Source organism: Silurus aristotelis, assembly GCF_946808225.1.
Source record: "Silurus aristotelis genome assembly, chromosome: 1".
Lineage (NCBI taxonomy): Eukaryota > Metazoa > Chordata > Actinopteri > Siluriformes > Siluridae > Silurus > Silurus aristotelis.
In genome coordinates, this window is record NC_139574.1 from 14,986,599 (window position 1) to 15,058,687 (window position 72,089).

Here is a 72,089-nt window from a genome sequence, read left to right on the forward strand (position 1 = left end):
GCTATGCTGCTGCATTCAGTTGTGGAGGTTGATGGAGAAGTTTTGAAAAGGAAAGGAGTTATTAGGACAACCCTGATCGGATAGACACCATCAAGACAAAGAACCCCTTATTTGATGCTCTTTATTGACACCATTTCCATACATTCAGTATAAGAACACTATGTTTGGCTTATAAGGACAATCAAAAATATGACATTTAAAAGGAAATTAACCTTGTTTTTTAACCCAGCCATTATGGATGCACAAGCCAGTGCACTCTTAGTGCCGGTCCCAAGCCCCGGTAAATGGGGAGGGTTGCGTTAGGAAGGGCATCCAGCGTAAAACATGTGCCAAATCAAATATGTGGATCACAAATGAGAATTTCATACCGGATCGGTCGAGGCCTGGGTTAACAACGACCGCCACAGGTATCGTTAGCCGACAGGGTACCGGTGGAAATTGGGCTACTGTTGGCCGAAGGAGGAGGAGAGGAGGAAGACATCTACAGAGACGGCAGGGAAAGGAGCAGTGTAGGAGAGTGGAGGTTCGGGTTGGTACTTTAAATGTTGGTACTATGACGGGTAAAGGGAGAGAGGTAGCTGATATGATGGAGAGGAGAAAGGTAGATCTGTTGTGTGTTCAGGAGACCAAGTGGAAAGGGAGTAAGGCCAGGAACATTGGAGGTGGGTTTAAATTGTTTTATCATGGTGTGGATGGAAAGAGAAATGGTGTAGGGGTGATTATGAAGGAAGAGTACAGTAAGAGTGTAGTGGAGGTGAAGGGAGTTTCTGATAGGGTGATGATCGTGAAGGTGGAAGTTGAAGGGATGATGATAAATATCAGTGCCTATGCTCCACAAGTTGGCTGTGAGATGAAGGAGAAGGAAAAATTCTGGAGTGAATTAGATAAAGTGGTAGATGGTGTACCTAGGAAAGAACGACTGGTGATTGGGGCAGACTTTAATGGGCATGTAGGTGAAGGGAACAGAGGTGATGAGGAGGTGATGGGTGGGTATGGTTTTAAGGAGAGGAATGTGGAAGGGCAAATGGTGGAAGATTTTGCTAAAAGGATGGAAATGGCAGTGGTGAACACTTATTTTAAGAAGAAGGAGGATCATAGGGTGACGTATAAGAGTGGAGGAAGGTGCACACAGGTGGACTATGTGCTATGCAGGAGACTGTAAGGTGTTGGCAGGGGACAGTGTAGCTAGACAGCATCGGATGGTGGTCTGTAGGATGGTTTTGGAGGCGAAGAAGAAGAGGAGGAGAGTGAGGACTGAAAGAAGAATAAGATAGTGGAAACTTAAGGAGGAAGAGTGTAGTGTGAGGTTCAGGGAAGAGGTCAGACAGAGGCTCGGTGGTGTTGAAGAGGTGTTGAATGATTGGGCAACTACTGCAGGAGTGATGAGGGAGGCAGCTAGAAAAGTACTTGGTGTGACATCTGGAAATAGAAAGCAAGACAAGGAGACGTTGTGGTGGAATGAGAAAGAACAACGGGGCCATAAGGAGAAATAGGTTGGCAAAACAGAAGTGGGATAGACAGAGTGATGAGAAAAGTAGGCAGGAGTACAAGGAGATGCGGCAGCAGGTAAAGAGGGATGTGGCGAAAGCCAAGGAAAAGGCATATGAGAAGCTGTATGAGAGGTTGGACACTAAGGAAGGAGAAAAGGATTTATACCGATTGGCCAGGCAGAGGGATCGAGCTGGGAAGGATGTACTGCAAGTTAGAGCAGTAAAGGATGGAAAGGGAAATGTCTTGACTAGTGAGGAGAGTGTGTTGAGAAGGTGGAGGGAGTATTTTGAGCAGCTGATGAATGAGGAAAATCAGAGAGAGAGAAGGTTGGACAATGTGGAGTTGGTGAAGCAGGATGTAGATAGGATTAGTGAGGAGGAAGTGAGAGCAGCGATTAAGAGGATGAAGAGTGGAAAGTCGGTTGGACCAGATGACATACCGGTAGAAGCATGGAGATGTTTAGGAGAGATGGCAGTGGAGTTTTTGACCAGGTTGTTTAACAGGATTTTGGAAGGTGAGAAGATGCCTGAGGAATGGAGAAGAAGTGTGCTGGTACCTATCTTCAAGCATAAAGGAGATGTGCAGTCTTGCAGTAACTACAGGGGAATTAAGTGGATCAGTCACACCATGAAGTTATGGGAAAGAGTAGTGGAAGCCAGGCTGAGAGAAGAGGTGACAATCTGTGAGCAACAGTATGGTTTCATGCCGAGGAAGAGCACCACAGATGCCTTATTTGCTTTGACGATGTTGATGGAGAAGTATAGAGAAGGACAGAAGGAATTGCATTGTGTATTTGTGGATTTAGAGAAAGCGTACGACAGAGTGCCAAGAGCGGAGTTGTGGTATTGTATGAGGAAGTCAGGTGTGTCAGAGAAGTATGTGAGGGTGGTGCAGGACATGTATGAGGACACTGTGACGGCAGTGAAGTGTGCAGTAGGTACGACAGACTGGTTCAGGGTGAAGGTTGGACTGCATCAAGGATCGGCCCTGAGCCCTTTCCTGTTTGCAGTGGTGATGGACAGGTTGAGGGACGAGGTCAGACAGGAGTCTCCCTGGACTATGATGTTTGCGGATGATATTGTCATTTGTGGTGAGAGTAGGGAGCAGGTTGAGAAGAGCCTGGAGAGGTGGAGATGTGGGTTGGAGAGAAGGGGAATGAGAATCAGTAGGAGTAAGACAGAGTACATGTGTGTGAATGAGAGGGAGGGCAGTGGAGTGATGCGGTTGCAGGGAGAAGAGCTGGAAAAGGTGGAGGAGTTCAGGTACCTGGGGTCAACAGTGCAAAGTAATGGAGAGTGTGTTAGAGAAGTAAAGAAAAGAGTGCAGGCAGGGTGGAGTGGGTGGAGAAGAGTGACAGGAGTGATTTGTGATAGTAGGGTATCTGCAAGAATGAAAGGGAAAGTTTATAGGACTGTGGTGAGACCTGCGATTTTGTATGGATTAGAGACAGTGGCATTGAGTAAAAGACAGGAGATAGAGCTGGAGGTGGCAGAGCTGAAGATGTTAAGGTTTTCGTTGGGAGTGACGAGGATGGACAAGATTAGAAATGAGTTTATTAGAGGGACAGCGCATGTAGGATGTTTTGGTGACAAGGTGAGGGAGGCGAGATTGAGATGGTTTGGACATGTGCAAAGGAGGGACATGAATTATATTGGTAGAAGAATGCTGATGATGCCACCAGGTAGGAGGAAAAGCCACCAGGTAGGAGGAAAAGAGGAAGGCCAAGGAGGAGGTTCATGGATGTGGTGAGGGAAGACATGCAGGTAGTTGGTGTGAAAGAGGCAGATGTAGAGGACAGGGTGGTATGGAGACGGATGATCCGCTGTGGCGACCCCTAATGGGAGCAGCCAAAAGAAGAAGAAGAAGAACCTTGTTTTTGTTTTTTTTATATTTATTCTGTTCTATTTATCTTATTGCCACATATCATGTTGTTTGTATTATTGTTTATCATTTGACTAATAACAACCAGTGTTTGTGTTCTTGGATATGCATGCAATCATGTGATAATTTCCTGAAAGAAGAAAGCCAGGAAATGTAAGTTCAAATTTTGTTATATTAAATTTTGTTTTTGGACTTTATATTTGTTATATATGATCCAAAAGTTTAATGCACAATTCCTAAACAAAGGGACTGAATTCCATGAGCAGGGACACACTCATTCACGCTGACTAAACAACTGATCATTGGATCAAGCACTTTGAGGGGCCATGTACCTGTGAAAGGTTAAATTCCCAATGAAAAAACATTTTCTTAGTCCAGTTTGATTCGGTTCATTACTCACTTTTATAAGGAACAATCTCTCTCTCTCTCTCTCTCTCTCTCTCTCTCTCTCTCTCTCTCTCTCTCTCTCTCTCTCTCTCTCTCTCTCTCTCTCTCTCTCTCTCATTGAACATGTTCAAAACTAAATAGACCACGTGCCTTTATTAGCCAACCTGGCATCAGTGATTGAGAAGAGAAGAAGTTTGTTCGGTCGCCCATTCTTGTTCCGAAGAGGCGTCTTTTTTTAATTTGTCCAACCCTAACCCTAGCACGCCTGCACTTCATTTTGTGCTGAGTCTTCAATGAATTAAATATCTATTTATTATCTATTATATATTAGCAGATCTATTATATATTCCTGAATGTTGTCAACTGCAGAGATAAAAAAAGCACATTTGTAGTAATCAAATTAAATCAAATCAAATCAAATTGTATTTGTCACATACACATACATACAGAGTATGACATGTAGTGAAATGCTTTTTATGACTTTCACCACTTTTAATGACTAATCAACTTTCAGTCAACTTTCAGTCAATGTCAAACTTAAAAAATTAAAGCCAATATAAAAACTGCTCTAAAGTGCTACAGTCTCTTTATAGCATGCCCCCAACCCCTTCTTCCTGAACCTTTGAGAATCACATTCAAAATGAAGGAATGGCTAATTTGTTTGTTTAATTTACAGCCAGCAACTACTAGTTTGTCAAGACACCAAAGCTGTCATGTATTTTACATGGCTAGAACATAAGTGAACAAGAAAAATTATTAAACATTGAGATGAACTAGTCAAGTCAAGTCAAGTCAAGTCAAGTTTATTTCTATAGCGCTTTTCACAACAGACAATGTCTCAAAGCAGCTTTACAGAAATCAACAGGTTAGGTGGATGGTGTAAATTTATCCCTAATAAGCAGCCTGGGCGACTGTGGCAAGGAAAAACTCCCTTAGATGTTATGAGGAAGAAACCTCAAGAAAAAGAAAAAAGAATTGTTCAAAGAATTGATTCGTTCATGAAAGAAACCCCACTATTTCAAGGAGCCCTGAGAGAATGTTTATATGAATAAGAATGAGAGCATAGAAAAGAAAAAGGAGGTGTTCATGCTTTACTTGGGAACTAATTCACAGGAACTAAATATAGAGGCAAAATTGTCTGCATTTTAAATTAAGGTTGATTTATAACATAAGTGGAAAATGTTGTTTGAATATAAAAATAAACTATGAGATATAGAGTTAAAAGGTAAGAAAAGAGGTTTTGAAATCTGTGAATAATTGATAAGCAGTTAACCAAAAAAGGCCATTAGAATGTACTAATGGTATTAATAATAATGAATGATTAAGAAACATGTAAAATTAAGTATGTGTATTTTTAAATACTATATTTCTTTATTAGATAAGTTTTAATAAACGTAAATCAGAAACGTAAAAGAGGTTTTTTTTTCAAATTAAAGAGACTAAACAACCAGAACATGTTTTCAAGTGAAGTTGAAAGGGTAGATTTTTCTGTAGTTGTCAGTGGAACATAAGAAAATGATCAGAAATGTCCTTTTAGTTTGCTAAGGTGCGAAGGAGGATATTGCATTGACTGACTTGATGGAGCATTAAGTTTCTCTTTTAGTTGGCATCCAAGTATATCAAAGATTACATCAAATCAATATTGAGCGGTGAAAAATCATATAACTCTGTTGTTACAGATTATAGCCAAGCTGTCACTGTCACTTAGGTTAAGATGACTGAATAAACAACATAAGATTTTATATGTTATACAAGTAATATGTTTAATGGGTTTTGATTATTATATTATAACCACTTAAAACCACCCAAATAACTGCTAATCACCTGCATCAATTTAGTTGATATTATATAAATGTCCACTAGGTGTCACCACACACAATTATTTTATTCCTAACGACATTTTCTATACGCGAAGAAAGTCATCAGGACGTGAGGACCTTAAGAACTGACCATGGTTTTGTGTGCAGTTTTTATTAATTGATTTTATTTGTAAATGAAAGAAATATCCGTTTGATAGGCTTTTAAGTGGTATAATGCACTGTTACGTTCAAATGCCAAATTCGTCACTTTCTTAAATGAAACCGGTGTAAATCTGTGGCTATAGGAATCTTCTGAATATTATCATGGCCCAAGTAACAGATGGAGGAGTTGGGTCATCTGACACTCAGTTTCCTCATCAGTCCACAGATTCGTGTGAAAGGATTTTGTCAGAAGAAGAGATCGAAAAATTGAAGAATGACCCGGTTTTGGTGTCGGATTTTAAGCAGCAGAAGTTGGAGGTTGATGCTCAGAAAAACTGGGACTTATTTTACAAAAGGAACACTACAAACTTTTTTAAAGACAGACACTGGACAACAAGGGAATTTGAGGAACTTAAAGCATGCAGAGAGGTGAGTTGTTGATGCTTCAGGGTTTTATTAGGTGGCGATGAATGATTGTGTTTTAAATCATGTGTTTTGAGTGGTTTGTTTTGACTTTTCAGTTTGAGGCCCAGAAGTTGGTGATGCTGGAGGCTGGATGTGGAGTTGGCAATTGTATCTTCCCTTTATTGAAAGAGGATCTGAATATCTTTATATATGCATGTGACTTTTCACCTCGAGCCATACAGTTTGTGACGGTGAGTGCCAACACTTATGCGCATGTAATTGTTCTTGCGTCTTTTTTTTTCTTCATATTCAAGGAATATTTTGCCATTTGATGAATCAGTATGCTGGGTGCTCCTGTTTTTCAATAATGTTTGACTTGATGGTGACCTTTATACCAGTACCACACCACGTTTTCTCCAATCCTCAAACACTGCTTGGTTGGTCCCACCATCTTTCAAGGAACAAGGAAGTCATGATTCCAGTCTCTTTTTCTCTTTTGGCTCCATGGTGGTGAAATGTACTTCCATTTGATGTCTGAACAGCAGCGTCAGTAGCAGTCCTCAAACAATGACCTCAAAACAAAGCAGTCCACTAAAGACCCAAGTCTTCCAGAGACTAATAAATAATAATAATAAAAAAAGGTTCTTGCATTGAAAAAAATACTTTCTAACTATTTATTATCAATTGCATTTTAGGCAGATGGTATTCTTAGTCTGGGTTCTGTTGAGCGTGAATTAGAATATATTTATTGATGAAGACTCAAAAGCAGAAGATTTCCAGAAACTTTCCATGGGAACTTCATCTGTTGGAAATGTACTAGGAATTTATGGGAATATATATGGAATTAATAGAAATTTGTGGGAAATCTATACAAGAATAATAATTGACAAAAATAAATATTACAATTTGTTTGGTGATTAGCTGACATGCATGCAAACTAATACAAGTTTTAGAAAATGCCATTTTTCACATTGATTTGTTAGTATTATCTGTTGCACAATAGCTTATACAAGGAAATTTTACATTTGATTTATGTGAAAAATCACCAATACATATTTGTTGTTCTTTTGTGTACAGGATTCAAGAAGTTATTTGTTATGTTATGAAATAATACATAGCGTATGTAGGGGGTACGCCATCAATAACCCGGCAGTACTGTAAGTGTGCTGTGAAATGTAAGGTGCAACTGCAAGGTAGAAATTCAATTGAAATTGCATTAAGTCTGGTTGTTTTAACTAAGATTATACTGCAACTAAACTTTTTTTTATTTATTTTAACTACATTTAAGTTCCTTGCTATAGGCCAGCATGCAATTTTGCAAATTCCCAGTTTATTCCAATTAATTCCCGTTAATTCCTATGTAAAGTTTCCGGTCTTAAAAAAACCTAGAATCTTGCAACCCTACTGCCAAATGCCCTAAATGTCGAAGTGTTGATTCATTTTCCACACCACTAATTGTGATTTTTTTTTTTCAGTTGCTGTGAATTGCTTGAATTTTTGCCTTTTATTGTCCAATGGTCAGAATTAGGAGTTAATTGAGAATGTATTTGAGACTGTAAAAAGCCTGCCTTTAGAGACCTTGCCTTTTTACCCAGAGTACCATGGCAAAGTTTATGCAACTCAAGATTTTAGGGAAAAGATGGTTTCTCCTTAGGAGCAATTTCCAAATATTAAATAAAAAATGTATCTACTGTTGATAAATTCTGGGACTAAAACTACCACCTTTCTGATCAGAAGGCCAATATCTTAACCACTGAGCTACCACGCTCCAAAATGCATTCTTGGGGGTGGGTGAGATCAGGGTCAGAAAATTATATCTAATGAGAATTAAAGAGATTTTTAGTTACATATATATTTATATGTAAATACATCACAATATTCCGTAATATTTACTGCCTTGAGCTTAATGCAGTCAATGCTCATACAATATTTTGCATTTGCTTTCCAGGAAAACTCTCTGTACTGTCCAGAGCGTTGTGTGGCATTTCAGTGTGACCTGACGAAAGACGACCTTCGTGCCACCATTTCAGAAAACACCCTTGATGTTGTCACTCTGATTTTTGTTCTCTCAGCTATTCACCCAGACAGAATGGAACAAGCCTTGGAAAACATTTATCGGGTAAAAATGATTACTATATTTAGATGCTGCATTGAAGATCAATGTATTAGAGCTTTCCCAAACATAAAAAAATAAATGTACCAAAGGTAAAATTACTGTGAATATTGATTGTGTCATAATGTAAAGTGTTGATGTGAATACTTATTAATACAGTCTTTTTAAATTAGTATACATCAGTAGCAGGCTGTGCATTTGGTACCTGGGCCTTCAGTGGGGACTTACCTGACTTAATCCACCTCTTAATACCACCACGATCACGTCACAATTATAGAAACCATCAATACAATACAAAACCACATTATAACAACATGTGGCGAGAGAGAGAGAGAGAGAGAGAGAGAGAGAGAGAGAGAGAGAGAGAGAGAGCATTTCACATATGGAGGGTGAATACCATTTTACTAAAGCAAGAAACCCAGTTTAGACTCAAAACCTCTACACAACAACCGCATCTGTGCACCTCCATCATCTGGAGCAGTTCAGAATCAATATTTGTCTAATAACATGACAAAAATGCTAATAAAATACAAACTACTCACCAGAGATGGTCTGGAAGTGAAAAACAAACCTTTACCCGGGCTGAGACAAGCTAGCTAGCTTCAGGGTTGGCCGACCTCTCCTCACGATGTCTCGTTTTTCTTGAAAATGCATTTTTAAGTATGCCCACGACCAAATCAATTTATTTTTCTCTGTAGGCATAAAATAGTCTAATTAAGAGGTATTCATGTGTGCAGAGAGCTACAGATGTGTTTTGCCAGTCGAACTTGGCTGTAACAGTTTCCCTCTGATCAACCAAGGATACTCTGGGACATATGACTGCCCAGTGAGGCGAATATGAAATCTGATTGGTTACTGAAACAGACCCATTGATAATATTCTTTATGGCAAAATGGCCTGCAGAACTGACTTTGCAGGCCTGGGCAGATTAGATTGACATGTCAGCACTTAGAAGCTGAAATCTGATTGGACAACAAAATCTAACATACATGTACTGGAAGCAGTGCAGCCAAGAGAAAGAATTCGTGAATAAATTACTAAAATTTCATTGAAGAAATATTCGAATTTAGGTTGTAAATGTAGGTCAGTGCTTCTGATAGTGTTTCGGTCAGCAGAGAAGGCTTTGCTGGCCCTGACCTCCCACGACTGGTATACATAATTTTAAGTAAGGAAGTAATTATTTTTATTAAACGTGCATGGTTTAGGCTAAATGGAAATGCTACGCTGTGACAAGCAAATGAATAACTAAATATAAGCATGATATGATTGGGGAGGTGGTAGCTCAGTGGTTAAGGCATTTTACTTTGGATCGGAAGGTCACAGGTTCAAATCCCACCATCACCAAGCTGCCACTGCTGGGCCCTTGAGCAAAAGCCCTAAAACCATCCCCTGCTCAGTTGTAAGTCGCTCTGGATAAGGGTAAATGTAATATGATTTGTGTGTGTTTGGCAGGTATTAAAACCAGGAGGAATTGTCTTGTTCAGAGACTATGGACTTTATGACCACGCCATGCTGAGGTTTAAGTCAGGCAGCAAGCTCGGGGAGAATTTCTATGTGAGACAAGATGGCACTCGTTCCTTTTTTTTCTCCAGAGGTTAGTTACTGTTAGAAATTTTTATCAGCCTTTTTATTCTGAATTAGGTATGATATCATGAAACTTCTGTTTCTTTTTCAGAATATCTGGCCGATCGGTTTCAGAGGGCAGGGTTTCAGACTCTTATAAACGAATATGTTCTGCGAGAAACTGTGAACAAAAAGGAAGGACTTTGTGTTCCACGAGTATTTGTCCAAAGTAAATACCGCAAGCCTGAATGACTTTTGTACATCCTTGCTTTATAGAGAAAAACATGTAATTTGTTCAATATAAACCCTATTTTTATGCATTGTGAGTCAGTGTAATTTTTATTAATTAAATAAAGTGTCATAACTGTGATCAAGTATCAAATAAATGAAATATTTTGTATGATTTTACTGTATTTATTAGGTGTACTATTATGTAACATTGATACTTGTAAATATTTCCACAAGTTTGTATTCATAACCCTTTCAATACCACCTTTCAACACACGAGGGCAGTGTAGCTGTATAAATAATTGTACGAACAATTAAGGTGTAGGCAAAGGTAATCAATTTTGGAGCCATTTTGCTGCTACTAACAAAACACCAACCCTTCTCAGGAGTCCATGCTTATCTTACTAAATCAGCAAAACGCTGCAAAACCAACTGTGGATTTGAATAGGATGAATAAAGAAGACTGGTTTATAACTTGTGTTTTATACTTTATCTGTAGAGTTTAGTGAATTAATGGGTTATAATGGCGCACACTTGATTTCTCCTTGTGGTTTTTATTCACTTATTCATTCATTTATACTCTCCCTGTAAGAGTGTGAAGCAAGTTAAATGAGAATGTACTCCTAAAGTGATTCAATGATTTAGTAAATATGATGTCATTTCATGTGTTAAGTAGAAGGTGAAATAAATATCTCAGATGGTCATATTGTGATGGCTAAACCACTTTTTCAGGTCATCTCCAAAACTACCAGTTTTGTGAAGTGTTCTCTGCATACAGTGGCTAGTACCTACAGAAGGTTGTACAGGGAATGATGACAATGTCATGGATGCTCAAGCTCAATTGATATATAGATATAAAACAAAAAGCCATTTGTCTACTGATCTGTGTCATTGGTTTTTGGGTGTCTCTGTTCACACTTGGAATTATAGAGGTAGGAAGTGGTAGCTCAGGCTCTGAGTTACTAATCAGGAGGTTGGGGGATTCAAGCTTCAGTACTGCCAAGTGACTACTCTTGGGTAAGACTCTTAGCCCTCAATGCTTCAGGGAAACTGTATCATGGCTGATCCTGCACTCTTACCCCAGCTTTTTTTTACATTGCTAGGATATGCAAGAAATAATTTTATTGAACAGTAATGTACACTGATCTGGCATAACTTAATGACCACTGACCAGTGAAGTGAATAACACTATCTATCTCTTTATCACTTGTTAGTGGGTGGCAAGTGAACATTTTGTCCTCAAAGTTGATTTGTTACAAACAGGGAAAATGGGCAAACTGTGATTGCTAGACGGCTGGATCAGAGCATCTCCAAAACTGCAGCTCTTGTGTGTTCTCGGTCTGCAGTGGTCAATATCTATCAAAAGTGATCCAAGGAAGCAACAGTGGTGCACTGGTGACAGTGTCATGAGCAGCCAAGGCTCTCTAGCCATGTTTACATGTACACTTTCTTTTTGTCATTCCGATTAAAATCATTCTGATTGAAAGATTCGGTAGGCTGTTTACATGAGACGCTATCTAATCCGATGTGCCGGCGCTTTCAATTAGAATGACCTTGTGACATCCGCACATTAGCCTATGTCCTGCTTGCCACCTTTTATACCTCAACATGGAGTTCCATTGTTTCTTACGCGTGCTATTTTTAAAAGTGTTCCTCTTAATCAACAGCGTAAATTTGTAGGCATAGTACTGCTGGAAGGTACGAGTGGCTTTTGGTGGCTGTGCATCTATAAGGGGCATCTCAGTACTACCCTTCCTGAAGGTTGGTATTAAGGACTGGTGGGGGGTCACACGTTTGTGTGGACTGGTAGACGGATTAATGTCCCCAGAAGACGAGAGTATAAAAAATCCAATCCCTATAATTATTGGAAGCTGTGCGGAATACTGTGTTGTGGCAAATGAAATCGAGAGCACGGTAAAATATAAAAATCGTGTATATCTTCTGCAAGTACTCGGTTTAAAGCATTTACATGGCAGAAAAGGTTTATCCCACCCCCTCAAACCATTACAGTTTCATTCGGTTGGGCATTTTTTATTCCGATTGAGGTGTTTATATGGAGCATTTTCATCTGGATTGGACTTTTAAACTGATTACAAATGCGTCGTGTAAACTCGCCTACTGATGCATGTAAGGAACGAAAGCTGGTCTGTGTGGTCTGATCCACCAGACCGACCTCTGTAGCTCAAACTGCTGAAGAAGTTAATGTTGTTAATGCTTGACAGGTCAGGGAGGTTTTGCCAGCAAAAGGGAGACCATCACAATAATAGGAAGGAGGTCATACTTTTATGCCTGATCGGTGTATTACACATAAAAAAGGCTGTTGTGTTTCCTCTGTATTTGTTACGTTAATAGTAATCCCAGGTGTAAACACGGAATTACAGATCAGTGGAGGTTATGGCAAGTATGGCCTTCCATACGGTGCCACTATGTAAAGGGGCGGTTCAGTGGCGCTCCACATTGCGGTCTGGAGCTACGTTCCAAACCGCATACTCCCCTACTGCACAGTATGCTGAAATACTACCGCACTCTACAGGATTCATACTGTGTAGTAGAGTAGTGCGCGGAGAGAGCTTGGCATTTCGCCCACGACTCCGTGTCTCTTGTGCTCCGCGTTCTCTACATTAACCCCGTTTCATAGGACTGGTCTGTGTTATTTCCAGTGTTCGTGACTGTTTCAGTCTGAATTAAGAGATTGTTCTCTGTAGGTACATAGCGTGGGTTTTTCATGCAAGCTTTTCCTAGGAGAGCAAGGACCATTGTTTGGATCATTGTTTGAATATCGAGACATCTACCAAAAAAAAAAAAAAAACCCTTCCAAAAACATGGATAATGGAGAGAAGGAAAGCAGGTCTGATGGAGAATGCGAATCTGCTGAAGAGGAGGAAGTGGATCCCCGGGTTCAGGTACTGGGCTCTTATGCCGCAGTGTGCTTGTTTGGAGATGTTATTAACCATGATACTTTGATATGCAGTGCTCAAGCATTCAAATCCGTGCCTCTTTTCAACACGCAATATCAAACCCAGTTGCAGTATCAAAGGAATTGTGTTTGATTTGTCCAGTGGTCCAGGATTTCATATTAGGTCACAGCAAAACCTGTAGATTCTCGGTGTTTTATTGTTTGACATTTGTTTCCTATTAAAGAACCCACAAAGCATTTTGGAGGAAGCCTTCTCGCATGGCATTGCTTTCAAATCCTCAGATTATCTTTTAATATGATGTAAATTGGCCTGTCCTTTTAATTAGATGTTCTAAATATTTTTAAGTCTGTTTTATTTAATTTCTTTTGTCTCCTGCCATCTTTTGAAACAGGGGGAACTGGAGAAGCTGAACCAGTCCACAGATGTCATCAACCGATGTGAGACAGAACTGGAGGTACACCAGTGGAAAAAAAAAATGTCTTGCCTTGATGTACTGAAATATCTGATGATCTTCCCTCTTTAAATTGATCTGTTTAGTTGTTTGAGTCTGATTCTTAAAGCTTCATGCAAAGCTCCAATAACAGCCTGCAGATACAACAGATGGACTGTTTATGGAAGTTGTAAAGCTTGTCTGGTGACACTCTTGTGTTATTTAATGGCTTGGGAATCAACATTGTGTTTTTCACATCTGGCACATGAAAAATGTTGCAGTTCATTCTGATGTTAGCTTTGATGCCATATTTCATTCCCCCTTTTAATTCTCGTCACACACAAGTTGCTGGAAAATATATTAAAAAGGCCCAGAATCTTCACATTAGGTGTACCAGTGTATCGTGATTGACTTATCACAATGAACCACTCATTCCATTAGTGCGCAGGTTTTTCCTGTTCTATTGAAAGCAACTTCGATTTAAATTAAGTTATTAAATGAAGTCACTTGCACATTCAGTTCTTATGACATTCTGCTCCAGTCACCAGGCTGAATGCATTTAATAACGCGTAAAAAGTGCCTTCTCTGTATCGCTTGGCGGTTGTGACATTGAATTTTAATATCAAATGCACACTTTTGTTTCATTGAATCTTTTGTTTGTGTTTCACCACTTGCATGCCGCTGGCTCTGCTCAAAATGATAGAAATAATTAACTAAACCTGCTGTCATTATACAGCAAAGCTGTCTGAAATAACCAACTAGTCACCGCAAACCATGCTAGTTATTGTATTAAATGTGCAACAGTCCTGAGGAGGTCTAAGTACAAACCTTTTTATTATCTGGAAATGTGGATCTTTATGAGGTTCCATGCATACATGTGTGTCAGCCTGGAAAACCTCAGAATTGTTATTTTATACAATATACTTGATTTTCTTTTGAATGTGTCTAAGCCAAAAGTTCTAGCAGTATTAAGTCAAAAGGAGTTCTACATTTATAACCTAATCTACATAGAAAAAATGACAATTAATGCCACATTTTAGAAAATTATGATGTTGAGTAAGTTCTCAATTTATCAGAATCATCCACAACAGTCTTCCTCTCATTATCTATGGTAAAACTCATTTGACTGACAAGAGTGGAACTTGATGTGGTCTTCTGCTTTTGTAGTCCATCGACCTCAAGGTTTGATGTGTTGTGCATTACAGGTTGAGCTTTTCTGCTCAACGTAGTTATAAAGAGTGCTTGATTAAGTTATCATACATTCCCTGTGAGTTCAGATCATTTTGGTCATTCTCCTCTGATCTCTCTCAGGAGCATCCTGCATACAGGATGCATTTTTGTTTCTCATGCCATTGTTTAAACTCTAGTTGGGTGAGACTGTAATTTTGAGAAAATCCCAGAAGATTAGCTGTTTCTGGAATACTCAAACCATCTTATCTGGTACGAACACCAATGCCATGGTTAAAGTAAGAGATCACATTTTCACTATTTTGTAATGATTAAAGTAAAGATTAACCAAGGCTCTTGACCTGTATCTGCAGAATTTAGTGCAGTGTGCTGCTGCCACATTATTGTCTGATTGGATAACTGCATAAATGAGCAGGTATAAAGGTGTTCCTATACACCCTAGTGCCTTTATTACAACAATGAGTAACAAGAAACATTGGGACTGGGTGTGTTTATTACACTGGCAGTTTGGAATAGCTTTTAGTTTACCTTTGTTCAAAATTTTTTTGAAGGCCATGAGATTTGGAGTCAAATAGCAGTCAAAACGTGTGTCATGACCGTGCCATGTAGATTACTTTTAATATTTGGGGTTTTACTTCTGTCAACTCTTGTGTCACTTGTGTCAAAATCAGTTGATCTTTTATTATATTGAGTACAATTTAAATGTTATCTGTTTGACTTGTTATATCCCTCGTTTTTTGTGATTTTCTAACACGGTCAAAACAGATCCTTTTTTTTTTCCCCCCAATAGAAATGAATTAATGCATAGCCGTTTTCTTTTGTATTTGTAAAGCAGTGTAAACAGGCAGTGTTATTCTTCACTCACTTACCTTATTTTTCATTTTTTATTAGATGTAAATATAATCTGTTTGGGATAAAGCCTTTGGGGAGGCAGTATATTAACCTGGGATTGCAAATACATAAGCAACTTATCAGGAATTCTGTCCATTTTTATCACACAATAGTCTCGGCTCTGGTTTAAGTTCATGTGTGATGTTTGTTGCGGTTGTTTCTAGGATGCAAGGCAGAGGTTTCGCTCTGTACTAATTGAGGCCACTTTAAAATTGGACGAGCTGCTGAAGAAGATCGGAAAGGCCGTAGAAGACTCGAAACCTTACTGGGAGGCACGGCGTGTGGCACGGCAGGTGAGTGGCTCTCAATCCTAGCTCTTCTTAAAGTACATCACTGCAAAACTCTCCCAAACTTCCCCTCTACAGTGTGGTTAATATTATGCCTTTCTTGGGAACAACTATGGTAGTTGCTTTATAGCTTCTTTTTAACTTGTTTAATTTAAATCACCACTACTGTTCTATCAATTGGCAGAGAAGATTTTTTTTTGGAGAATTGATTTGCCATCTCGAAGTCATCGGTTACAAATTGGAAATAGGTTGTGATGTTTTGATACACATCCACATACAAGAGATGTTCACAAGCCATTTTGTGTCTTTGAGAAGTTAAAAATCCAATCTCAATGCTTAGTCTTAAGATTTATGTCTCATGATCATTATATTATGCAGATTACATATAATGCTTGATATGTAAATTGGAAAATGTGTCCAATAAAATTAAGTTTACCCATTAAAACCATATACTCAATACACTTATAATGGCATTTCGTCATTAACATTATAATCTATATATTATCCCATTTATTGTAGAAATGCTTTAATGAAATGCTGAATATTTTATCTTCTACATGACTGCAATTAAGAGTGTCTTTTGGGCATTAAAGACAACAAATTTAGCTGTCCTGATTATTTCATAAACTGAGTATTGATATTTTGTGCCATTTATATAGAAAGGTAAATTGCCTGAAAAGGTCAGTACCACCCACAGGGACAAGTACTACCACTTTAGGAAGCTTTATTCCTGAAATTAAACTGTGTAGATAATAGAGAATCTGATTATTAGTGTGTGCTAGTGTTGGTTCACAGTCTATGCCAGTGGACACATGTCTTTGCATTAGAGTAGAAATAACACTACGTTGAAATCGGTGTAAAATAAATAAAAAAAAAAAACACTGTGTATTTTACATTCATTTTAGCACAAAGCGGTTTAGCAAAATGAATAGGAATTTATCATAGTTAGATTTTTTGATGTTTGGAATAGACAAAATGTGGTTATTGGAGACCAAAGCTACACAGCTGGAGTATCAAAGCAAATGGATTGTGGTAGTAATAAAAGCAGTAGCACTGACAGCCTGAGTGTTTACAGACTTCACATATCCCCTAATGGTGTCATCATTTGATGGACGAGCAGCTCTGTGTCCAACAGACCATTATGTGTTTGTGCAAAGCCAGAATGACAGAAGTTGATCCCTTTAATCTCTAAAACATCCCAAGCACTCATAACTGTTATGTGTTGGACTTGACTACGTGTTTCTGATGGAAAAAAACAATGTCAAAGTGAAACACTGTCTGGCTTTTCCACTCTTGCTGTCTTTTTTTCTCCTTCTGTGTGTTGTTTGCTGTCTCAGTTTGTCTCTCTCACCCACTTGGTTTTTTTTGTCAAGTTTTTAACTTTAGGCTGAGCTGTACTCTGCTTCCCAACCTTGCACAAATTGTTTTCCATAATGTCTGTCACACACTTTTTCAGACCAGAGCTTGAATACAACCAAACTGATTACAGATAGTGGTATTTGTTTCTGAATTCTGTGTGTTCTTGTTTGTATCCGAACGGAAATGTAATGTTATCTTCAGAATTAGGATTTAAACAAGCATGACACATTGCAACACAGACATTAGTCATAAACATGGTTTTGGCAAATGTTTAATGAACATTAAGGCCGAACATATAAATATTACTACTTATGCTTATGATGTTTATATAAGAATTCAAATTCATTGGAGGATGTGGTTTTAGGAAAAAAATCAAGCGCATTTATTTATATTCTATATCGTTATTTATCTATTATATCTATAATATAATTATATCTATATATTTAAACTGATACAGTTTAATGAGATTTTATTTATTTATTTATTAAAGTGACACTTTATTATCTGATTATCATTATCATCGCCAGCCTCAAAGCTTTATTATTTATTTATTTTTGGAAGTCAATAAGACTAATGCAGCTCATCGTGTTACTGATAAACCCCAAACATTCCCACCTTACATACCTTGTAATTTCATACTATAGAAACAATAACGTGTATAAATGCGCACAATAACATAATCCTGGGATTTGGCCTTGTAACAGCAGATTTTCTGATTATAGTATTGCAAAGGATTGAGATATATTGCAATGAATTGAAAAAAATGTCTAAGATTAGTTCCTCATGGAAACCATTAGAACATTTTTTTTTGTTGTTGTTTTTGACATCATGTCCTCACCCACAACCACATTCATTTTGGTTCCTCTGTTTTGTTGAGCACAGGTTACTAATTGTTCAGATAGATAAGGTTATAGTGCTGCTTGTTCACGTCTTTGCATATCATCATCTCGTAATGTTCACCATTGGGTATTTTAGAGTGACACACTAGGAAGGCATGATTCATCACAATATGGTAATATCCGCAGAGTATTTACTTGACAAAGCATGAGACATGGGCACTTGAGGTTAAATGCTTTGTTTTTGAGCATGTCGAAGGCTGGTTTACAAATGAGGTTAATCAGTGTACATTTTCAGATAAAGGGATTCACAACATATCTTTAAGCCACCCCAGGCTGGAAGATATTCTCTGCTAAAAATTCTATAACCCTTTCTATCCATGACCAGATATTTTTTAAAAGATTTTGACATGGTCCATTACATGCACACACTTGAATTAAAATGTGCTGGGAAACGCTGGCTTGTCCCTGCATATGTTTTTGTACCTTTTTATCTTTATTTTGTTTTGTCATGGTTTCAAGAACACAGCCTCTAAAGAAAATGTATGAAGCAGGCTAAGTTATTCACAGATCCATCCTTGGGTGTGAAAAAGTAATTATCCTTTGCAATGAACTCTATTTCTAAGACCCGCCTGAACATGCAAAGTTTCAATGCCGGTGTCAAGGTTCATAGCTGAAAGATTGCTAATGTGTTAAAGAGGAAACCCCCGATGAACTTTGTAAATAGACTATGAATGACTACAGAAAGTGAAGGGAAATGTTCACTTGCATAAAACCTGGTGTAACAAGTTATGGGTCTTATGACTAGCAGTGGGAATTTGGAATACTATTTTAATTGTCAGTGTGTCGGAGGTGGTACCAAAATCTTGCCAAATATGCCAAGTTCAGCCCGAAATAAAAGCTGTTGTAGCTTCAGTTATACCAACAAAGAGGAATGTGAGTAGAAACAGGAATAGAGGGGTTGGGAAGTGGCAGCTCAGTGGTCAAGGTTACTGATTAAAAGGCCACATCAGGGCCCTTGCTCAAGGCCCTTAAACTTCTGTGCTCCAGGAGCGCTGTGTCATGGCTGATCCTGACGCTACCTAACATCGCTGGGATATGCGATGAAAGAATATCACTGTGCTTTAATATACATGTGACAAGTAAAAAAAAAGCACCTTTACTTGTTAGTATAAAAATTAATCACCACTTTGCATTTAGTCTGATACATTAAAGACACGGTTAGCATTTTGTCCGCTTATGTCTGGCCATTTATTTCTTTAAAAACACTCACAAATTAAACTCGTGTTAAATATGATGTTTGAAAAGTCGCTTTAGCTGTTCCTCTGTTAACACACTGGGTCACTTTGAGAATTTGTTCTCTATATTAATGTGGCTAAGATTAGAAGAGAAATGTATCAGATAGGGAAGTGACAGTTCCTCTGGTTGTTTTGAGCTCTTGTCCTTTTCCCCTTCCTTATCTCAATCTCTATTATCTTGTCACCTTTTCTGTCCTCTCTCTCTCCTTCCTTTGCAGATTGATGAGTTTCTCCGTTTATAGCATGAGCATCTGTTGGCTGAATTTTCCCAAGTGGATGTGAAGGGGAAGATTCTCTTTTTTTGGGTTTCTGTCTTTTTTTTCTTTCTTGGGGAAGTCAGACTGTTGTTTGTGTTTCCTGCATGTCATCGTAATGGAAGTAGCAATAAAACTTGAGCTGCAACCTCAATGGGTTTGACCATAACACACTGTGACTTAAATGTGTTAAACAAAACCTTGTTAGATTCTATACAGTTCTTTTAGCACATACATTTCCCACTTTCTTTCTCTTCTCAAGTACAGGATTATACATTATGATTCATTACACTTTTAAACATAAAAAGCAACCATTATTGCATAGGATGAAGTGGCATAATCTCCGGTCCATAGTTAAGTAACGTCTGAGCTTTTAAACATTAGCATTATGTCTTTAATCATTGCTTATGGTGTAATTGGATTAACAAAATCCAATGTAGTAAAACAGCCAAAATTATGTTTACCTTTTTGGGCATGAACCTCTGTTCCCTGTATTTAACTGTGTTTTCTATGCAACAAGGAAAGGTTTGCCCATTTTTGCAGAAAAGACTATAAATAATCTTTGTTGTGTTTAAATTTAGACTGAAAGGTATTGCCATTTCCTAAAAATGTGCTTTGATACAAGTCAGACCTCATAAATGATTTGACCTAGGATAAGGTCATGTGGTATAAATATAGGGCAATAGACAAAAGTAAATCAAGGCAACTGGGACACATTGTGCTCCAGGCATGCCAAAGGATGTTTTATTATAAGGAGTGTTTCCGAACCCATACCAGATGTATCCGGATCCGTGTTTTGTTCAGTTATTTAATAAAATCCAAAGGCCATTTTTAAAGAGGAATTTCCTGAATCAGCTTTTTGTATAATAAATAACACAGTTCCTCAGGTCAAAGACACTCTTATCAGATTGATGTTAATAAAACACTTTTGTTTAACTGATGTTGGGCAGAAAAGCAAATAAAATTGCATTTAAATTCTTTTTTAAGTGAACTTAATGTTAACTTGATTTGCCCTAACGCATCTGAATCGGAATATGTAATTTAATGTCTTTTCTACAAGGTTTACAAATTCTTAATGGACAAATTATATATATTTTTAACAATCACTATTATTAGCCATAGTGTACAGTAAGTACAGCATGCAACCGATTTGTCACTAAGTATTATACTAAGTCCTTCTTCTCCTTCTTCTTTCGGCTTCTCCCATTAGGGGTCGCCACAGCGGATCATTCGTCTCCATACCCCCCTGTCCTCTACATCTGCCTCTTTCACACCAACTACCTGCATGTCTTCCCTCACCACTTCAAAAACCTTCCTCTTTTCCTCCTTCCTGGTGGCTCCATCCCCATCATTCTCCTAACGATATACCCTATGTCCCTCCTCTGCACATGTCCAAACCATCTCAATCTCGCCTCCCTCACCTTGTCTCCAAAATATCCTACATGCACCTTACCTCTTATAAACTCATTTCTGATCCTGTCCATCCTCATCACTCCCAACGAAAACCTCATCTTCAGCTTTGCTACCTCCAGAAGTACTATACTAAGTCCATACTGTGGGGGTCCCTGGTGGTCTAGTGGTAAGGATGCGGCGCTCTTACCGCTGCGGCCCGGGTTCGATCCCCGGTCAGGGAACCAACCCCAGCCACTCTCAGTGCCGGTCCCAAGCCCAGATAAATAGGGAGGGTTGCATTAGGAAGGGCACGTAAAAACATGTGCCAAATCAAACATGTGGAGGATCCGCTATGGCGACCCCTAACGGGAGAAGCCGAAAGAACGTTTATACTAAGTCCATACTGCATAAACTGCCTTAGCCAAGATTTTGTACACAATCCAAAAAATAATGCGGGGGCAACATGCTGTATATATCTTTGCAAATCTTACACAATTTAGCAACACAAAGTCATCTTATTTGACAAAGTGTGGGAACTACATATGTCTGTTAAAAATGTTAACACAGAAAGCAATCCATATAGCACAAAGGACACTAAAATGTTAAGTATGTGGCCTTAAAAGAGGTGATATGTTTTAAGTTGATTCAAGGATTCTTTAGGTTTTCCATCACTTTTAATACTTACGTTTCAATTTTGTCACATTGATTGTGTGTCTTGGCTGATGTGTTTTCAATGTTGTAAAACTGTTGCACGGTATCGTTTTGATGTTTGTGTGTCATTTTGAGTTTCAAAGAACTTCAAATTTATTAACTTCTCTCAATATTAGGTCTTGTGATTAGATTAGATTGGATTGATGACAAAGAAAGAAAGAGACTTTTATAAAGGTTTAATCCCAGTGATTCTAATGGACCGCAAAATGTAATGCAGTAAATAAAATCCATTTGAATCGCATACAGTAGCTGTTGCTGCAGGAGAGGATTTGCTTCATGTTGGTGAAAGTGTGTAGATGGTTTGCATTTCTCATTCAGGTATTTGGGGAAGTTTGGTAGCAGAAGCGGTTTTTGGTTGAGGAACATAGACGAGAGCTAGCTTACAGTTTCATGTAAAAAATAGACATTTTATGCATCCGACGTTGACATGCAATGCTTCTCATCCAGGTGTCTGTATTTGCATAGCATGTGATTTTACTACAGTCTGTATAAATTTTTTTTTCTTTTACTTCCTATCTTGTTTTTTTTTTTCTTTTTTTATTGTTTTGCTCAATATGCTAAAATACACAGGTACAGAATCCCTCTAGTATTTCAATTCAAAATGAGAAATAATCCTACAGGAAAAAGCTGTATTGCTTACTGTCATATAAAGGATGTTCATTGCAAAAAAATTAAAGAAAGAAAGAAAAGCGAGTCAAAGTAAAATGTTGCTGCCTTCAAAGGCTTTTCTGTATGTAGTCAATCAGAAAAACTGCCAGGGCTTTGTCTGTAAAAAAAAATTTCCTTAGGCATTTCCAGTGTGTCAGTGTGAGTGACGGACAGATTAGTGTAATGATCATAAAAATAGCATCAGATTAAGACAATAAGACTTTAATATTCTTACATAGGAAGTTGCATGTTGTTGCATGTGAGCCATGGTGTGACCAGAACATTTTGCTTTGTGGTTATGTCAAAAAGAAAAACAGAATAAATGTATATACTACAGAGACAGGGTGGTGCAGCTATGTTGTGTCATAGTTGAATAAAAGCAGACTAAAAACCCTAAGGGCAAGGCGTGAATTCCTAGAGTGTGCTCTGTATCCTGGCATTATCCTTCTGGTGGCATCAGACTGATCACACTGTCCTGTGCCTATTTCTCAGGCTCAGCTTGAGGCCCAGAGAACAACTCAAGACTTCCAGAGAGCCACTGAAGTGCTTAGTGCTGCCAAAGAGACCATCGCACTGGCCGAGCAGAGGCTGCTGGAGGAAGACAAGCGCCACTTTGACTCAGCCTGGCAGGAGATGCTGAACCATGCCACTCAGAAGGTGAGCAGTGTGTTGCCTCAATACAGACAATTTCATTAGATATGCACAAACACATTTATATATTGTTGAAATGGAGCTTTTTAACGTGTTTGTGCTTTTTAAAATATATTCTATAGCCATTTTTCCGTACTTCTTTCATCTACTAATTCAGAGAGTTTGCTATTATGGTTTTATTTAAGATTTATTTAAAAGCTGGTACAATGCCACACAAACAGCAGAATTGATATATAATGATGCCAAAGGTCTCTTTTAGAAGGTTAGGTTTCTATTACAATATATAATTAAACACAACATCTCAAAGTCCAGTAAGTGGTGAGTTAAACACAGCAGTGCAAATTGCAGTAAAGTTGTTGTAAACGTTCTGCGTTTGAAGGTGATGGATGCGGAACAGACCAAGAGCCGCAGCGAGCTGCTGCATAAAGAGACAGCAACCAGATACAATGCAGCCATGAGCCATATGAAGCAGCTGGAGAAGAAACTCAAACGCACCATCAGCAAGTCCAAGTGAGCATTCTAATATATTCGGATAAACAAGACAATCTCCTAAAGTACCTGAGCAGCACAGCTAATTTTTTTTTTTTTATTGCCCAGACTGATGCTATGAATTCCATTCACCTTATGCACTAAAAATAAGGTGGCATAGGAAATGCTTTAGTCAGCAACTGTTTTGTAGGAGTATCTAAATACATGAGCATTCAGTCAGGATTTTAGCTTCATTTTCTCCTTAAAGTCTGTTTTCTGGACACATAATCAGGAGTGTCATTTCTCCTCTGCCAAACTATTCTTCCCACTTTGCATATATACAGTTTTATCAGAGTCCAGCTGCAGCTTTACAGTTCAGGCAGGGTGACAGGCGGGTAATCATTCTTTCTTCCAGAACTCACTAAAGCTGGCAGCCAAGGCAAATTGTTGCTATGGAATTATATACAGTTCTATTCACAGAGGTATTTTCTCTCTCTCTCTCTCTCTCTTGCACTCCCTCTGTCTCAGGCCTTATTTTGAACTGAAGGCAAAGTACTACTTACAGCTAGAGGTAAGCTTTTATAGCCTTATATTTCCATAAATATGCACAGTTGTACTATTGAGCACCTAGAATGTGTCTAAATTGCTGTCCATATGTTTTGTGATTATTGTTTAGCGAGTACCTTTGGTAATTGTGTAACTTTCTCCCCCCCCTCATCATCTTTCTTTGTCTTACTGCATTTGTACCATCCAAGCAACTGAAAACGAATGTGGACGACCTGCAGACCAAGTTGACCCACTCAAAAGGAGAATATAAGACGGCCCTGAAAAACCTAGAGATGATCTCAGATGAGATCCACGAGCGCCGGCGCTCCTTAGCCATTGGCTTACGGGAGAGAGGAGTGGGGTCAGAAGGTGATGGGGTTACTGGAGATGACATCACCAACTTCAAAATGGAGTCTGATGGCATATCCAGTGAGTCCATGCTGATTTATGAAATAACCATATATTATTTAATATTGAGTGTCCTAAGCTTCACTGCAGTAGTATTGTTATTGTAAAATGTTTTACATACGAATAGAATTCTAGTATTTTATGTTTTGATTTCAGTAAACATCGACAATTTATCAGATACAAGTGTACAAACAGACATTTTTTTAATGGTTAAACTATTTATGTAACTATTGGACGAATGTAAAAGCATTGTCAAGTGATCATCAAAAACATTTATGTTTTAACTGTTCCCCTTAAATGAGTAGCAACAGATTTATGCAGGTCTGGTCAGACTTTTACTCACATAGCAGCAGGTTTGAAGATTGTAACTGACTTTTACCAGGAGTTTTTATCATTTTATTTCAGTAGTATAATGAATGCCAAAGAATGAAAAGAGCCTCTGGCATGAACTGTGTGTAATCTGAATGGTCGGGTTTTAAAATCCTTCATTTGTATTTACTTTTTATTCATTATGGTAGAGTGACATCGGGTAGTGTGTGTTTAAACAATGGAGTCTGGTTCTGTCCAAGAGAAAGTTGGAAATAAGACCCTTGTCTCTATCCTGTCTCACTCCAGTGACATCAGAGACGTTTGAGGACGAGAACAGCGCCATGTCTGAGGAGGATTCAGAAACACGGTCCACATGTAGCATGAACTCTGGAGGCAACTGTCCTTTACAGCTGCAATGCCCATTCGCCTCTTCCTCATCACCATCATTCACATCTTCATTCTCCTCCTCTCCCTCTCCCTCATCTCGACCATGTAGTTTGGAACTGCCCAGCACCATCTCTCTATCAGACTTTGGCCTGATTTCACCAATCCTTGGACCTCGGAGTGAATGCAGTGGAGCATCCTCACCTGAGTGTGACATGGAAAGAGGTGAGTTTCTCTGTGCATACATATCTAAAGGAATAATACCTAGCTGTATATTTAAGATCCTCTTTTTCTATTAGAAAGCAAGAGGTTGATGAGACAGTTACATTCAAAAAGTATATTTCTTAAACCAATTTCAGTATATTTGATACTTTTAAGTATTAAAATTTCTTATTCTAGGAGCTGGTAGTCTTTTTTCTTTCCATAATGTCTAAAAGTGTCAATCTAAAATGTCAATATAGCAAGGCTTTCAAAAGACTAGAAATATATTCGATAATCGTATGTGATTTATTTGAATCTTATCATTAAAAATATATATATATATATTAGATCAATTATCTTGAGTATCATACGAAACTATATAGAGGTCAACCGAAAATGTATACTCCTGTTAATAAATCTAATTATATAAATTATAATAAATATAGCACACTGTGCACTGTGCTGTGTCTGTGCAGTGCACAGTGTTAAATGTAAAAAACAAATATCACGTGGCATCAGTGATTCGCCTCTACAGGCCGCTCTCTTAATGACAGTGGATCTTCTCAGCCGCTCCAGCAAAGGACGCTACCCGAAAAAGCTACCGGTATAGATTTTTCCAGCAACTATCGGTGCAGATTAGGCAAAACCAGTGAATTGGTCGACCTCTAATATAATACCTATATAATGTCTAAACACTATTGATGATTACTTTTCTATAACAGCACAGTGCAATGTGATCCATTTGTGTTTTAATCCTTGCATATTGCCAACCCTTTCTATGAAGATGGATTTGCTCATTTGTATTTATTTTCTGTGCCGCGTGCACCTGTGCCTCAGGAGATTCCGTTTATCATTTTGACAAGCAACACCGATGCCTCTGCCAGGTGCAAAATGAGTGTGTTTTGTGTTCACGCAGGTGACCGAGCTGAAGGAGCGGAGGACGAGTTGAACAACGCTCTCAATAACAACAGCATTGGCATTCGCAGCATTAAGAACCGCTTTAATTTCCTGTCTCTGAAACGTGGGCAGATGGACAACACCAAATCCACAGAGCATAAACCATTGAGTATCGCCTAGTAGCATCGCCAGCACTACACCATAGCTTAATGGGTGCAGATTTAGTTGCAATTACCCAGTCACACTCACGCATGTGAAAGATGGAAGCAGCTGTCCATCCTATTAGTCAGCACCAATCTTCTTGCGTGGGATATTCTGGACCTTCTTTACACAAGATTTATTCTTTGAAAGAGTTATAGGAATGTGTGCATTAAAGAAAATGGGGACGAAATTTCAAAAGCACATTGAAGATCATTAGATTACTAAAAAAAAAGAAAAGGCGATGAAGTCCCATTCATCATGGATGTCTCTCTTCTGAGTTGTTCATATAAATATTGCTATCAAAACTCTGGTTTTGGTCACAGAGCACTGCAGAGACTTCACTAAGATGATGTAAAGAAGAAGAAGAAGTTAAAAGAAGCACTTCCAGTTTCAAACTGGTATTTAATTGGCAGCTTCTGTAGTGCAATAATGGTGCGTGTTGGAACGCTTTTCTTCACATGACCTTCATTTAACTGTTTCTCCATCTCCACTTTAACATCTGCATTTCAGCAGCAACATGAACATTATAGATGGAATGTGCATGCTGCCATATCTGTGTCTTTGTTAAAGATGGACAATCACCATTTTCAGTAAAAAAGCAATTGATGATAATGCAGCGTATTATTTGCAGCTATTGTTTGTAGATTGTCACGGATAGCCAAATTTTTCACTGTCGTTTAAATGTAATCATTAGGATTTGGCCAGATGCCAAGAAGTCTATGTGAATAATTGAGTTCCTGCAATATTCTAGCTGCTGCTATTGCTAGATATAGAGGCACAAAGCACAGCTTCGGTCTAGTCAGTAGATCATGTGGGCTTTGTTTCCCACCCACCTCCCCTCTTGTTTGTTTTAACTGTTTTGTGTATTTTTATGTATAGTAGAACTAGATTTCTCATCATTAAGCTGTGATTTTATATCTTTGTTATTTTGGTCCTGTCTTGGTTTTGAAATAGCTTGTGTAGTTGTTTTTTGGCTTAAAATAAAGTAATATTCTGATCGTTGTATCCTTTTCGGGTGCTATTTCGTCCTTATTTTTTTCTTTTGACTTGCTCTGGCTACAGAAACATGGTTTTTTTGCAAAAAAAAAAGGTAAACATAAAAAAAAAAAAAAAAAGGGTTTGTTTGCTATTTTCTACACCTAAACAATCTTCAGCCCACTCATTTCTTTGCAAAATTTAGCAGATGCCTGTATACCACTATGCAGTATCACCCAGAATAAAAAATGAGTGCCCATTTAAATCTAATTTCCCTTAAGGTTTTCCTCCTCAATCCATAGAGTTTTTCCCTAAATAGATCTAAACCTGAATTGAACAATGTTTAGGGAAATAAAATGAATTTCTGAATATTGGAGTTATTAGGAAAAGACTGAGGGGAAACCATATGAAGGATGACCTTTTTGTGTTTCTATCATTAACACAAGTTACAATTTTATGTTCAGGGTTTCTGCTTTTCAAAAGGGATACACATTTGTTTGTCATTAGTAAAACATTCATTTAATAGCAAATCTGGAACACACTGTTGGGGGGCAGTTCCTGTTTATAGGTTGCTACTGTTGTGCTCTAAACTGTTGCTCAATTTGATTCTCCAGTGAAGACAAGATCAAACAGCTGCAGCCTGCAGTTTAGTGAACAAAATGTATTTATCTACGAGACCTATATCAAACCTGCACAGATTTTAGAGGATGAAAATAATGTAAGCCTAAACCTTTTATTCCTTCAACTATAATAAGAGCATTTGAAGGATGCAACCCAATTCGATAAACATGGAAAACATTACTTAAATATAAAATATCTACTTTCTTTATATTAAGTTCCTCTCACCATCTACAGTAATAAAGTACATAACTGTACATATGAATTTGGCTTCAGTGTGATCAGAAAATAAAGCTGAGTACCACAAGTAGGTAGAAAACCCTTTCCTTCGCATAAACAATTTGTAAATCGTAGCAAATTAATCACGTGAACACGATTTTAATATGCAGATCGGGGCTATGATACTCACCTTCTTACACAATTAAATAGTGTTCCATCACAGCTAAGTTTCTAATGGATGAGTCCTATGTGTTTTAACATACATCAATGGTTTATTGCAGTCTCCTCAGTGGAATAAAAAATAAATATGTACCCATATGAACCCAAGCCATTTTAGTACATGATTTTGAAACGTGTCTTACTGGTTATTAGCTCACAAAGCATTGTACACCGACAACAAGAGCCAGGCTAACCAGAGGGTGCCAAGTAAACAGTTTGTGATGAGCTGTTTGACTACATACTGTGTCAAGAGAAGCAACCAATGAGAACATTGGGCATGTCCAAGAGTGGGAAACTGATTATAGTGAAGGCTTTATTCCTCAATCTTTTGTGGTGTAACAGCTATTTAAAGTGTCTACTGAGTTGTCACTGAAGCTGAGATACTCGAAGAGGAGTTGCACTGAAAAAATCAAGGAAAAAAGGGCCTTCTTGGTTTGGCAGGAAAGTGGTGGGGATGACATTGTAGATGCCTGCGGGGACATGGTCCAGCTCCATATAGCAGAAACCACACCTGGACAGAAAGTGAGAATAGGTTATGGTGCTACAGCTCTTTTATTTTTTATTCATTTGGTTTAATTCTGTTAAACACTAAGCCATGAATCTGACTTCAATAGCTCCCAAGCCTTGTTTTTCAGTCATTAATAAATATAAGGTTTCTGACCACAGTTTAAGCTGCAACATTTAATCAAATTAAGCTGGAGGGTGCAAACTGCAGGCAGAATCAGCAGATCCTTCATTCACCTTTCTATACACATTCCTGCCTGAGATCATACTTTGACAGTATAAAATATATGCATGTAAAACAATACATGTGTTTAGCAAATATCACACAAACAGGGCTAAACCTCCCTGTGTAGAATGTATTAACCTACATAACTAACCAATGTCTTAAGTATACTTGGTTATTCTTTCTTGTCTTGGTCAGTATGTTGCTGTCTAGCACTAGCTATTAACAAATTATTTATGACTGTAACTCTTCTGTTTGAAGTAAAATAGTCAGTGAATTTGGTCATGTTTCCTATGGTTCTCTACAGGGTGCTGAAATAACAGTGCATAGGCCTATCTAACATTTGTATATAGTATACTTTAATGAATAGCAGTGTGTTAAAGAGCTTTATTTTTTGGCATTTTCAGGCTCCATCAACATCAGTAATTCTCTTTCTGCTTTTTTTTTTTAATATGATACACAACAAAATGTTAGTGCTGAATCAGCCTACTACATGTACACATCTTTCAGTGTTTGAAAACCAGTGCATTACCTGTAATCTCCACTGCCCTTTTTTTGTGCGCCTGATGTCCCTGTGTCTCCTAGAGTAGACACGGTCAGGACCTCGAAACCCACACTATACTGCCTGTTGGAAAAAAGTCCAAGAAAACACAAACACTTTATCACTTTACTCCCACATCAGCATCATCTACTTTCATCTGCTCCCATAAGGGGTCACCACAGCGGATCATCCGTCTCCATACTACTCTGTCCTCTAAATCTGCCTCTTTTAAACCAACTACCTGCATGTCTTCCCTCACCACATCCATAAACCCCCTCTTTCCTTACTTCCTGGTGGCTCCATTCTCAGCATTCTCTCACCGATATACCCCATGTCCCTCCTCTGCACAACCCATCTCAATCGCACCTTTCTTACTTTTGTCCCAAAAAATTCCTACATGCGCTTTCCCTCTATCACACTCGTTTCTAATACTGTTCATCGTCGTCACTCCCAACGAAAACCTCAACATCTTCAGCTCTGCTACCTCCAGCTCCACCTCCTGTCTTTTACTCAATGGCACGGTCTCTAAACCATACAACATCGCAGGTCTCACCACAGTCCTATAAACTTTCCCTTTCACTTTTTCAGATACCCTTCTATCAAAAATCACTTCTGCCACTCTTCTCCACCCACTACACCCTGCCTGCACTCTTTTGTTCTGTCCATGTTTATTTGCTGGTGTGAGTCTAGTCTTCTTGACGCCTTTGGAACACATTACAATTTCTGCTTGTTACACAACTACACTTGACTATTAAAAGCAATAACTACTTTAACCTCTTGTCTAATATTTTTGTCCAAACAACCTGCAACAACTAAATGGTTATTTTTTCCTACACTCCCCTAGGCCTAGCCAAGGTGCGAACGTAACAAGCTTGTTACGTGTCTGTTCTATTTTTCTACTTTTCCCCTACCCCCTTGTGTTTGCTCTGTCTTTGGCTCTCTACCAAAATATAGGTAGAGTCACCTGTTAATGGAGGCCTGGGGAAAAAAAAGGACCAATAAAGAGCAAGAGCAAGAGCCTGACCAGAGGAGGCAGAGCCTACAGCTCAAAAGCAGCCACCTGATGCCCTGCCCTGCTAGTTGCCATGTTATACTAGCTCACCTGTTATACTAGCTTACCTGGTTTGAGAACAGGTAAGAGCGTGCGTGCACCTACATTCCACCACATAGGTATCACCATTGTTTAGACACCCTAGGTTAGAGGGCAGGTGCCATCCTTTGTATTTTTCTGATAGCATAGCCTAGTGTAGTCAGCTGGTCTGTTGCTGTTCGTTAGTCAGCTTTAGCTTCCAAAATACAGTCTAGAGTAGTTCTCTTGCCGGTGTGAGTCTCTAGTCTCTAGTCTTCTTGACACCTTTGGAACACAATGAAATGTCTGCTTGTTATGTTCCCACCTTGGCTAGAAGAAAAAAAATCACAGACACATAACACTCCTCTAACATACTCTTTATTACTTTGCATTGTTGACCCCAGGTACCTAAATTCATCCACCTTCACCATCTCTTCTCCCTGCAACCTCACCACTCAACTGCCCTCCCTCTCATTCATACACATGTACTCTGTCTTACTCCTACTGACTTTCATTACACTTCTCTCCAGCGCGTACCTTCACCTCTCCAGGCTCTTCTCAACCTGCTCCACACTCTCACCACAAATGACTATCATCCGCAAACATCATAGTCCACAGAGACGCCTGTCGGAACTCGTCAGTCAACCTGTCCATCACCACTGCAAACAGAAAAGGGCTCAGAGCCGATCCTTGATGCAGTCCCACCTCCACCTTGAGCCATTCTGTCGTTCTTAATGCACACTTCACTGTTGTCACAATGTCCTGCACCACCCTCACATACTTCTCTGACACACCTTCCTCATACAATACCAACTTCACTCCCACATATGTAAGAAATTATAGATGAGATTATAAACTGGTGCAGACAATTTAGAAAAAAAATAAAAATAAATAAATAAATCAGCACCTTAAAAGCACAATCATTTAAAACACTTGTTTATCAGGAATATCTTTTATACTTAATATAACAGTAAAACGATGATGTAAAAAAAAAGTTTGAATTAAGATGTGCCCTCCAATCTAGAATTAATTAAATAAAATAGTCTCACCTGGAGCCTCTGAGCTCAATGAGCAGTGGCCCAGATTTTTCCAGGTTGAACTGGTAGATTGGGTTATGCTTGTAGGTGTCCTTATAGTTGCCACAGCCTCCTGCACTGATCCCTTTCCACTGGCCATTTATCTTTTAGAACAATTTTTAGGAATATTCTCAATAAAGCAAGCAAAATAATACAACCACATTCATAGATTATGATACAAACTTGCTTACCCTTTTTGTGTGGGAGAACGGTGATGAAATTTTGGAGAAATTAAACTTGCACACTGAGTAGACCTGGTAGGGAAAAGAGTAAATTCACACTAATGAATATTGGATCAACTCCTATATTGCACACATCCTATTATAATTCATCTCTGCAGAATAAGATTCGATACTGTACTGTATTATTTGCAGAAATGTATTCAAAATTACATGGCATGACCTCATGGAGTCCTCAGAAATTTAATAAAAAACATAATATAAAGAGCTCAGAAACAGGTATGTGAATATGTTTTCATAATTCTAAATAAAAAAAATTGGGTAAAGTAAGTAAAGCAGTAAAGGAGTTTTCATGTTGTAAATGTCAGTGCTGTTTTCTCTGTAGCTTCTCGCTCACAAGCTAAAATATGAAAAACAATGACAGAATTACCCTTAATGTGTAGTTGATGGTATTTTGCTTCTCGTATTGAGACACAACCAGTGTAAATGTGTTAGTTCCTGGACTGGTCAGTTTAATCTTGGTTAGGTAATGTGGGCTATTGATTCTGATGCCATCAATATAAGGGGGAGGGTCACCTATAAGAGACACAGAGAGAACAATGAATGCACATATATGGCAGCCAATTAATATATCTACCTTCTCACAACTTTGAGTTTAAGGTTATAACTATGGTTACAAACCCATAGTTTTGGTTCTACAAATCAACTGGCTGTCTGATCATCAAACTAAGTGTGAACACTTGGTGTGAACAAAACAGGCTGATGGTATAAGGAATGTCTTCAGATCACAGATCATTTTTAGATGAAAAAAAAAAAAGATTTCACACTACACTCTATACAACAGTTTATAATAATTTGGAAATAATCTAAAGCTGTATTTAATGCACGATAAAATACGTAACGCGCACATTTGTTTCATGATTTCTTCATTTGTAAGATACTTACTTGGATAATAAACCTTCCTGCCGTCATTCTTGTAAACCACCAAAGTGATGAACTCCCGGTTTTGAGCAAAGTCATCCTTAAGAAAGAAAATAAAATAGAGTGTTAATATTACTTCATACATTGCAAATGAAAAATAACATCTTTGGCCAACTATACCTTGTCTGTGATGTGTCTTGTTAGCAGCACCCACACTGCAGCTCCACCCTGTGGACACTGCACCTCTAGCTTGTACTGAGGGTTATTAGCCAAACTATATACATCTTTCACTGGACCCTGTTTTCCATCCCAGCTACTGCAAAAGGCAAATCACAGTACATAAGCAATTATTATTTCAACCCTCTTCACTCACAATTCCAAAACTCTTTGTCCTTCAGATCAATGCATATTTCACTGATTTGAAGTGTTCAAATGCACACACCCTTCCCTCATGATTACATTGTTAACCTGAGAAACGCCTGAGATGTCCTGTATAATAACAGGTGTTTCTTATGACAAGACCATTTTTTTAAATATATTTTCAGGCAGAATTTTGCTTAACAAACAGCTACTTGCACAAACTCTTCTTTTCCATGTTCTGCACCCTCAAACTGAATAAAATGAAAGCAAGCTCAGCTGAATCCTCTGCATGCTATTATTATACAACCTTTGTCATGGCCACTAAGAATTCTTAAATACGTTTCCATATGCTGCATACTATAACACAATAAATAATAATTCGTGTACAGGTACCATGTATCTGCAGATAAGGGAAACCGTTTATTAAAATACTGCAATAAAATAAGAGGTGTGCGGTAACTAAGATTTTAAAACAAGAATTTGTCACTCGTATATACAATCCTAAAAAAAAAAAAAAAAAAGATAAACAACATTGGTGTTCATCGAGAGCACATACATGCTTTAAAGCCTTGACTTCCAATCCTCTCTTACTCAATACAAACATTCATCCCCCCCCAAAAAAAAAAAAACCCAGGCAGACAGGAAAAGGCAGTGTTTAATTTCAGAATAAACAATCTAACAAAGTCTCATCTGGCGATTAAATGGCCTGAGTACCTTGGAACGATCAACACAAGCAACCGTATTCATTACTCTTCATTTATTACAAGAGAAACATTTCCTTCAACTTGGTTTTCTTTGCAAACATCCTGCTATGATCAAAGCATCCATTATCCAAGAGTAGAAGCACTGCAGATTATCAGACACGCATACATGCACAAACTGTTGCAAACTGTTAGTTGAGATAAGCATTGTTTTTAATCATAGGGAAAAGGGGTACTGTTGCCATCCTTTCTTTTCTAATTCTTTTCTTTGCATGTGATCTCACTCTAGGGCTGCAACTAATGATTATTTTGCTAATCGATTAATTAGACTGGTATTTACATTTATTTTAAAGCTTAATATTGCTGCTTGTTGAGGCGTGCATCCTTTGAACAAATTCCCCTTATGCGTTCTTTTTTTTTTTTTTTTTTTTTTACAGAAACAAAGTAATAATTTAGTAACCGAGTATTCTACCAATTATTCTAACAATTAATCGAGTGATCGGATAAGAAGTGCTTTTTCTTTATTACAGAGCAATACTAAAAATACAAGAGAAAATAAGACAGGTCCCTTAAAATGAACACACATGTTTCCATACTAGAAAGATTTACATTTCTATTGCTGAATTTGGACACAAGAATATCTGTGAAAACAAAATTTAATTGCCATATTACATCAAATTGTAAATACAAATATATACATAAAAAAACAACAACAACAAAAAATAACTCATAAGATCCAGATTCTGATTTTAGATTTAGTGTTTGTTTGCACCATTTTTATTGAATCCGCCCATGATTTAAACAAGCTGATGCTCGTGAGTCATGCCAAAACAAATCCAGTGTGACTGTCCTGAAGTTAGCAAACATACAGTTTACACAATAGCACTTCTCTAACTATACCGTTTTTACATGATGAAGATTATACAGTTTTGCTTACCATGCTGATGTTTCATCCATGCCTACAGTATGTTTCTTTTCATGTGCTTGTGTCATACAGTCTTCTTTATTGCGTTTAATAAAAAATGCTTCCATGCATTGGATGACTTGTGATACACTTTTAACTGCTGCTGGTTGAACCGTACTCTGCACTATTTTGCAAGCATGTTGTTTTGCCATCACGTTAACCCAAAACTTGAGCAGCCCAACTAATCGTAACGCCAATCGTTGACAACAGATATCACTATTAATTATTATCGTTTTTATCAATAAGTTGTTGCAGCCCTACCTCACTCTATGCTTGGTAATATAGTAATTCTTCTCAGTGAGACCCATTATGTTGAGGATGAATAAGATCTCCATAACCCCCACTACATTTCTCTTCATATTGTTTTCTTTGTTTAAGAATACCAGTACGTCTTCTATTGTATTTTACATGGTTATTAATTTTTATAAGCTCATATTTTGCTTGTATGTAGCTTGAAAATATTGTTGGCTTCCTCTAATAACAGACCTATTTTCCATGCACCTGTATATATTCTGACATACTTGCACAGTGTCAAAATCACTGATCAACAACAGAATGGTATTTTGAATGGATCGAATTTCTCGACTTTAGCATGGCATGTCAGAATGACTATTTGAGATGTTAGACTGGTAAAAAAAAAATAAAAGACTGACCTGTGTATGCAGGAGGACTCTCTGAACAAAGCAGGATTCCAGCTCAGGTAGATGACATCATAGTATTGACATAAATCTTCCCAGATGATCCAGAACACACCTTGAATAAGGCTCACAAGTTAGCTTACACAGGTCTTGAAGGTCTTTCTGTTTTACAGTGTTTAAAGACTACATATTTATTCCTCACCATTATCAAATTTTTGTGCAGTTTTGGGGTCAAACTTGAGGTACTTCAGTAGATCTGGTGTCCAGTTCTTTTCATCACGCTCACTGTAGCGGCCCTTCCATCTAAGATGGCTCCAAGGATTCTTCAGCTGCAGGAAACGCTTCCCCTGGTGCCCATGACAAACAGAATAAATATTTCTGGACACCTCTATGCAAGTATGTATGTGATAAATAATACATCTAAAGAACAGTCTGGATTTAAATATATATATATATATATATATATATATATATATATATATATACACACATATACACACACATACACACACATACACACACACACACACACACACACACACACACACACACACACACACACATATACATACATATACACTCCTTTTCTTTTTACCCCTGTTTTTTTTTTGTTAACTTCAGTTTAATCTTGGTTAGATCATACATAGTAAAGTTTCTATTTAAGTTCTATACGTTTCTTAAGTTTCTACACATACACTTTAAGTATACATTTGACCCAATAAAAGTCATAAATATATGGTTAGAAGTGCAACTGACCTTGTATTCCCGAATGTCTAACACAGCATAGGCATGTGTGGGTACTAATCCCCACCTCTCCCCTTCCTCCTCTGTCATTACACCAGTGGCTACTGTGATTAGGACATCTCCTTTGTGAAACCTGTTAATGGAAATCCACAGAGGCGATGAATGTCAGAAGTGATGCCAAAATGCACCCAGCTAAACAAATAGAGCCTTTGACCAGTGTCATGAACACTTCAAGAAGTATATGTTTGCTTAGTTTTTAAATGCATGTGTGTTCACCTTTGGTAAAGCATGCGAAAGCTGTCATCCTTACTAAAGGACTGATTGTCTGAGTGCATAGCAATGCGTTCTGGAATCCAGCCTGTCAGTGCATGCAGGTCAATATTCTACAAAGGATAAAATAAATGATTACACAAACAAAATCATGATTAAAAAAAATAATTTTAATCAGGGAAAATTCATAAATCTGTGTAAGACTGGATGAAATTGTATTTCTCTGCATAATGTTATACATTTAATATATCATTTTTCTAGACCTTTTTTATGTGTATTTCTATTATACATTAAGTATACATAAATAGTTGAATAGAAATATATTCATGTTGATGACCTGTGTATTAATATTTAGGTTGTAGTCTACACTTACAGAGTTGGAGCCAGGGAAATCATATCCACCCATAACCTTCATGTAGGCTTTCTCTATAAGGGAAACCCACAACTCATTTCGGTTACTCGAGTAGGAGCAGAGCAGCTCACCATTGCGGTCCACTGGGAGGAAATCATCAATAATTACCTTAACAGGAAACATTAAAAGAGAACTTTGTCAGTAGCAAGTAATCAGTTTGACATGTTACAAATCACAGGTTTATATTAATGAGGCTCATTCTAATACACCATTGTTTCTATAATAACAGGTAATTCACAGGCACATGCATTGCAAAGATTTACATAATATAACATTTGATTTGGACCACACGCAACCATCTAGCAGCCCTGTTATTGGTTATATTTGTACAAAAATGAGTCAACCTCATATTTTTACCTTTCTAGGGACCCCATTGATGTGTAGTTTCACCATGTATTTACCACATGGGTTATACTCTGGCTCACCTCTTCTATTCTGAGGATATATGATGCTGTAGAACAGAAACATATGGCGACAATATTTATCAGTGCATTTAGTGTTTGCAAAATTGGCTGTGTAAACAGCTATAATTGTGGAAAAGTAAAATACGCAACACTGTTAAGATATTATCTGTGGAAAACATGCAACTATACAGTGGGGGAAACCTTTTTTTTGATCCCCTGCTGATTTTGTGGGTTTACCCCCTTTCAAAGAAATGAACAGTCTAGAATTTCTATTGTAGGTTTATTTTAACAGAGAGAGACAGAATACAATTCCTGTCCCTTTAGGAAAGAACCCCTAATATTGACTCGTTATGTGTATAAAAGACACCAGCCACAGAATCAACTTCTTCCATTCAAACCACCACCATGGAAAAGACCAAAGAGCTGTCAAAGGACGCTATGGACAGGTTTGTAGACCTGCACAAGGCTGGAATGGGCTACAAGACCATCAGATTGTTGTCTTGGACATATGTTTTTGGTCATTGCCATGCTCGAAGATCCGTCCATATCCCATCTTAAATGTTCTAGCTGAGGTCAGGAGGGTCTCATCCAAGATTATTTAGTGCATGTGGTTAAGTCTTCCTGTACACTTAGTTGAAAAACAGCCCAAAAGCAGAATGTTTCCTCCTCTATGTTTGACAGTGGGGATGGTGTTCTTGGGGTCATATTCTGCATTTCTCTGCCTCCAAACACGGCGAGTCGAGTTGATGCCAAAGAGCTCAATTTTGGTCTCATCTGTCCACATCACATTCTCCCAAGCCTTCTCTGAATCATTCAGGTGGCAAACTTCAGACAGGCCTGTTCATGTACAGTCTTGAGCAGCAAGACTTTGGTGTGATACCAATGGTTTTCTTGGTGACTGTGGTTTCAGCTCCCTTGATATCATTAGCGAGCTTCTCCCGTGTAACTCTGAGCTGATCCCTCACCTTTCTCAGAATCATCCTTACCCCATGAGGTGAGATTTTGCATTGAGCTCCAGATCTAGGGCAATTGACCGATCTTGTATTGCTTCTATTTTCGACAGTGGTCTCTTTCTCACCAAGCTTCTTGCTCATGGTCTTGTAGCCCATTCCAGGGTTGTGCAGGTCTATAATCTTGTCCCTGACGTCCTTCGGTCTTGGTCTTGCCCAAAGTGGTGGAGAGGTTTGAATGAATGAGTTTGATTCTGTGACTGATGTCTTTTATACACATAAGTTGATATTAGGAGTGCTTTCCTAAAGGGACAGGACTAATTTGTGTGTGTGGGAATTAGAATTCTTGCTAATTGGTAGGGGATCAAATACAAATTAATTTATAACCTTTCTTAAATGTTTTTCTCTGTTAAAATAAACCTACCACAAATATTCTAGACTGTAAATTCTTTTCTAAGGGGTGAACTTACAAAAAGATCAAACAATTATTTCCCCCCACTGTATGCGTAATTACCTCGTGATTAACTTCTTGCCAAAGCGTCTCTCATATGCTGCACTGATGGCCAAAGAGGCAACAAATGAACAATCTGAAACCACAGTCTGCAGGAGCAACAAAAAAAACGTTAAAATTAACACCTGTTTATAGCTGCTTTTATGTTTGCATTACACCAAAAGTACCATGATAAGTGTTAAGGTTCAGGAGTGCAAGAAACCATCATACCTGTTTGATGCTGAAGCTGGATACGGTGAAAATCATAGTGGGATTGTTGCAAATGTCATCAGGTCGCACCCAGCGACTGAAGATGGCCGTTTGTTTAGGAGCTAAGGCCAGCTTTCCACATTTATCCCTGCAGATTATTGTAAATTGTGGTATAAACTTTTTATTTTTTTAACTAAAGCTTGACAAAGAAAATTTTTAACAGGTAAAAAAAAAAAAGAGCACATTTATCAAATGTTTAGCAATATACACAAGGGTATATCAGTAAGTACTTACGAGAAAGGAACAGGAAAGGCAAAGCGTTCCCTTAAGTCAACAGCCATGAAGGGCACATATTCAATTCCATTTATCTTGGAAGTCTTTCTGCAATAGACCAAACAAAATATGTACCAGAAAATGTCAGTGGGAATAGATCATGATTTAAATTGATTGAGATGAGCTCCAGATGTTGTTACCTGAGTACTTCTATTTCCTCCTGTGTGTATCGTTGGCCCTGTGGCTCACTAGACTGTACTGCTCGCATTGGCTGTGGCTCGTCATGGAGGGAGAAATCTGGACCCAGGGGTAGGTACTGCTTCACAGGAGCTTTAACAGTGGAGGAATTGGGCCGTTCCTGAGGTGTGTTTTTCGAAAGGGAATCCTTTAGTCCCTCTGCCCTGAAGTATACAAATGTCATGAAAGAACTTAAAGAGAAGTTTTGGTAAAATTTAATTAATAGCAAAGCAACACATAAGACAGACATAAACCAATCAGCCATAACATTAAATCCACTGAAGGTGACATAAATAACATTGATTATCTTGATACAATGGCATCTGTTAAGGGATAGATTATACAGTGAGGAAAATAAGTATTTGAACACCCTGCTATTTTGCAAGTTCTCCCACTTAGAAATCATGGAGGGGTCTGAAATTGTCATCGTAGGTGCATGTCCATGGTAAGAGACATAATCTAAAAAAAAAAATCCAGAAATCACAATATATGATTTTTAAACTATTTATTTGTATGGTACAGCTGCAAATAAGTATTTGAACACCTGTCTATCAGCTAGAATTCTGACCCTCAAAGACCTGTAAGTCTCTCTTTAAAATGTCCACCTCCACTACATTTATTATCCTAAATAAGATGCACCTGTTTGAGGTCGTTAGCTGCATAAAGACACCTGTCCACCCCATACAATCAGTAAGAATCCAACTACTAACATGGCCAAGACCAAAGAGCTGTCCAAAGACACTAGAGACAAAAATGTACACCTCCACAAGGCTGGAAAGGGCTACAGGGAAATTGCCAAGCAGCTTGGTAAAAAAAGTTCCACTGTTGGAGCAATCATTAGAAAATGGAAGAAGCTAAACATGACTGTCAATCTCCCTCGGACTGGGGCTCCATGCAAGATCTTACTTCCTGGGGTCTCAATGATCCTAAGAAAGGTGAGAAATCAGCCCAGAACTACACGGGAGGAGCTGGTCAATGACCTGAAAAGAGCTGAGACCACCGTTTCCAAGGTTACTGTTGGTAATACACTAAGACGTCATAGTTTGAAATCATGCATGGCACGGAAGGTTCCCCTGCTTAAACCAGCACATGTCCAGGCACGTCTTAAGTTTGCCAATGACCATTTGGATGATCCAGAGGAGTCATGGGAGAAAGTCATGTGGTCAGATGAGACCAAAATAGAACTTTTGGGTCATAATTCCACTAAACGTTTTTGAAGGAAGAAGAATGATGAGTACCATCCCAAGAACACCATCCCTACTGTGAAGCATGGGGGTGGTAGCATCATGCTTTGGGGGTGTTTTTCTGCACATGGGACAGGGCGACTGCACTGTATTAAGGAGAGGATGACCGGGGCCTTGTATTGCGAGATTTTGGGGAGCAACCTCAGCACTTCCCTCAGTTAGAGCATTAAAGATGGGTCGATGCTGGGTCTTCCAACATGACAATGACCCGAAGCACACAGCCAGGATAACCAAGGAATGGCTCTGTAAGAAGCATATCAAGGTTCTGGCGTGGCCTAGCCAGTCTCCAGACCTAAACCCAATAGAGAATCTTTTCTCCGTGTTTCTCAGCGACAGGCCAGAAACCGGACTGATCTAAAGAAGATCTGTGTGGAGGAGTGGGCCAAAATCCCTCCTGCAGTGTGTGCAAACCTGGTGAAAAACTACAGGAAACATTTGACCTCTATAATTGCAAACAAAGGCTACTGTACCAAATATTAGCATTGACTTTCTCAGGTGTTCAAATACTTATTTGCAGCTGTATCAAACAAATAAATAGTTATAAAATCATACATTGTGATTTCTGGATTTTTTTTTAGATTATGTCTCTCACAGTGGACATGCACATACGATGACAATTTCAGACCCCTCCATGGTTTCTAAGTGGGAGAACTTGCAAAATAGCAGGGTGTTCAAATACTTATTTTCCTCACTGTATTAGGCAGCAAGCAAATGGTCAGTTTATGTATTGAAAACAGCAAAAAGATAAGCAAAGATTTTAGTGTCTTTGGCAAGGGCCAAATTGTGATAGCTAGACAATTGGGTTGGATCATCTCCAAAATGGCAGGTATTGTGGGGTATTAATTTGCTGCGTGTCAGACCGCGTAGCGTCAAACCAGTCAGAGTGCCCGTTTTAACCCCTGCCCACCCCTGCAATTGGCACATGAGCATCCGAACAGAAGCACAAATTAACAGAAAAAGTTGGCCTGAACTGATGAACCATGAATTCTTCATGTGGATGAGGATGAGGTGGTGCTCTATGGGGAAAATGACAAACAAGCAAAGGCAGTATGATGCCCTGGCCAATATGCAGCTGGGAAACCTTGGGCTGCAGCGTTCATTTAGATACTTTAAAACATACCTCTTACCCACACTATTTTTGCTCTCTCTCTCTCTCTCTCTCTCTCTCTCTCTCTCTCTTTCTCACTCACTCACTCACTCACTCACTCACTCACATACATACATACATACATACATACATACATACATACATATACATACATGACACCTTAACTCTGGACTGTCACTTTAACTCTGGACTTGCACAGCAGTGTCACTTTATGATACACTACACTGAACATGGACAATTTAAGGACAAATCACACAAAATTACTTTAATCTGTACTCTGTCAATATCTGCCATACACATCCATCCCTTTCTGTGCAATTAGTGTGTGTGTGTGTGTGTGTGTGTGTGTGTGTGTGTGTGTGTGTATTATATATACATACACACAGTATATATATATACACATCCTGCTATTTTGCAAGTTCTCCCACTTAGAAATCATGGAGGGGTCTGAAATTGTCATCGTAGGTGCATATCCACTGCGAGAGACATAATCTAACCTGACTGATCTAGAGAAGATCTGTGTGGAGCAGTGGGCCGAAATCCCTCCTGCAGTGTGTGTAAACCTGGTGAAAAACTACAGGAAACGTTTGACCTCTGTAATTGCAAACAAAGGCTCCTGTACCAAATATTAACATTGACTTTATCAGGTGTTCAAATACTTATTTGCAGCTGTATCATACAAAAAAAATAGTAAAAAAATCATACATTGTGATTTCTGGATTTTTTTTTTAGATTATGTCTCTCACAGTGGATATGCACCTACGATGACAATTTCAGACCCCTCCATGATTTCTAAGTGGGAGAACTTGCAAAATAGTAGGGTGTTCAAATACTTATTTTCCTCACTGTATATATATATATATATATATATATATATATATATATATATATATATATATATATATATATATATATATATATATTATATTATATATATATATATATATATATATATATATATATATATATATATATATATATATATATATATATATATACACACTTTTTTTTTTAAATACTTTTTCATGTTTAAATGTTGGACAGTCGTAAAAAGCATTTCACTGCATGTCATGTATGAAGGTGTATGTTACAAATCAAATTTGAATTTGAAATAACAATATTCCCTTATGACAGTGGCCTGCAGCAGGCTCAAGGCCACTATCATGATACAAAAAATGTTTAGGAATGGTTTGAAGACAAAGTGTTAAAGCTGTTAATTTAAATCTCCAATACCTCGATCTGACTGAGCATGGGACGTATTGTTCACACAATTCTAACCCATGAAGGTCTCACCTCGCAACTCCTGGGACACAAAGTATTTGCTGCTAACTACTTGGTGCTAGATATTGTACTTGGTGCACAATTTCATAGGTCTTGTGGAGTCCATGCCTCAAGGAGACAGAGAGGGTTTGAAAGCAAAACAGTGATTTATTCAGCAGTAGACTGTTGGTTTTAATGTTATGGCTGACAGAAGTGTAGTATTGTGTTAAATATTTAGAATTTCTTTGGCATGAGGGTGGCGTGTTTCCAGTCTATGCAGTTTACCTGTCCAATGCCTGGCGAGCTAGCTGCTTCAGTTTGCCCTGCAGCGCTTGATCTGTAGTCTCATTGGACTGTAGGACAGATAGGCAAGAGAGTTAAGAGTGTACTAGGGAAAAATTACAATTGCTTCCTGTAGTTGCCTGCACCAGACAAAAAAAAAACTGAAAGCTCTTCAAACACTGCTTTATACAACAAGCAAGACATGCATCAATACTATTTCCTCTTACCAAGGTAGTGAAAAAAACTTCTGCTAGCTGTGTGAATGCCTAAATCAGAAATAATGAAGACACACCTTCAAAAAATACTTGCTATAAAGCTAAATATGTACATTAAATTTTTTGCAAAAGTAACTTTTTGTTCATATTTTCATGTATTCTGATACTGTACCCTTTATTTAATTTGTGCTCCCATGAGGATATGTTTTCCTTGGACTCTACGAAGCACTTCTGTAAGACGTTCCACCAAATACCTTAAACGTGAAATGTAAATCTAAATACGTTTGGTGTCTGTAGGACAGAACTCACTGTTTGTATGCACAGTTCCACAGCCTGAGTGTACAGCTCAATGGCTTCATCAGCGGTGCCATTCTCATCCTCCTCAAAAGCCTGAGTTACCAGAAAATATGAACGCTCCAGATCCAGCTGATGCTTGGTCTTTAAAGGGTCACTGCTCTGAGCTTGAACTGGAGAGGGGAAAAAATAAAAATAATATATATTTTTTTTCTTTTTTTTTTTTTTCTTTTAAATAATCATCAGTCATATAATTATTTACATAGAAATATATACACAGCTACCCAAAGGGAAAAAAAAATCAAATATTTTCCCAGTGTATATGTTAAGTCGTTCTATTCTGCTACACCTTTAAAAAACACTCCACTTGTATTTAATAACATATTAACTAAAAACATAAGGGTCTGTCTAGAGCTTGCTGATTAGATGATTCAAAAATCAAATCTGACCTATCATCATCTTAAATAAATTAGAGAATTAATATTTGGATGCAGAATGAATGCCACGTCATAAATATTCCACCCTTTCAAACAAGTGAAGCGTTAATTATGGACCTGACGTGCCTGTCAAAAGTTTATAAACACCTAGTATTTATCATTTTTGAGAGACACATGCATGTTCTTTTCGGTCTGATGATATTTTCTCTCGTGTTTGTTCTATTATAGCGCCAAAAATGTCAAATTTGAACTCATCTGTCCAGCTATTCACCTGGTCAATTCTTGTGTGTTAAAAGAACGTGAAAATAAAGAACTTGCACGTGTTTCAAAACGATAAACGACTAGACGTCTCCAAACTTTTGACAGGCTCTGTAAGTGTGCTTATATATTATTAACAGCTTGACTTGTTATTTTAATATGCACTAGCTGGCTTGTGCAGGTCCACACCCATCGGTTTCTTTTGTGTTGAATATACTTTAATGGATAAAGGAAATGGCATTTTACACGTGTGCAACCTCAACAACAGGGTACTGAGAGCAAACAAAATACTATGTAAATCTACCAAGAATCTACTGAGAATTAATTCGCAATTATTCTAAGCATTCTTTGAAAATGTATTAAAAAAAAAAAAAAAAAACAAGCTGATGAAATGGAGTGATTTTTGGTTAGAAATATTCATCTCCTACAGTTTTTAGCCATTTTCCAAGTATTGTGTGTAATGTTTTAATGTTTTCTTATCACCACATGAAATAGGTAGAAAGTGGAGTTATCTTAGTCATTGTAGTAACAGGGCATAAGCACACGCCTACACTTTATTACAAACATGATGACATAGTTCCATGATGATGTGCACTCTCAGCTGGTCACACCCAGACCTAAACTGGCCTCAGTAACCATAAATAGAGCATGACTTTCAGAAAGTACGAGTCTTTCCTTCTCAGTAAAGCAGAAAAATAAGCTAGAGCACTGGATGCACTGGATACACACCTAAATACATCCCGCTATTCCTGAAAAACTCACCAGCATTAAGAAGGGTCTGTACTCGGTCCAGGTACTCGTTTACCTTTCCCTGAATGTTTTCCAGCTTGGACCCAGCCATATCAGCGTAGATAAGAGCTTGGGCTGCCTCCTAATGAACCAGATATTTAATAATTATTACAAATTAAAACAACAATTTCTTTCATTTAGCATGACAGGTACAGATTTTTTGGACAACGTTTAAAATACATATTATCAGGATTGCAAATGCTCAGCCATTTCATTTGATATATCTGTTTTATCTCAAGTTCATCTGCCTCCTTCAAACCAACTACCTGCATGTCTTCCCTCACCACATCCATAAACCTCCTCCTTGGCCTTCCTCTTTTCCTCCTTCCTGGTGGCTCCATCCTCAGCATTAAAGATAAAGAAAAGAAATGTTCCTCTGTTCTACATTTTTCTGGTATGATTTGCAAAGTATATAAAGTTATTCTTGCCAATTGCCTGTTACTGTATTTTAGTACAATTTTCCAGAATCTGTTCTATATCAAAGTATTTTTATTTTGGGGAACGTTCACGTCAAAACATTTGAATGTGTAATACCTACCTTTCGCAACACTATATTTTAGAAAAACATGTCTTTCCTTGCTATGTAGAACTGAATGCATAAGTTGCGCTAAACGATAACTAAGTCTTTCCTTGTGATGCCGAGGCAAACGGAAGATTCATTCCATTAAAAAGTGAGTACTTTTTGTCATTTTGCTCAAAAAGAAATGTTAAAGGGTACTTTTACCGATTTATTTTCACAGCATATTTGTAATCTTACTCAAGTAACCGAATGATGAACTTCATCCACCAATACCTTTCCCTAATGATGTGATCCAACATCCATCCATTTGGCACGAAAGCTCACTGAAGAGTTTAAATGACTATTAAAATGGTGACTGAGCTTCACAGTCCACAGATCAAATCATCAATTATAACAATTATAGGAGATTTATTATTTTTTAGCAATGAATTAGTTTCCCACCAATTGAACACCATCTGGGGGAATATCTTGAGGAAAAAAGTGTTCATCTTTCAGATGCACTTCTATAGACTGTATACTGAAGAGTATTGAAGCTGCACTGGGGTTTTTTTTTTTTGAGCAACAGCTTACTTAGACACATTTTTCCTGTTTTAATCTGCCATGTTTTACATCTTGATCTTTTTTTTTTTTTTATCTAACCTGAATAAAAGGTTAAAGTGGGAAGTCGTGGTTTGGAGTGTGTTTTAGTTTCACAACATATGAATACATTCAGCTGGCTCAGCTCATATGTTGACTTTCGTTGGCACTGAAATGAAAGCATGTAGCTTACCCTGTAAAAGAATATAGCTTCATCGTATTTCCCTTTCTGATCATGTATCACCGCTGATTTGGCAAATTTCACAGCGTCCACCTCCAGCGCACTACAATCCATCCTGAACACAGAGAGTCCACAGAGAGTCCACAGAGCTCAGCAGCAGTGCCACCACTCTGATTAGCTACTGCTTCATTGTTGCTAGCTTTGAGACTTAACCGCTACAAACAGGGCTTTCCAGAGCTGAAATTCCTCTTTAAGCGATTTTAAGTCACGAAAATACAGCAGGTCGTTAGGGGTTTAAAAAACATCCGGTCAAAATGCGTACAATTATTTGCCGGAGTATCAGAAACTTCCTAGCACCGCTCACAACAACAACAAATCCCCAAAACATTCCGCCTGGTAGGCGTTTCTCGGAGCTGTAAGCGTACGCCATTGGCTGCGTCTCAAATGCACTATTACTCCCTAAACAAGTGCACTACATAGGACACAAAATCGAGATTTGTACGGCAGGGCGTCGTGCACTACAGATATATGATGGATCTATTTGGAACGTGACTCATAGAGCGGTAGCTTGCTGACATGCCCGACGTCATGGGGAAATCCACGCTGTCACAGATTGCTACTACACAGATCCTACTACCCAGAATGCATTTGATATTTCTTTTTTTTTTAATGATTAATAAATATTCATTTAATTTTCGTGCTCATGTGAACCACTGAAACACTGAGGAATTAATACATCCAAACTGATAATAAGATTCAAGTCTAGTCTCGAAGTATTTAAAGTAATGTAATCAAGTGTAATACTGTAACACTTACACACACACACTCACACACACACGTACTCTTTTTGCTGATCAAAAAAAGCTAAGCAGATTCAGCATATCAACCCTGTATATTTTCAGTATTACAGTAATAACAAAAAACACACTGATGGGCAAGGCCTACTGTACTTTAGCACGTCATGTCATATATATCATATCATGATTGGAAAGTTGTACCTCAGTGGTTGAGGCTCTGTGTTAGTGATCAGAAGGTGAAGGGTCCAAGCACCCAGGGCCCCTGAGTAAAGCCCTTAACCCTGTGTGCTCCAGGGACGCTCAATCATGGCTGACCCCAGCTTGCTAACATCACTGTAAAATGCAAAGAAATAATTGTACTGTGCTGTTGTATAAGTCACCAGTAAAAAATCCTTTTTATTGTCTGTGTGGCTATACACCATAACTAATTCAGAAAGTGTAACCTAACAAAGATATATAAAACCAATTTTTTAAGTGTTTTTGTTTTTGTCGGTGAAAAGCAACTCCATATCTTTGCTCAAAGCAGGAGTTCTAAAACGTTTACAAGACTGGGGCACTCATATGAAAGATTATTCAAGATTATTCACAAATTTTGGAGCAGCTATAACAGACCACAGCTATAATCCCTAAAAAATCCAGCTATTCATTTTACTTCTATTTTACATGTAAGCAAAGTACACACATAGAATAGCCTTTATTTGTCACATATACATTACAGCACAGTGAAATTCCTTCTTCTCACAGAGTCAGCCATGAGACGGTGCCCCCGGAGCACAGAGGGTTAAAGGCCTTGCTCAAGGGCCCAAGAGTGGCAGCTTGGCAATACCGGGGCTTGAACCCCCGACCTTCCGATCAGTAACCCAGAGCCTTAACTACTGAGCTACCCCTCCCCTCCCCTCCCCACATTTTACCCATCATAAAAGAACAAAAAGTTTTAAATGATCATGCAATGTCACTTCTCCTTGTCTGTGAGATCCTTACGATTTGTAATATTGTCAAAATCTTTTCACTATCCTTAAACAACCTTATCATCTTTTTTGGTACATCCATACAGTATATACCACAGTGTGGCAGCAGAAATCCAGCGTTTGCGCAGGGAATTAAAATGCTGAAAAGCAACGTGTACATATTTTTAAACGAGAAAAATAAAATAAAACAATCAAATCTTGTGTAAATTTCCATTCCATTCCTATACATACCAACTGTGGACTGTTCCCCAGACTGTTCTAAAGGCCATGCTCTTGGATTAAGTTAAGTATTTAAAAAATTTATAAACCAATTTGAATCATATAAATACACAGCTTTTTAGATTCACACTTTCTCTACACTTCTGTGCAATACATCCTATTCATGTATGACTGCTGTAAGCAGAAATCTTTGAGGTCATAGATATATAGCGTGCCTGGAACCTCCAGGTTCTTTCCTTTTCCCAAAAGCATATGAGTAGGTGGATTAGCTGCTTTAAAATGTGTCTCTGTGTGTGTGTGTGTGTGTGTGTGTGTGTGTGTGTGTGTGTGTGTGTGTGTGTGTGTGTGTGTGTGTGTGTGTGTGTGTGTGTGTGTGTGTGTATGTCCAGATCCACCTTAAACCTGTTTAAGATTAAGATGTGCATAAAAAGGACTGATAAAGTTCCACAAATGACTCATTTCGAGTGGACTGCCAAAAAGCTTTACAGTCTAACTGGGAAACAAACCGAAAGTGTCCAACCTAAGATGATTCTGAAATAAAAGGCTTTTTCAGGATTAGATATAATTTTATCTGGCAGAAATTATAAAAAACCTTTTTTTTTTTTTTTATTGCACATAAATTCTTGATTCATACAGTAAATCTGCTGAACACATTTTGCACTCTCTTTCCTCCACACCCCACAAACACAATGATACACAGTAATAAATGAGCAAAGCTGTTCTACCAGTATTTTTTAACACTGCATTATCAAACACAACTATTTCAAGATTTAACATCTATACTATGTAACTTGTGTTATGTGCGGTTTACATTTGTTTTATATACATTTAATAATTTAAAAATGATAAAATACAATCATATTAATATTGTTACAATTTTAATATTCAGTAATTGATTCATGCTATTATCAGAGGTCCAAACACTGAAGGATTAAAATTGTTAAATTGTACTGAACTGTAATTAAAATTGTTTTTAATATTATAATATTGATATAAGATTTTTATTGTTGTTCTTGTAGTTTTTGTTACTAATTATTTAGTTGTTTATGGTTTTTGTTTATATACATACATCAGACAAATCTTGCACTTATAGACAGGGTGTTTATATAGTAGGTGATTATACTTTGAGTGATTACATTAAAATAATTACCATTAAATGTAACTTCAAATGGTTAAAATTATAATATCTTTTTTTAAAGACATTTTGTTCAGAAAATTCTAATAAAGAAGAATAATAGAGTATTTGGATGCTTAAATTATAAGATAATTGCCTGGTACCACCTAACAATCAAACTGGCAACATTATCTCACCCTTTTATTGATCATTTTACTTTCATATTTATATTCCTTACTTTATATTGAACATCCCCATATGCACTAGATAACATATTCAACTTATGCATGTTAATTTTTTTCAAAAGAAGTGTCAATAATTATGGAAACCATTACTATTATCTTTAGCTATGTTAGAATTGGCATAGACGGCAGAAAAGGGTCTGACATATAGCTTTACATTTGGCATTTACATGGGAGATTTATAACAAACAGAAAAAAAGTAATAAAAACGATAACCGAGCTGTCTGAAGTGCTTTCAACATGCTTGTAAAGATTACAGAAAACAAAATCAATCACATAAGTTTTAAAAAGCGGAGATTTTTTTAGCAAACTCTTTCTATCTCCTAATGGTTTTATATGCCAAACAATAAATCTTTGTGAAAAGCACTCTTTTCCTGTTGCTAAATAATGTTCTTATAATATCGATGAAAAACTGTGCAGAGTTGTAGATCTCACACTATCTGAGCAGTCCTCTCTGAGCATACACTCTAAATAGGAACTCTAAAGGACCATAATTAAAGTAAACAGACTCATTAGGCTTTAATATAGAATTGTTTATGTACTTAATTGTTTTGTTCCCCTTTGTTTACCAATGAATGCAAGATTTGTAAGGCTTACCACAACACACGAAATGACCTGTAAATAATGTGTATATCTTATTTACTACAACCTGTAATTTACTACAACCTGTAATTTACTACAACCTGTAATTGCAAGCTACATCCTGTTAATCTCAAGATTTGGAGACGAAATGTATTACTTAATTTGTTAAAAAGGTATGTCCTAATTCAATAAGGCACTAATAAAAAATAAATAAAAATTAGTAATGATTCAGAAAGTTTCTCATATTATGTGCCTTTCTAATACTATAGATGTTTTTATGTTGCATTAAATCCCAATCACAGAAGAGAGGTATATAATAAGAAATACTTAATCCAAATACTTTAAACATAGAATGCTGGCTTGGAAAGGTTTTTGCCATTGTTTAAAGAATTGGACCTTGACTTGGAACGCTATGAATTCAAGCCCCCCGTACCCCTAAGCTACAAGGGCTGGCTCCTTGAGCAGGGCCCTCAACTGCTCAGTCAAAAGTTGTTCTGGAAAAGGGTGTCTGCCAAATGCTTTAAATGTAGATGGACTGATGGATTTGTAATCAGATAAAAAATTATCATATTTATTTATTTATTTATTTATAATGTACCATTAAAGCATATCAGGACAAATTGCTGCTCTGAAAATATCTACTCAAATCTGGCACTGGGTGTTCCACTGGTTCTGAAACTCACTAAATATACAAATATACAGAATGGCATATTGTGAGTAAATAAATGATGTGACTGCAGCACGGAATATAGAATATCCAAGATGAAACATGGTCACCACTTTTTGACCTGTATTTATGTCAAAACCTTAAAAAAGATTTTCAACATTAGGTGCCAGCATTTAAATCTTTACAAGCTGATCATTCTGCATAAAATTTTAGGCACCAAAGTCAGTATTAGACGGACTTTAAATTTCACTTATATATGTTTTAAAGGCCATCTAAACCCATGTTTTTTTCTTGAAAGACATAAAAAAAAAGTGCTTTGCTTTATTAATGCATTATCACATAAATGAGATTGTCATCAGAAGAACAGGGCAACACATTTTTAGCAAGTAGTCATTGTTGATAAGTCTTTTGATTTAGCAAATTTTGTCAATATAAATATAGATATGATTAACATTAAATAGTGAAACTAACTAAAATATAGCATCATGGCCAATAAAATGTGCAATACCTCCCTGCAGTCTATACCAGAGATAAGGGCTTACCAGAACGAAGAATTTTATAAGTATTTTAGTTAGTGCGTTTAGAAGTTTTAATTCGTGTTCTCGAATTAAATATAATGCATTATGAAATATTTGATTGTATCGGTAGGAGTGGTTAATCTTATGACGAGGTCTAATACAAAATTTATTTATATTGTTGTATTAGACACGTATTTGCTATGTGCATTAACTCGTTTAGTATCATATGATTTAATGGCAATACTATTTGCAGTGTTAGGCAGTAACGCGTTACTAGCAATGCATTACTGTAACAAAGAAACTTTTGACAGTAACTAATACTGTAACGCGTTACTTTTAAAAATAAAGTAACTTACCGTTACTGAATGGTGCGTTACCCGTTACTTTTTTAAAATGAATAAATTTCGGCTTTAGTGTAGCCTACAGTCTAACCTGTTTACAGCAGAGACGCATTGCAGGATTGGTAGATGAACCACTGTAAACACAAAGAAGATCCACTGTGGGCGTGTTTCCATTTATTCAGGTCTGTGCAGCAGTAATGGCAAGTCGAGGCGAGAGCAAGACGAGTTTCTCCAAGTGGAAATATGCTCATTATTTCACTTTAGTTGAGTATAAAGACAAAAACTATTTAGTCAAATGTAAGCTGTGTCATTTTGGTTCGAAGCTCGTATCTACTGCGATAGCAGCACCTCCAGAAACTCCATGCCTGAGGAGCTAGAAGCTAGAAGCTAAACCGGTGTTCTGTTGTACATTGTTGTTAGTTTTCATACTTAAGCGGTGAAAGGAACATTTTTAAGAGCTCAACACAACAGCTTTTATGATGCAGAAGCCACTTTAGTTTTTGATTCTGAATATATTATTCAGCTTGTTTTGTTATTTATTTCAGAAATCCTTGTGATATATTCCGTTTGTGCTGGTCTGACTTAAATAAAATAGTGGTAAAAATGACTTTGTGTTTAAGTCAGTTTTGTGTTTGTATAGATCATAACGCATAAAAGGGCATTAATGGGAACATTAAAGAACGTTCTTTAAAAAAGTAACTAAAAAGTTACTTTTAACAGTAACGCATTACTTTTTGGTGTAAGTAATCAACAATGAATGAAGTAACGAGTAACTGTAACTAGTTACTATTTTTTAGTAACTAGCACAACACTGCTTAATTGTCTCTACTAATATAAATTCATTTATTTTCTTCTTTTTTTTAATAGGTAAATAAAACAAACATCAATCTGTAAGGAGCGGCCCCAAAATAAAAACTCTTTATGGCATCCTTGATTTCAGATAATTCTTACTATAATAGATTAAACCTAACTTATTACAATATATACTATATACATGCTTTTTCTGTTCAGTCAGTTTTTAATTCTCAACCAACATCTTAAGCTTTTTCTTTTCTTGATCAGTCAGAAGAGTCAGCCAATCTTTATTTCTCATGCAACTTCTTGAGCACTTTCTGTGTCCATGAGAATGGTGAGCATACCATGTCCATGAGCATATCTAGCTTTTTTTCTGGTGTTAAAAATAAATAAATAAATAAATACATAAATAATTTCCTCCTAAGTATTACAAACAGTACGTGCAGTGTGCAATACAGATGTCTGTAACTCCCAATAGGGATTTCGTTGGAAATGCTTGTTGTTTCATTATTACATTGGCTTCCATAGCATTTTAGTCTTAGCATGCACATTTCAAAGCTTTATTGATGTAGACACAAATATCTGGAAATCAGATTCACTTATTGATTTATTTTACTTTAATTCATAATATAGGAGATTCATTAAGCCTAATGCTTATAAATAGTATGAGTTAACTGTATTTTATTTTGAAATAATTACTTTTAAAGGTCTCTAATTAGTCAATTGGGAGTTGGGAGTTATTTGGAGTTATGAAAATCTAACTGTTACAGAAAAAAAAGAAAAGCTGTTTTTATAACCAGTGCCCAACTCCAAAACCTCAATACAAATCTCATTCCTCCTTAGGAAGAAACTACTGTATAATCACAATCTGTAGAAAGTATTCTTGGAAATACAGACACTTCATCATACAGAAAACAATAAACTCCCATGCATAAATGAACAATGTTTTTTTGAACCCTTAGACAACAATAAAGGATTTTGTGAATGTATTGGATGTATCAGGTACCAACGTATGTACATCTACAGTTATAAGCAAATAGTAAGCCCAAACAAGAAAAATCCAGGAAAAAATATTTAGATGTTTGGAAAAGTGTTGGACCTTCTCTGTTGAAATTAAACAAAATATGGATTGTTTCATGGGTCACGGGCAACCAAGGCTTATTGGCTCATAGGGGAGCGAAGGCTGGCCTATGTGGTCTAATCCAACAGATAGATAATGATTTGAGCTCCTGTAGCTCAAATTGCTCAAGAAGTTAATGCTGTTAATGCTCAACTGGTCAGGACTGTTTTGACAGCAAAAGGGGGACCAACAAAATATTAGGCCAGTGGTCATAATTTTATTTTATATTTTAAATTCGAGAAATTAAAAAGCAATAAAATCAATTATTACCCAGGTGGATGTCAATTGTTGACCCAATTCATTTCTGCGATATTAAATGAAAGCTAAAATAAATAGGTCTCTTATATCTGTTATTCTTATGGAAATAAAGTAGACAGTGGATGTGTAAAGTTTTGAACAGTCTGTGTATTTGCTGTGTGGTAAAATTCTAAACCATTCATTGAAAAGACCACTTTTAGTTTATTCCAAAACATGTGTTATTCTATTGTCAGTAGTATTGCAATGAAACTTTAATAGATTTCCTTTTAAATTCGTGTGAAAAGAACATCAACTCCTGGGTCCTGCTACCCCCACCCTTTCTCTTGAGCCACGTAGTTCCCAGAAATAAGATTTCCTTTTTTCCTTTTTTTTTTTTTTTTCTTTTAATAGAAGGTTATTTTTTTAATTAAGAAATGTATTTCTGCCTATTGTTACAATACTGGATTAAGGATAAACTTTTCTGCATATACCTGCTGTTAGTAAAAGTAAAATTATTGCAATGACTACTACTGTTGGACTGTTTTATTAATAAAAAAACAAAGTTAAGGACACATATAGCTGTCCAAAGCAGGATGAGGAAAGATTTTCCCTGAGTTTGTTCTTACAAAGGTTTCTTCAGGGAGTAACCAGCTCCAATAAGCTTTTCCTTGGAAGTGTAGATCTTGGTTGCTGTTTTAGGTACCGATTTTTGTTTGATTTCCATGTTTCTCTATGATTATTATAATAGCAGAGTTATTGCAAAAGCGATTATCATCAAAAATCTAATTGCACATCATGTGAATATGATATAAATAGAAAGATGCAGACCTAAAGAAGTTACTAGGTCTAAGGATTTTTTTTTTTGGAGCAAAAAACCTTACGGTAACATACAACTATAATATAAAGAATATACCAAGTAGATATCAGAAGAATCAAGGGGGTAAAATTCAGTTCTCTGGTATGGAAGATTTGAACAAAATAGCAGAAAATAAAAATTTTGGGCTGACTTACTAATAAAATACAATACTAATACAATAGAAAATGTTTGAAAAAACCACATGTACTGCAACAATCATAGAATTTGCCATTATTGTTAAATTACAACAAAACTGAAGTTTAGATGAACTGACAGAGGAGTATGCATCTCACTTCTCGCCAGTCGCTGCCTTAAAACACATGCTCTGGGAATGCAACATTTGTTGTCAAGCTGGGCTTCCTCAGTGCTCCCCCACTCAAGGCTCCCACACATTATGAAACCCTAGACCCCCAGGTCTTAGGGTAGCGCTTTTAAATCCAGCATATGATTTCCCTCTTTTTATTTAATTATTCTATCAAAAAGCCTACTTCAATCTACTATTTTATTGAAATTAAATAATAGAATAGCTGGTGCAAATGGTATACATGTGCCAACAGGAGCTGAGTCACATGTACTTCTCAGTTAACCAAACAACATGTTTCATGTTTGGTATCCACACCAGAATATTTGTTGTAAACAAACATCTAAAGTGTATTATTTCGGATCTTTGTGGAGCCAAATGTAACAGCATTACCAATGGTTGTAAGAGCAAACCAGTAAAAAAAAGCAATTGTGTGGCTGATTTCTCACTAGACAAGATTAGAGATTCACACATACTGTCAGTGACAGTAAATCCAATCGATCTGTGATTAGACAGATTGACATTCCGCTTAGAGGGGAATTCATAGGCATGTCAGCTAAGAATTATATGCATTACTTATGGATCTTTAAAACTTCAGTGATCAAGAAGATATGTGTAAAATCCCATTTCAGAGGTATTGAAATATGGTGCGTTATTATTTGGGGAAGATTTTGTTGGCTGGAGAAACTAAAAGTAAAAAAACTAAACCCACATATGACAATAGTTTTGTTGCCAAGCTACTAATAGATTTTTACACTTATTATTTCTCAACATTTATCAACCATTTGTAATGGTTTACAGAATAAAAATGCTTAAAATGCATCAAGCATACTGTACATACAGTACAGAGTGAGAATAAAGAGGTAGTCTTTGATTGGCCTCAGGCCAGATCCTGGCTCTTCTGGCTGACCTCTTAAAAATGAGACAATGTTTAGAGCCTGACATGAAAGAAAGAAGAAATCATGATTATAAAACATCAAAAGGATATCAAAGAAAACCAAACAATTCAATGGAAGACACTGCTGAGTGCAATACACAAGCCAGAACCTCATGTCACTGAACCCCAACCAAGTCCACATTGCCTTAGCGAGTGTGTGATTGGACAGCCAGCAGTGTTAAACAATCTGCAATGAGAATGTAACACTATCATCTAGTTAGTGTACAACACAAAGCTATTTTACTTCCTTACATGCACACCATGGAGTCCTGTAGGACCCATTTCCTTTCTCACACACTCTGAAATATAAAATTAAAAACTTAATCACATTTCTTAATAATATTTAGCAAGCACAGATGATTCACATACACAGTTTATTTTCCTTAAATTCAGTCTATGAACAAAACTGCTGTGCCAGAAAGCCCTGTGCTGCCAAAAACATTTTTATGTAGGAAAGAAACTTAAATATTAAATATTTGTATACTTTTTGTTGGATGCCAAACAGAGCAAGAACTGACTTAAAACAAACAATAACATTTGTATAACTACTGTAATAGCCATTCAGCAAGCACTGATGTGGTCTAAACATCACAAATCAACCGTCGTGCATCACATTAAATCTTGCATTCCTTAATGACAGTGATTAAAATATGGACAGATAGGCAAAGAGTCAGACTGGTTTTCTTTCACAAAACTGACTAAGAAATACTCTCTGCAGCTGTTTCAAATGTAGGACAGGGGTAAACTGATCTCACTTCCTTTTGGCTGCAATTTACTAATTATATTACACTGTGTGCTGCTTTGAGAAAGATTACTCATGTATGTTGATGGAATGTGATATGGGAAACAATACCCTAATATTTTAATACAATATTCTAAAGTTTAAAATGTTTAGTGTTGAATTTACCAATAAATAGATAAGTACATTAATTAATAGATAGACTGAAGAATGGAAAAATATGATGTGATCTGATAACACAATTTCTATCTCAAAGGTCCAGAATTTACTGTTTGTACACATTTTGCCCTTTGAATATATTCAAGCATTCAGGTATTTCATATACACTGAGCAGGCATAACACTGACCTTATAACATTATGACCGGTGAGTGAATAACACTGATTATTTCTCATAATTGGTTAAATCCATGAAAGTCTTCTCTGGCAGGAGTTACTTCACAGATGTTCAGCTTTGGGAGTTCTGCTAAAAGGGTGAAGCATCATTCTTGTTCTGTTCACTAGAAGCTTCAATGCAGTAAAATTGAAAACGAACTGTAACAGCTGAATGGGAAGGAATATTATGGTTTAACAAGTTATTTCACAAATTTTATTATAACGTATCCAGTAGTAGACTAGATGTTATATGTTTGTTTTTTAGAATTATACTAGATATGTAGCAGATATGTGAGTTAATTTTTTTAAACAAAGTAGTATGCCTTATATGCCTTAAATCTCTTAATCAGACATATCAAAGGAAAAAGCAAACAGAAATGCAATGTACCTCTGAACTCATATCAGAAACAGAAAAATTATCCATCTTCACAAAACAAAAACAAAAAAAAAATTATTATTCAATGTATTAAACTTATTGCACCAAATAAAACGTTTAATTGCAAATTGGTTGCCAGCCTGGTCTCTCAGACTCCCTCTGTTAATGTGAGAAGGGTTTAATTAAATCTTAATTATACCACCTTTTCAAAAGTAATTGAATGCCCATTAATGATAAAACCAGGACGAGTAAAACCTCATGAATTTGTTTGAAAGATATAAGAATAAGACTCAAAGTATAAGATTGTTACTATAACAAAGAAAAAACACAAAAAGAAGTATTTAAAGGAGGGACATTTCACAGCAAAGTGAAAGATATTTCAACATATTCTTTAGATATGTCTTTTGTTCAGGAGTTCCATTTTGCACCTTTAAAACATAAAACAAGTTTAAAACAGTTTAAACATTTAAAACACAACACTGTACATTTTAAGTAGTTACATGAGGTTTAAAACTGGCAAATCATTTAAAAAAGTAATTTTGATCAAAGTTCATAAATGCCATTCTGTGGATATTTGATTTAGATGCTTTCAGTTTTGAATGCAGCTGTTTGCCCTCTAGTTTGATTATTGAATACAGATATTTCATAGTTGCCTGCAATTACAGTAACTATAAATATAATCTGAAATCAGCAAAAGAGAAGTTCAAAGTTTTAGCAAATTGTCTAGAAATAATGTTTTGCTTCAGTGGAGAGAGATGCAATGTGGAAGCTCAAGCAGTGTGATTTAGACTACATACTAAACCCTGGTCATACACCAACCAGACATAACTTAATAAATGAATGACACTGATTATCTTATCATCAAGGCACCTTTTAGTGAGTGGGATATATTAGACAACGAGTGATTTTTTTTTCTCAGAGTTGATGTGTTATTTGCAGGAAAAATAGGAAAGCGTAAAAATTTGGGTGAGTTTGACAAGGGCCACATTGTGATGGCTGGCAAACTGGGTCAGAGCATCTCCTAAACTGCAGCTCTTCTGGGATGTTCTTGGTCTGCAGTGGTCAGTATCTATCAAAAAAGGTCGCAGTAACGAACAGTGGTGAACCAGCAACAGGGCCTTGGGCAGCCAAGGCTCACTGATGCATGTGAGGAGTGAAGGCTGGTCCGTGCGGTTAGTTTAAACAGATGAGCTCATGTAGCTCAAACTACTGAAGAAGTTAAAGACTGGTCAGGATTGTTTTGGCAGCAAAAGGGAACCAACACAATATTAGGCAGGTGGTCACAATGTTTTACCTGATTTGTGGCTATTAAGTTATGCCTGATCGATGTATATCCCAGAGATTAGTTACATGTTGAAGATAAAAAATTATGTATTATTGCTGTTATTTGCTTTTTATTTAAAAAAAGTGTGCTACAACATTCTTATTTGAGTTACAACATTTACTATTTAGGCAATACAGTCAATTAAAACAAATATGACAAGTCAGCAGCATTTTCTTCTAATACTGTATATGCACATCACAAAGAACTGTAGTGAAATAGAACTAATATCTGATTGTTAAACGCTAGAAACTCATTTTCCTAGACCACAGTGAAGCTTAAAACAGGGAAAAACAGTCCACTGGCATGTTTACAGAGTTCTCTAGAATTCTAATCTTACAAACACACACACACATACACACACACACACACACACACACACACACACACACACACACACACACACACACACACACACACACACACACACACATCTGCTTTCTATTACACCCACAAAACAGACTTCCTTCCAGCACATTTGTACAATACTCTGAACCTTAACATTTGCTTCTGTGTATTGACATTTTGGCATGTATATATATATATATATATATATATATATATATATATATATATATATATATATATATATATATACATTAATATCTGAGTTACTTTTTAAAAAAAGTAATGTGAGTTACTTTTCAGTTAAATTATTTTGCATGAAAAAATAAAATACTGAATTAAAATGAATGTAGTCACGTAGAATTGCGCACTCATACGTGCGAGCCGCAGGAACAGAAGCTGGTCAGAAGCGGAGATGGCAAACCAGAGCATTACATTACAGCGATGAAAGTATTCTTATTAGTCGAATATATCTAAATAGTCGAGGAAAAGGAGAAAGGAATAATGTTTAAGTGTAGATTATGTGTTGGTGAAAAGCTCTTGTCAACTGCAAAAAATACCACTTAAAAAAAAATATATATCTGCATGCAAAGCACAGCACTACAGATGTGTATGTGTTTGTTTGTGTGTGTGTGTGTGTGTGTGTGTGTGTGTGTGTGTGTGTGTGTGTGTGTGTGTGTATAATGTTGAATATATGCAACATTATGCAATGTTGCATATATGGAAATGGAGACAGAAATCTAGAAAACTTTTGCCGACTTTCCACCACTGCAGATCTATTGACTGCTCAGAATAAAAGTTTTCCGTGGGAAACACGTGTACAATGCCATCGCAGCGGAGATAGAGAGCAAATTCACAGCTCATTTGCCCTTCGTGGGAAGATAAACTGCCACGGTCACTGATAATAGCGTGAACTTTGTAAAAGCGTTCAGAATGTTTCAAGCTGATGATAAAGCAGATAATGTCAAACATGTCTCCATGGGTCATGCGCACTGTAGAAAGAAGCTACATGATTCAGTTTGGGTCTCAGTCACATCAATTCAACAAGCTGTGCCCCATTCTAGTGGGGCCCAAGCATGCTCTGGTTATGGAACAAGAAGTAGAAACTCTTTTGAGGAAGCAGGCCATCAACGTGGTACCACCCCCTGAGAGTCTGGTTTCTATAGCCTGTACTTCATTAATGACTACCAACCTGTAGTTTTGCTGTACTCACTGTACACATACAACTGTGTGGCCACTTCCATCTCAACTCAATCATCAAGTTTGCTGATGACACTGTTGTGGTGGGCCTGATCTCCAACAAAGGCCTACCTACAGGAGGTTAAAAACCTGGAGAGATGGTGCCAGGAGAACAACCTTCTCCTGAACGTCAGCAAGACTAAGCAGTTGATAGTGGACTTCAGCACAAAGCAGGAGTGGTCATACCAACCACTAAACATCAACAGGACCCCAGTGGAGAGAATAGACAGTTTCCCAGTTTCCAGGGACTTTAAACTACCCTCTCAGGTGCTAACGACTTTTTACACTTGTACCATTAAAATGCATTCTGACGGGTAGCATCACTTCCTGGTTCCGGAACAGCACCATGCAGGACAGGTGAGCCCTCCAGAAGGTGGTGCGTTCATCTGAACGGACCATCCACACCGAGCTCCCTAACCTGCAGGACATCTACAGCATGCGGTGCCGGACCAGGGCCAGAAAGATTTTAAAGGACCTCAGCCATCCCAACAATGGACTTTTTTGTTTGTTTCGTTCGGGAAATGCTTCCGCTCCCTGAAAGCGAACACAGGGAGAATGAGGAGGAGCTTCTTCCCACAGGCTATTCAGAGTTTGAACCAGGAAACACCCAGGATCTAAACGCTGGTCCACTCTCTCCATCATCAAACTTTGAACTCTGGACTGTCACTTTAACTGTGGACTTGCACAGCACAGTGCACTTTATACCACACCGCACACGGTCACTTTTAAAAAGACAATCACATCAACCACCTTATGTGATTTACTGATTTTACTGTTTACTGTACATAAGCATACCTTGTATCCATAAGCATACCTTTTACATACACTTTTTTCTCTCTCTCTCTCTCTCTCTCTCTCTCTCTCTCTCTCTCTCTCTCTCTCTCTCTATATATATATATATATATATATATATATATATATATATATTTAATAATTTACATTGTTTATAGTCTTTATTTATCTGCCTTCTTTTTTCTTTTTTTCTTTTTCTTTTTTCTCCCCATCCTATTCCCTCATGCCAGACAGTCGTATAAAGCATTTCACTGCATGTTGTACTCTGTGTGTATGTGTATGTGACAAATAAAATTTGATTTGATTTGATTTAGTTCTCAAGTAGGATGGGGGGCTGCATCTCATTTTCAATCTGCTGAGGCTCATGTTCAAGATCATTCATGTTTTAAATCAGTCCCGGTGATTTGTATGTAACAATAAATTGGAAGGACATCCTTCCTTCTCACAGGAAGTTCCTGAGGTTTACCTTCAGGGCCAAAGCTTACCAATATTGTGTCCTTCCATTTGGCCTTGCACTCTCAACCCGCACCTTCACAAAGTGTGTGGATGCGACTTTGGCTCCCCTGAGACTCAGGGGGCATCCACTTACTGAACTATATCGATGATTGATTGATATTGACTAGTCGGAGCACTTGCCCACCCTGTATCGAGATGTTGTTGCGGTCCACATGACGGAATTGGGGTTAAGACTAAATTGATAAGATAAACCTTTATTAATCCCACAGTGGGGAAATTTCTGTGTTACAGCAGCAAAGAAGAACAAATGTGCAAATATATATAAAAAAAGTCGAAACAAAATACAGTATATGTCAGGCTGACGACAATGATGCGGAAGCGGAAGTAAGTCAATCATAGTTTTTTTTTTACCAAAAAACACTCACAACCCGTAAAGAGAAGCAAACAAAGGATATCAGCTCGGGACGAGTAATCCACAGCGAAAGCAATGTCCGAAAGCGAAAGTAAAAGTCCTACGGCAAAGAGTAATCCTCTCGGGGACGGAGTCCGTAGACAGAACCAGCAGGAAAGGCTGGCAGTGCGGAATCCAGGCGATCACCAGCATGACCTTCAAGAACCGAAAGCCTGTGACTCAAGAACGTGGGTTTATATATCCTAATCCTTAATGAGCCACAGCTGTCGGTAATCAAGGCAGGCACGGGAAAACAAGGCAGCGTGACTGCTACCGAGGGGTGCGTGGCAGGGTGAATCCCTGACAGCGGCCGAGCGAGGCGTGACAGGGGGATCCCTGACAGCTACAGAGGGAGGCGTGGCAGGGGGATCCCTGACATGGGCGACACCTGACGCCCCAAAACCCACCTACGCCAGGCGGGCACACTGAGGAAGGCCTCTCCAACCGATCAGGAAAGGAGGCCCGGTAAACATCACCCTGGGACCGGGGGAGACTGGGAATAGCCCAAGGCAAAGCGGCGTCCTCTGCGGAGACCACAAATGGCACAACACCCAGCACGGAGACCTGGAAGGAGCAACGCTCTTGAAGAAGACCGGAGGCTGAGCGAAGTCCCTGGCGGCGATCGGGGCGGAGCAACCCCCAGAGTGGGGAACCGGAACTGGACGCGTCCATGACAAAGACCGGGGGTTGGGTGGAGACCAGAGGCCAAGCAACGTCCCCGGCGGAGAGCGGGGGAGGTGAGCCGTCGCCATCAGGGAGACTTGGAGGCGAGCCTTCGCCATCAGGGATACTTGGGGGCGAGCCTTTGCCCTAAGGAGAACATGGGGGCGAGCCTTTGCCCTGAGGAGAACATAGGGGTGAGCCTTCGCCCTGAGGAGAACATAGGGGCGAGCCTTCACCCTGAGGAGAACTTGGGGGCGAGCCTTTAACCTGAGGAGAACTTGGGGGCGAGCCGTCACCTTGAGGAGAACTTGGGGCAAAACGTCGCCTTTTGTGAGCGCTGGGGGCGAGAAGTCGCCTTCTGTGAGCGCTGGGGGCGAGACGTCGCCTTCTGTGAGCGCTGGGGGCGAGATGTCCCCTTCTGTGGAGCTCGGGAGCGGCGGCTCGACCTCCTTCTGCCGGTCAGACGGCGGTTTGACGACCTCTTTGTGGCCCTTAAACTGAACTGGCTGGGCTGAGCTCTCTTGGGGACTCTGTGGCTGGGCTGAGCTTTCTGGGGGCTCTGTGGCTGGGCTGAGCTCTCTTGACGGGTCTGTGGCGGCTCGGCGCTCTTGTGACGGGTCTGTGTATATCTCGTGACGGGTCTGTGGCAGCTCGGCGCTCTCGAGACGTCGCCTTCTGTAAACACTAGGGGCGAGACATTGCGTTCAGTGGGCGCTGGGGGCGAGACGTCGCCTTCTGTGGAGCTCAGGGGCGATCTGTCGCCTTGTGGGCAACTCGGAGGCAGCAGTTCGACGTCCTTCTGCCGGTCAGGCGGTGGTTCAACGACCTCTTTGCGGCCAGGCGGCGGTTCGACCTCTTCGCGGCCCTTGAACTAAACTGAGCGCTCCTGGGGACTTGGAAACTGAGCTGAGCGCTCTGGGGGACTCGGGAACTGAGCTGAGCGCTCCGGGGGACTCTGTGGCTGGGCTGATTGCTCTGGGGGACTCTGTGGCTGGGCTGAGCTCTTTTGGGGACTCTGTGGGTGGGCTGAGCTCTCGTTACGGGTCTGTGGCGGCTCGGCGCTCTCGGGGAAACTCTAAAACACAATGGCGTGCTCGCAGACGCACGAGAACCCCGGAACACAGCTGCGCGCTTGTAAAGACCCAAAGCAAAGCACGTGGAAGCTCTGGGACGGAGCTGCACGCTCTTGGATGCTCTGGAACGGAGCCTCGCGCTCTTGGATGCCCTGGAACGAAGCTGAGCACCTTGGAGAATCCTGGGACAGAGCCGCGCACCCTCAAGAACCTGGGAATAGAGCCGCGCACCTGGGAGAACCTTGGGATGGAGTCACGCGCTCTAAAGCACCTTGGGACAGAGAGAACCTCAGAGAATCCTGAAACATAGCTGTGCACTCCGAAGGACTCACGACCGAAGCACTTACCTCCTTGAGGGGACTGTCGTGGAGATCCACCACCTCCATCCCACACATCCCCAGAAGAAGCCAGATGAACTCGGCAAGTGAGCCAAAATTGCCCCCTTTGGCGCTCCATAATGTGCTGGTTTTGGAGAGAGCATCACCAGACAGGAGGGAAATACAGAAGGCGATCTTGGCTCATTCGGAGGGTAACTGGGAAAAAATTTTCCTCCACATAGTCGCCGATGCTCCGCAGGAGTCCGCCTAATTTGTCTCTCTTCCCGGAGAAACGAGCCGGAAATCCCCCCGCGCTCGCTGAGGGGCGTGGTGCAGCCGCGGTCGCATGATCTGGCGTCTGTGGTTCTTTACCGCGAGGAGTGGCACTGAGCTTACGGTGGGAATCCGAAGCGGGGTTCAGCTGCCAATCCATCGCGGCCAAAATCGCAGTATGGCGAATCTGCTTTCGGTTTAGTTCGGTTCTTCTGTCAGGCTGATCACCATGACGCGGAAGCGGAAGTAAGTCAATCATAGTTTCTTCTTCTTCTTCTTTCGGCTGCTCCCATTAGCGGTCGCCACAGCGGATCATCCGTCTCCATACCACTCTGTCCACTACATCTTCCTCTTTCACACCAACTACCTGCATGTCTTCCCTCACCACATCCATGAACCTCCTCCTTGGCCTTCCTCTTTTCCTCCGACCTGGTGGCTCCATCCTCAGCATTCTTCTACCAATATAATTCATGTCCCTCCTCTGCACATGTCCAAACCATCTCAATCTCGCCTCCTTCACCTTGTCACCAAAACATCCTACATGCGCTGTCCCTCTAATAAACTCATTTCTAATCTTGTCCATCCTCGTCACTCCAAACGAAAACCTTAACATCTTCAGCTCTGCTACCTCCAGCTCTGCCTCCTGTCTTCTACTTAATGCCACTGTCTCTAATCCATACAACACCGCAGGTCTCACCACAGTCTTATAAACTTTCACTTTCACAGGTACCCTTCTATCACAAATCACTCCTGTCACTCTTCTCCACCCACTCCACCCTGCCTGCACTCTTTTCTTTACTTCTCTAACACACTCTCCATTACTTTGCACTGTTGACACCAGGTACCTGAACTCCTCCACCTTCTCCACCTCTTCTCCCTGCAACTGCATCACTCCACTGCCCTCCATCTCATTCACACACATGTACTCTGTCTTACTCCTACTGACTTTCATTCCCCTTCTCTCCAGCGCATATCTCCACCTCTCCAGGCTCTTCTCAACCTGCTCACTACTCTCACCACAAATCACAATATCATCCGCAAACATCATAGTCCACGGAGACTCCTGTCTGACCTCGTCCGTCAACCTGTCCATCACCACTGCAAACAGGAAAGGGCTCAGGGCCGATGCTTGATGTAGTCCAACCCTCACCCTGAACCAGTCTGTCGTTCCTACTGCACACTTCAATGCTGTCACACTGTCCTCATACATGTCCTGCACCACCCTCACATACTTCTCCGACACACCTGACTTCCTCATACAGTACCACAACTCCTCTCTAGGCACCCTGTCGTATGCTTTCTCTTAATCCACAAATACACAATGCAGTTCCTTCTGTCCTTCTCTATACTTCTCCATCAACATCCTCAAAGCAAAAATGGAATCTTGGTGCTCTTCCTCAGCATGAAACCATACAGTTGCTCACAGATGGTCACCTCTTCTCTCAGCCAGGCTTCCACTACCCTTTCCCATAACTTCATGGGGTGACTGATCAACTTAATTCCCCTGTAGTTACTGCAGGTCTGCACATCTCCCTTATGCTTAAAGATCGGTACCAGCACACTCCTTCTCCATTCCTCAGGCATCCTCCCACCTTTCAGAATCTTGTTAAACAATCTGGTTAAAAACTCCACTGCCATCTCTCCTAAACATCTCCATGCTTCTACAGGTATGTCATCTGGTCCAACCGACTTTCCACTCTTCATCCTCTTAATTGCTGCTCTCACTTCCTCCTTCCTAATCCTATCTACATCCTGCTTTACCAACTCCACATCATCCAACCTTCTCTCTCTCTCTGATTTTCCTCAATTATCAGCTGCTCAAAATACTCCCTCCACCTTCTCAACACACTCTCCTCACTAGTCAACACATTTCCCTTTCCATCCTTTATTGCTCTAACTTGCAGCACATCCTTCCCAGCTCGGTCCTTCTGCCTGGCCAATCGGTATAAATCCTTTTCTCCTTCCTTAGTGTCCAACCTCTCATACAGCTCCTCATATGCCTTTTTTCTTGGCTTTCGCCACATCCCTCTTTACCTGCTGCCACATACCCTTGTACTCCTGCCTACTTTTCTCATCACTCTGTCTATCCCACTTCTGTTTGCCAACCTCTTTCTCCTTATGCTCTCCTGCACTTCCTCATTCCATCACCACATCTCCTTGTCTGCCTTTCTATTTCCAGATGTGACACCAAGTGCTTTTCTAGCTGCCTCCCTCATCACTAGTTTCCCAATCACCCAACACCTCTTCATCACCACCGAGCTCCGGTCTGACCTCTTTCCTGAACCTCACACTACACTCTTTCTCCTTAATTTTCCACCATCTTATTCTTTTTTCAGTCTTTACAGTCTTCTCTTCTTCTCCTCCAAAACCATCCTACAGACCACCATCCGATGCTGTCTAGCTACACTGTCCCCTGCCAACACCTTACAGTCTCCAATCTCCTTCGGGTTGCATCTCCTGCATAGAACATAGTCCACCTGTTTGCACCTTCCTCCACTCTTATACGTCACCCTATGATCCTCCTTCTTCTTAAAATAAGTGTTCACCACTGCCATTTCCATCGTTTTAGCAAAATCTACCACCAACTGCCCTTCCACATTCCTCTCCTAAAGACCATACCTACCCATCACCTCCTCTGTTTCCTTCATCAACATGCCCATTAAAGTCTGCCCCAATCACCAATCGTTCTTTCCTAGGTACACCATCTACCACTTCATTTAATTCACTCCAGAGTCTTTCCTTCTCCTTCATCTCACAGCCAACTTGTGGAGCATAGGCACTGATGACATTTATCATCATCCCTTCAATTTCCAGTTTCATGTTCATCACCCTATCAGAAACTCTCTTCACCTCCACTACACTCTTACTTTAATCGTCCCTCAGAATCACCCCTACACCATTTCTCTTTCCATCCACACCATGATAGAACAGTTTGAACCCACCTCTAATGTTCCTGGCCTTACTCCCTTTCCACTGGAGTGGAATAACAGCTGAGACGTGCCACAAGTTGGTTGACTCCATGCCACACAGATGTGAAGCAGTTTTAAAAAACTGTGGTCATACAACTAAATATTAGTTTAGTGATTCACAGGATTGCTAAATCCTAGAAACAAAAATGTTTGTACAAAATAGTTTTGAGTTTGTACAGTCAACTGCAACAATGCTATTTTTGGAACACACCCCTTTCAACTAATTGCCCAATTGCACAGCCTTAAGAGCGTGCATATCATAAATGCTGGGTCTTGTTTGTTTTCTGAGAATCTACTGCACCAACTGGTAACTTGTTTGCCACGTAGCAATAAAAAATATACTAAAAACCTGGATTATTCTGGTTAGTCACATTGTACTGCTATTATTTTGGACACTCCACTCCACACAATCAAGGTCACATGGCGAGCCTTACGGTTCATAGACATGTGGGGAGAACCTGGTTTCCTGGCCCCGTGTTGGGGGCTCCTCGTCGTCACATACCATTAACGATTGATGCCTCTGTCATGGACAACACAACGGTTGTCTCTTACATCAACCACTAGGGGGGGGGTCTGCGCTCTTGCCTCCTTTACAAGCTGGCATGACAGATCCTCCTGTGGGTCCAAGGGAAGCTTTTCTCATGGAGGGCAGTATACATATCAGGGTGCTTGAACAAAGAGAGCAGATGCCCTTTTAAGGCAAAAGCTGCAGCAATAATCATGCTGTCTAATCAGGGAGTGGAGGCTTCACCCGGATGTGGTAGAGCAGATATGAAGGAAGTTTTACACAAGTGGAATTCTTTGCGACTCGCCCAGCTCCTCTCGGACTGGATGTTATGGTGCAGGCATGGCCCCTGTCGGGCTGCTCTCTGTAGTTCTGGAGAGAGTTTGCTGGGATAAATTTCATCTCCTTCTAGTGGCCCCATGCTGGCCAGGCATGCCATGGTTAACCGACCTGGTAAACCTTCTCAAACACCCTCCCAGGAAGATTCTCCTAGGCGGGATCTTCTGCCTCAGGAGCCACAGCCACAGCCATCACAGCTTGGGGTGGGGGAAAATTAAAGCACCCCCTGTGCTTTGATTTACCCCCACCCCAAGCTGTGAAGGCTGTGGCTGTGGCTCCTGATGGGGCACAGCTCTTAGCATCTGGTCTTTTGGCCAAGGTGGTAGGGACTATTATTCAATCCAGAGCTCCCTTCACGAGGAGGTTGTATGCCACAAAGTGGCACCTGTTCACTATATGATACTATGGGGTCACCAGTTGGATCCATTTAACTGCCTGTTTGGCCCAGGGCTGGAACCTCTTCAGGAACAGTTTACCAAAGGGTTGTCTCCTTCCACCCTAAAGGTTTACGTGTTTGCCAATGCAGCTTATCATGTTCCGCTTGCAGAGCAGTCGCTGGGGAAAACCTGTTAGTGACACTTTTCCTCCGTGGTGTGACCCAGAGTGCCTTTGTTGGACCTGGCCCTGTCTAAGTTTCCCTTTGAGCCCCTGCCCGAGGTGCCCTTGAGATTTTTAACAGTCAAGACTTTTTCAACTGGCTATTTCATCTCTAAAGATAGTTGGGGACCTTCACGCCCTTTCCTTGAGCCCCTCCTCTCTGGAGTTCACCCCTCTATCCTGGAGTATTCCTCTATCCCTAGACAGGGTATGTCCCCAAGCTGCCCTTGGCTGTTTCATGTCCTGCTCCAGGCATTCTATTCCCCTCCTTTTTAGGCCCCCATCAGGAGAAGCATAACCAGGGATGCAATCACTCAACACATACGTGCACAGAACTGCCCTGTGGAGAAAGTCAGACCAGCTGTTTGTCTGCTATGGTGTGTATCAAAATGATATCCCTATAGATAAGCAGACCATCAGTAGATGGATTGGACACTCTTTTTATGAGTCTTCTGGTCTCCCAATCTTTTTTGGGATCAGACCTCACTCAACCTGGAGTGTGATGGTTTCCAAAGCTTTTGCCTCTGGAGATTTGCATTGCTGTGAAGTGGTCCACACCCCTGACCTTTGTCAGGTCTTATAGCCTTGACATTAATGCCACTCCTAGCCCCTCAATCTTTTGACCTAGCTGTGCCCATCCACACTAGGCATGGATTGGTCAATCTGGGGTATTGTACACTAATTTTTGTTGACACAGCTCAAGTTCCTAAAGGGGAACGTCTCTAAGTTAGGTATGTAACCCTGGTTCCCTGAGGAAACAAGACATTGTTTCTTGTTGCCACACTCATTGCATCCCTGCGAGTGCTTCCTTTACTTTCAAAGCTAGCGCAATCTTTACAGCGTTTGCCTGTTATAGTATCCTGGTCATGACGTCACCCCACCAGTGAGTCACACAGAGGCAGAGGCATTCCCAATGTGTTGTTGACACAGCGTCTCATTCCCTAGATTTAAATCATACAAAAATATAAAATAAGTGCAAAAAAAGTTCCACATTTCTGTAAAAAAAAATTGCATACTGTGTGAATAGGTGACACATTTGAATTTGAACTTAATTTGCAACTATTAAAAATTTCTAATTTGTATTTACTAAATAAGCCATGTTGTTACTGTCACATGACTTACCAGCATCATCAACGTCCCCTACAATCTTTCTTTTCATAACTTTGTGAATTCAGACATGCTACTCTGTTAACATGCTGTTTTTCACATACATGCATACATACAAGTTGGTATGCACCGATACCACACATCATGTGAACAGTGCTGTATCCAAACAAAGAAACACAGACAACAGATCAACAGAGGGCAGAATGGAGTTATTAAAGAGTACATGTACATGTATGTAATTAATGGTAATGTTATGCAGTTAATTTAATGGTAAACATTCAATATTCCTGCCTGTATAGCTGATGTGCACGAGCTGTAGCAAAGCATGCTGAGAGGAATAAATTTTATACATATAATTATGTATTAAAATAACTGAAGGAAATATCTGTTTGCTTAATGAAGTCAGCTAACATGATTCATATTATTATTATTTTTTATTATTTTCTTCTGTTCCCAGTATTTTTTTAATTACACAAGCTATGAAAATGCAGCTATCAGTAATTGCAAATACAAAAGAATAAAATAAATTGCACTCGTTCTGGAGAAAGTGGTATCTGTGCATCCCTACATATGGGATAAGTATTTGGTTTTGGACACAGAGTTGCTGAAAGGAGAATTTGCTGCAAACAATTCAGTTTGATTGTTCACCCAGAAATAAAAAAAAAGACTGTCATTACTTACTCAACCTCATGTCATTTTGAACCTGTAAGACTTTAATTCAGAAACACAAAAGAAGATATTTTAATGAAATCTGAGAGATTTCTGTCCCTCCATTCACAGTCTACACAGCTATCACACTGATGCTTCAAAAAGTTCTTAAAGAGATTGTAAAACTTATTCATATTTATCGAGCAGTTCAGTACAACTTTTCAGGAGAGACTTAATCACTTTAAATGACAAAAACTTTTAATTTAGGCTTTTATTTACACAAACTTTGATCAGCGAAAATTAAACAGAGGCTCAGCCATACTTGCTTGATGTGCAAGAACAAACTTAATTGTTTTTAACGGCTCAAACATTATGTGTAATTAAGAATGAACCTAATTAATGGTCATACATCAAGAAAGCATGCTTAAGCTTCTATTTGCCATTACTGATGTGTGCATTGATTAATGTTTATATGTGGATATGTGCATATGTGGTGAGCCACCCATTTGAATATAGCCATGTTTTCTGTCTATTACAATAGCAGTTAAGAAGAGATTTCCCAGTGTGTCCAGCGGAGCTTTGGGAATTCTAAGCCGAGGGAACTGACACTGCTTGAAAAAAAACAAACAAAAAAAAAAACCACATATACAGTGGTGTGAAAAAGTGTTTGATCCCTTCCTGATTTCTTATTATTTTGCATGTTTGTTACACTTTAATGTTTTAGATCATTGAACTAATTTAAATATTAGTAAAAGATAACAAGTGAATACAGCATGATATTTTTAAATAAAGGTTTGTATTATTGAGGGAAAACAAAATCCAAAACTAAATAGCCCTGTGTGAAAAAGTGTTCGTTAAAACTGCGGTTTATCACACATGAGTTCAATTTCTCTAGCCACACACAGGCCTGATTACTGCCACACCTGTTCGCAATCAAGAAACCTCCCTGACTAAGTGAAGTAGACCAAAAGATCCCCAAAAGCTAGACATCATGCCGAGATCCAAAGAAATTCAGAAACAAAAGACTGAAAGTAATTGAGATCCATTAGTTTGTAAGAGGTTATAAAGCCATTTCTAAAGCTTTGAGACTCCAGCAAACCACAGTGAGAGCCATTATTCTCAAATTGCAAAACATGGAACAGTGG

At 38.7% G+C, this 72,089-nt stretch overlaps 3 protein-coding genes across 5 annotated transcripts; 2 read left to right on the top strand and 1 right to left on the bottom strand.

Annotated features, from left to right (window-relative positions):
• Positions 1-5,631: 5,631 nt before the first annotated feature.
• mettl6 (methyltransferase 6, methylcytidine) lies at positions 5,632-10,204 on the top strand. Of its 3 annotated transcripts, none has more exons than XM_083548802.1 (6): positions 5,632-5,688; positions 5,864-6,149; positions 6,242-6,376; positions 8,074-8,244; positions 9,691-9,832; positions 9,914-10,204. In XM_083548802.1, exons 2-6 carry the CDS (start codon positions 5,883-5,885, stop codon positions 10,051-10,053), a joined length of 855 nt encoding a protein of 284 aa, XP_083404928.1. In that variant the 5' UTR covers positions 5,632-5,688; positions 5,864-5,882; the 3' UTR covers positions 10,054-10,204. The 3 variants fall into 3 exon arrangements, with proteins under 3 accessions (XP_083404928.1, XP_083404927.1, XP_083404929.1); XM_083548803.1 differs by having other exon boundaries at positions 5,662-5,713; XM_083548801.1 differs by having other exon boundaries at positions 5,649-6,149.
• Positions 10,205-12,479: 2,275 nt separating this feature from the next.
• sh3bp5b (SH3-domain binding protein 5b (BTK-associated)) lies at positions 12,480-27,311 on the top strand. The gene is made up of 9 exons (XM_083547467.1): positions 12,480-12,932; positions 13,339-13,401; positions 15,621-15,749; positions 22,734-22,898; positions 23,272-23,402; positions 23,889-23,931; positions 24,116-24,335; positions 24,930-25,232; positions 26,125-27,311. The coding sequence occupies exons 1-9, from the start codon at positions 12,852-12,854 to the stop codon at positions 26,283-26,285; spliced, it is 1,296 nt and encodes a 431-aa protein (XP_083403593.1). The 5' UTR covers positions 12,480-12,851; the 3' UTR covers positions 26,286-27,311.
• A 687-nt stretch (positions 27,312-27,998) lies between these two features.
• On the bottom strand, positions 27,999-47,110 carry capn7 (calpain 7). Its single transcript, XM_083545793.1, has 21 exons — positions 46,680-47,110; positions 45,364-45,472; positions 43,922-44,079; positions 43,401-43,468; positions 39,467-39,667; positions 39,288-39,374; positions 39,015-39,141; positions 38,808-38,893; positions 37,297-37,390; positions 36,901-37,047; positions 36,534-36,640; positions 36,270-36,390; positions 35,716-35,860; positions 35,529-35,628; positions 33,031-33,166; positions 32,875-32,950; positions 32,360-32,505; positions 31,942-32,004; positions 31,724-31,854; positions 29,597-29,689; positions 27,999-28,848 (listed from the first exon to the last, which is right to left on the bottom strand). Exons 1-21 carry the CDS (start codon positions 46,779-46,781, stop codon positions 28,704-28,706), a joined length of 2,442 nt encoding a protein of 813 aa, XP_083401919.1. The 5' UTR covers positions 46,782-47,110; the 3' UTR covers positions 27,999-28,703.
• Positions 47,111-72,089: the final 24,979 nt, after the last annotated feature.

What these genes read in the sequence shown, in the direction of transcription:
- mettl6 (XM_083548802.1), top strand. Translation starts at nt 5,883, where the DNA reads ATGGCCCAAGTAACAGATGGAGGAGTTGGGTCATCTGACACTCAGTTT. An exon ending in GAGCCATACAGTTTGTGACG is followed by an intron (nt 6,377 to 8,073) that starts GTGAGTGCCAAC and finishes TTTGCTTTCCAG; the next exon opens with GAAAACTCTCTGTACTGTCC. An exon ending in CCTTGGAAAACATTTATCGG is followed by an intron (nt 8,245 to 9,690) that starts GTAAAAATGATT and finishes TGTGTTTGGCAG; the next exon opens with GTATTAAAACCAGGAGGAAT.
- sh3bp5b (XM_083547467.1), top strand. Translation starts at nt 12,852, where the DNA reads ATGGATAATGGAGAGAAGGAAAGCAGGTCTGATGGAGAATGCGAATCT. An exon ending in CACGGCGTGTGGCACGGCAG is followed by an intron (nt 15,750 to 22,733) that starts GTGAGTGGCTCT and finishes CCTATTTCTCAG; the next exon opens with GCTCAGCTTGAGGCCCAGAG. An exon ending in TGAGTGTGACATGGAAAGAG is followed by an intron (nt 25,233 to 26,124) that starts GTGAGTTTCTCT and finishes GTGTTCACGCAG; the next exon opens with GTGACCGAGCTGAAGGAGCG.
- capn7 (XM_083545793.1), bottom strand. Translation starts at nt 46,781, where the DNA reads ATGGATTGTAGTGCGCTGGAGGTGGACGCTGTGAAATTTGCCAAATCA. An exon ending in AAGCTATATTCTTTTACAGG is followed by an intron (nt 45,473 to 46,679) that starts GTAAGCTACATG and finishes CTGGTTCATTAG; the next exon opens with GAGGCAGCCCAAGCTCTTAT. An exon ending in CAGGAAGGTTTATTATCCAA is followed by an intron (nt 32,506 to 32,874) that starts GTAAGTATCTTA and finishes TGTCTCTTATAG; the next exon opens with GTGACCCTCCCCCTTATATT.